This window comes from Henckelia pumila, chromosome 4 (genome assembly GCF_033568475.1).
Source record: "Henckelia pumila isolate YLH828 chromosome 4, ASM3356847v2, whole genome shotgun sequence".
Lineage (NCBI taxonomy): Eukaryota > Viridiplantae > Streptophyta > Magnoliopsida > Lamiales > Gesneriaceae > Henckelia > Henckelia pumila.
In genome coordinates this window covers 145960819-146032907 of record NC_133123.1, presented here as the reverse complement: position 1 = coordinate 146032907, position 72089 = coordinate 145960819, and the positions used below count along the sequence as shown (strand labels likewise).

General features: G+C 37.2%; 1 protein-coding gene and 1 long non-coding RNA gene across 7 annotated transcripts; both read left to right on the top strand.

Annotated features, from left to right (window-relative positions):
- The first annotated feature begins 26274 nt into the window (after positions 1-26274).
- Positions 26275-29548, top strand: LOC140859937 (uncharacterized). Of its 6 annotated transcripts, none has more exons than XM_073262572.1 (4): positions 26275-26790; positions 27138-27277; positions 27369-27765; positions 28313-29548. In XM_073262572.1, the coding sequence occupies exons 2-4, from the start codon at positions 27172-27174 to the stop codon at positions 29400-29402; spliced, it is 1593 nt and encodes a 530-aa protein (XP_073118673.1). In that variant the 5' UTR covers positions 26275-26790; positions 27138-27171; the 3' UTR covers positions 29403-29548. The 6 variants fall into 6 exon arrangements, with proteins under 6 accessions (XP_073118673.1, XP_073118672.1, XP_073118669.1 ...); XM_073262571.1 differs by having other exon boundaries at positions 27134-27277; XM_073262568.1 differs by having other exon boundaries at positions 27023-27277.
- An 18284-nt stretch (positions 29549-47832) lies between these two features.
- Positions 47833-50710, top strand: LOC140867045 (uncharacterized). The gene is made up of 3 exons (XR_012145031.1): positions 47833-48109; positions 48341-48507; positions 50375-50710. It is a non-coding gene; the product is annotated as an uncharacterized lncRNA (long non-coding RNA).
- The last annotated feature ends 21379 nt before the right edge of the window (positions 50711-72089 follow it).

Below are 72089 nucleotides of genomic sequence, written 5' to 3'. Positions count from 1 at the left end.
CTGATCGACGTTCGGTACCCACATCCTACCACGGTACTGAACAATGCCATCCACAACTGTATACAGAAGATTACCCTTGGCCTCATCTCTCTATCTCCATCGCTGCAACTCCTCATCAGTAGACTGTCCATCCCTGATCCGATCTCGCAGAACTGGCTGCACCGTCAACACTGACAAGCTCGGTGCATGACCACTCGAGTAAAACTCCAAATCAAACCTCTGAATCTCACTCTGCAGTGGTAGCTGCACGGACAAACATGATACCACTGACGACTTCCGACTCAAAGCATCGGCCACTACATTAGCTTTACCTGGATGGTAGCTAATGTCACAGTCGTAATCCTTCACCAACTCCAACCATCTCCGTTGCCTCATGTTCAACTCCTTCTGAGTGAAGAAGTACTTGAGGCTCTTATGATCAGTGAAAATCTTGCACTTCTCGCCATACAGATAGTGCCTCCAGATTTTCAAAGCGAAAACCACTGCCGCTAACTCCAAGTCATGTGTCGGGTAGTTCTGCTCATGAATCTTCAACTGCCTCGACGCATAAGCAATAACCTTACCACACTGCATAAGTACTGCGCCTAAACCTAGCTTAGACGCGTCGGTGTACACCAATAACTCCTCGTGTGGTACTGTCATCGCTAAAACCGGTGCAGTAGTGAGTGCTTCCTTCAGCTGATCGAAGCTCCTCTGACAGTCTGAACTCCAAATAAACTTCGCGTTCTTCTTGGTTAAGGAAGTCAAGAGTACTGCAATAGAGGAAAAACCCTTGATGAACTCTCTATAGTATCCTGCCAAACCCAAGAAACTGCGAATCTCTGAAGCATTCTTCGGAATGACCCATTTTTGCACTGCCTCAACCTTCGACTGATCCACTGCAATCCCATCTCTCGAAATAATGTGGCCAAAAAATGCCACCTACTCGAGCCAAAACTCGCACTTGCTGAACTTGGCATACAAACGATGCTCCCTCAAAGTCTACAAGGCTGTCTGTAGGTGCTGTCTATGCTCCTCAATACTCCTAGAGTAGATCAAGATATCATCAATGAAGACTATGATGAACTGATCTAGATACAGCTGAAAAACTCGGTTCATGAGATCCATGAAAACCGCTGGAGCATTTGTCATCCCAAATGGCATCACTAAGAACTCGTAATGCCCATAACGTGTCCGGAAAGCAGTCTTGGACACATCTGCCTCTCTAACTCGCAGCTGATGGTAACCAGATCGCAGGTCGATCTTGGAGAACACCGAAGCTCCCTGCAACTGATCAAATAAGTCCTCTATCCTCGGCAGTGGGTACTTATTCTTCACTGTGACCCTATTGAGCTCTCGATAATCGATGCAAAGTCTCATACTGTCATCCTTCTTCTTCACAAATAACACCGGAGCTCCCCATGGAGAAAAGCTAGGACGAACAAAGCCTTTCTCTAATAACTCCTGAATCTGCTCCTTCAACTCTTTCATCTCGGTAGGAGCAAGTCTGTACGGTGCCTTAGAGATAGGCACGGTGTCTGGCACTAAGTCGATGCTGAACTCCACATCTCTCACTGGTGGAATTCCTGCAACATCCTCCGGAAAGACATCCGGAAAGTCACGAACCACCTCTATCTCTGATAATGATCTGCTAGGTGATTCTATGGCCATGACAATACTTGCTAGAAACCCCTGGCAACCCCGTCTCAACAACTTCCTCGCCTGAATAAGAGATATCACCTGAGGAAAATCACTGCCCTGAGATGCATGGAAAGTAAACGGGTCGCCTTCTGATGGTTTCAATGACACTGATCTTCGACGAAAATCAATCGAAGATCCATTGACTGTCAACCAGTCCATACCCAATATCAAATCAAACCCGCTCAACGGCAAAACCACTACATCTGCGCGAATGGAGTGCCCCTGTAGCTCCAACTCCAGTTCTCGAATGACACTAGAGGTAGAAACAATCTGTCCTGACGGCATAGTGACATCATAACCACTGTCGGCAAATCTCAGGTGTGATGCCTATCCGTCTGATAAACTCTAGGGAGATAAACGAATGCGTAGCCCCTGAATCTAGCAACGCAAATGTGGAGTTTCCTCCTACTAGAATTCTCCCGATGATTAATGAGGTATCTGGGTCTGCCTCCTCAGCCTGCATGACAAACACCCGCCCAGTGGTGTTCTTCTTCCTTGAGCAGTTGTATGCCCCATTCCCTAGCTCCTTGCAGTGGTAGCAAACGTTGGAACCGATCAAACACTGACCTGAGTGAGGCCTCTGACACTATGGGCACAAGGGAACTACTCCTGTCTTAGGGGCCCCGCCCCTCTGCTGCTGCTGCGGCTGGCGCCCCTAAGGCCTCTGCTGCTGTCCCTGCTGATTCGGGCCCTTAGACGGCCCAGTAAACTGCTTCTTCGCAGAAGGCTGCGAAGATGGTCGATAAGCTCCTTGGCTGGAACTGCCTCTTGCCTTGCTGTTACCTCTGCATCTCTCGTCTCCCTTCCTCAGAACGCAATGCTCTGCTAACTGCCGCCTTGTAAGTAGTGACATCCAACATGCGAACGTCATGCTTGATGTCAGCCCGCAATCCACAAACTGTCTCAACTTGTCTGGTGCACTCAGCAAAAGAGGCACGAAGCGACACCCTCTCTCGAACTGGGTAATGTAATCCACCACATGTTTCTTTACGTAAATCGCCATGCATAACTAAGTGTTTTAACATTAATGCTAACTTAAATTCTTAAAAGTGAATCATGCTATAAACACTTAAAACTTACAGACCGGTAGCGTGGATTTCTGAGCTCGCATAGCAGTAATGACCCCTCCAAGGACCGTGCTCTGATACCAACTGAAACGACCCTAACTCTCTAAATAATAAATAAATATGCGGAATTTTTTTTTATTACATACTAAATAATAATATGTACTTACATGCCCATACATATATGCACAGAATAAATAGACTTAAAAATAAATAAACTAAGTAAAAATGCAACCTTTAATAAATTAAACATCTGAGTCAAACATTTAATAAAATACTGCCATAAGCAAAAATAAATAAGATTTGCATGCACTAAAAATTGTTAAATAAAATGAGTAATACTTTCATCCACTGAAAATAAATAAAAGTATAACATGCTGAAATATTCAAAAACATGCGTAACAGACTCAGACGTCTATCATGGTCACGGGATCACTGCATGTCCGCTCATATGTCCTTGCCGCCGGTGGGTACCACATCCTCTTCTACGTACTCACCTGCACCATACCAGTGTAGTGAGCCTAGAGGCCCAACATGCTAACATAACAAGGGTTTAAAATAATTTAAATCACTTTAATACTAATACATAACATATACATGAATGAGCATGCTTAAAAATATCATGATATAACATAACTTAAATTAAACTTAAATATCATAATCATACATAATACATAAACATTGTTGAGCAAATTATTTTCTAACACCGCATGGTTGTATCCATAGTGTAACCTTAAATCATACATTAAATACTGATCAGCGTGGAAACCAACGTACGTGACGGTGACGAATCACCTCTTAAATTGGCAGTAAACTGCCCTTCAATAGTTCACATATGGGGACGAATCCCCCTAAAATTGTCACACTACTTCAACTTCCAACATAAAAATTATTTTCTTTTGCTCAACCTTAAACATTAAATCATGCATAAAAATTATTTCATGAATGCATGTACTTAAATAAAATGTGTGTCCTTCATATATATTTAATTTAAATTTCATACTAACATATAATTATTAAAATAACTTCCATGCATAAAAATAATTAAATATATATATTCAGGACACATGCAAATTTCTCATGGATTGTACTGACTGCTGGCCCTAACACTCAAGCTCAATTACTTAAATCTGGCTCATTAACACTGAGACTGGCCCATTAACATACTTAAGCCCAACATTACATTTCTAAGCCCAATTAATTAATTAAAGCCCATTAGCACATACTTGGCCCAATAACAACTTAATCTGGCCCAATGGGCCTAAAAGCCCAAAGACTGACCCAATAATTTCCGTGGGCTCCAAAGCCCATAAAAATTATTGGACTAACTTAAAATAATTATTCAAGCCCATTAAGAAACTTAAATGTAGCCCATTAATTTAATTAATCTAATTAGCCCAATTAAAACACTTTAACTTAATAATTAACTTAAAAATAAAATACCCGAGCCCGACTAACTTAACCCGGACCCGAACCCACTAGACTTGACCCATGACTTACTGAAACCGACCCGGACCCATGACCCGACCCGGAAAGCACCAAGAACCCTAAAACCCGAAACTCTATCTCCCCTTGTGTTGCGGCCGTGAGCAGCCCTGAGCGGCTTTAGAAAAACTAACCGTGCCACCTGCTCCGGCCACCTTTGGCCGTGAAACTACCTCCCATACTTAACCAACATCAAGACGGTTCTAATCCTACAAATTTTACCTCAAACGGATCTCTGTAGAGGGAGAACGAACCAAAACAATCTACCCGTAGTTTCTGCTCACGCGCAGAACGCGACCAGAGGCTTCAGGTCGTTCGGCCGCTCATCTCCGGCAACCACCGGCCGGAAAAATTACTTGTACAACCTTCCCCAAGGTCTTGGGGTTCTAACCCAATTGGAATCACCCTCAAACTCGTCTTCAACAGTGCACACGAACCATTCTCCTAAACCCGCTCAAACTGCAACCTGTTGCGCATCAGAAATAGATGGCTTCAGTTCCAGCCTGTTACACCCATAAAACCTGACCAATCTCGACCCTAGGGACCCTAACACACCCACCTAGACATGCACCAGCAGTTGGTCGTACCATGTTGGAAGAAAACATGAGTCATGATCAAACAAATGCATAAACATGTCATGAACATCAAAACCGATCCTTAAATCTGAAAATTTGAAGAAAAATCGATGCTACACAATACACACTCTATAATATCTGATAGGTACAAAAATTTGGAAGAAAAACATGCCTTGCACCGTTAAAAGAAGAGGTAGGAGCGTATAGAACGAATCCGGGACGACGGGACGAAAAACGATCAACTTTGGAGCTTCAAATATTATGGCTATGGAGTTGAAGTTTTCTGTCAAAACTGTGGTGGAGGCTGATGAAGAAGGGTGGGAGGCGGCTAGGAAGAGTTTGATCGGTTAAAGATTTTAGGGTTAAATATTAGATAATTACTTAAAATACAAAACCTATTTAGATAATATACTATAAAATAATAATTAAACTATTACTAATAATAAAAAAATCTGATGTAAAAGCATAAATCCCGAAATTATAATTTAAGGGATTTTTAAAATTTAATAAAAGTCATTAAAATGACTTATTTTGGCTAAAAATAAATCCTTAAATAAATATATAAATAAATACTAAAATTTTCTTGAAAAAATACCTTAAAATATTATTTTAAGGCTCATATAGCTCATAATTTATTTTTGGCTAAATATTTTGGTATCTCGTCCGTCCACGGTTCCGTCTACGCGATTAAAACAATTAAATACTAAAAATCATAAAAATCTCAAATTATGGGTTAAATGCTTGAAAATAAATCTTAAAACATGCACAAATAATTCATATCATAATTTAACCCATAAACCTAAAATTTTAAATAATTAAGTTTCCTAATTATGCATGCGGATTTACGTATTTAAAAATACCGAGTGTTACAATTCTCCCCCCCTTAAATTGGATTTCGTCCTCGAAATTAAAGTACTTACCCGAACAACTCCGGGTAGCGAGTCCTCATATCTGCCTCGGTCTCCCAAGTAGCTTCCTCCTTCGAGTGATTCAGCCACTGGACCCTGACCATCGATATAACCCGTGTCCTCAATCTGCGCTCCTCCCTAGCCAAGATCCGTATAGGCCTCTCCTCAAATGCTAACTCCGGTGTCAACTGAAGAGGCTCAAAATCCAACACATGTGATGGGTTCGAGATGTATCTCCGAAGCATGGATACATGGAATACATTGTGCACTGCCGCTAGCCCTGGTGGTAGAGCTAAACGGTAGGCCAACGTGCCCACTCTCTCCAAGATCTCGAATGGCCCTATATATCTCGGATTAAGCTTGCCTCTCCGGCCAAATCGCACTACTCCCTTCATAGGTGACACCTTCAGGAATACGTGATCACCTACAGCGAACTCCAAATCTCGTCGTCGAGTATCTGCATAACTCTTCTGACGACTCTGAGCAGTCCTCATGCGATCCCGAATCTGTGTCACAATATCAGCTGTCTGCTGCACAATCTCAGGACCAAGTAAAATCCTCTCACCGACCTCATCCCAATGCACAGGAGATCTGCACCTCCTCCCGTACAATGCTGCATAAGGAGCAATACCTATAGACGACTGAAAACTGTTGTTATAGGTAAACTCCACTAATGGCAGTCTAGTCTCCCACGAGCCCTGAAAGTCGATGACACAAGCTCTCAGTAGATCCTCGAGAACCTGGATCACTCTCTCAGACTGAACATCTGTCTGGGGATGGAACGCTGTACTGAACAAAAGTCTAGTCCCCAATGCAGTGTGCAAACTACTCCAAAATGCAGACGTAAATCTCGGATCTCTGTCTGATACTATCGACACTGGTATGCCATGCAGTCTAACAATCTCCTTGATGTAAAGCTCTGCATACTGTGTCAACGAGTAAGTAGTCCTCACCGGTAAGAAATGAGCTGACTTGGTGAGTCTATCCACGATCACCCAAATAGCTGTGCAACCTCTGGCACTCCTCGGTAAGCCAACTACAAAGTCCATCTTAATATTCTCCCATTTCCATTCCGGAATAGGAAGAGGTCTAAGAAGTCCTGCTGGGCGCTGATGCTCTGCCTTGACCTGCTGACAAGTCAAGCACTCTGACACAACTTTCCCGATGTCTCTCTTCATCCCGGGCCACCAATACAATAACTGCAAATCTCGATACATCTTCGTACTTCCGGGGTGAATGGAGTACGGAGATGTGTGAGCCTCTGCTAAGATCTCAGCTCTCAACTGATTGACGTTCGGTACCCACATCCTACCACGGTACTGAACAATGCCATCCACAACTGTATACAGAAGATTACCATTGGCCTCATCTCTCTGTCTCCATCGCTGCAACTCCTCATCAGTAGACTGTCCATCCCTGATCCGATCTCGCAGAACTGGCTGCACCGTCAACACTGACAAGCTCGGTGCATGACCACTCGAGTAAAACTCCAAATCAAACCTCTGAATCTCACTCTGCAGTGGTAGCTGCACGGACAAACACGATACCACTGACGACTTCCGACTCAAAGCATCGGCCACTACATTAGCTTTACCTGGATGGTAGCTAATGTCACAGTCGTAATCCTTCACCAACTCCAACCATCTCCGTTGCCTCATGTTCAACTCCTTCTGAGTGAAGAAGTACTTGAGGCTCTTATGATCAGTGAAAATCTTGCACTTCTCGCCATACAGATAGTGCCTCCAGATTTTCAAAGCGAAAACCACTGCCGCTAACTCCAAGTCATGTGTCGGGTAGTTCTGCTCATGAATCTTCAACTGCCTCGACGCATAAGCAATAACCTTACCACACTGCATAAGTACTGCGCCTAAACCTAGCTTAGACGCGTCGGTGTACACCACTAACTCCTCGTGTGGTACTGTCATCGCTAAAACCGGTGCAGTAGTGAGTGCTTTCTTCAGCTGATCGAAGCTTCTCTGACAGTCTGAACTCCAAATAAACTTCGCGTTCTTCTTGGTTAAGGAAGTCAAGGGTACTGCAATAGAGAAAAAACCCTTGATGAACTTCCTATAGTATCCTGCCAAACCCAAGAAACTGCGAATCTCTGAAGCATTCTTCGGAATGACCCATTTTTGCACTGCCTCAACCTTCGACTGATCCACTGCAATCCCATCTCTCGAAATAATGTGGCCAAGAAATGCCACCTGCTCGAGCCAAAACTCGCACTTGCTGAACTTGGCATACAAACGATGCTCCCTCAAAGTCTGTAAGGCTGTCTGTAGGTGCTGTCTATGCTCCTCAATACTCCTAGAGTAGATCAAGATATCATCAATGAAGACTATGATGAAATGATCTAGATACGGCTGAAAAACTCGGTTCATGAGATCCATGAAAACCTCTGGAGCATTTGTCATCCCAAATGGCATCACTAAGAACTCGTAATGCCCATAACGTGTCCGGAAAGCAGTCTTGGACACATCTGCCTCTCTAACTCGCAGCTGATGGTAACCAGATCGCAGGTCGATCTTGGAGAACACCGAAGCTCCCTGCAACTGATCAAATAAGTTCTCTATCCTCGGCAGTGGGTACTTATTCTTCACTGTGACCCTATTGAGCTCTCGATAATCGATGCACAGTCTCATACTGCCATCCTTCTTCTTCACAAATAACACCGGAGCTCCCCATGGAGAAAAGCTAGGACGAACAAAGCCTTTCTCTAATAACTCCTGAATCTGCTCCTTCAACTCTTTCATCTCGGTAGGAGCAAGTCTGTACGGTGCCTTAGAGATAGGCACGGTGTCTGGCACTAAGTCGATGCTGAACTCCACATCTCTCACTGGTGGAATTCCTGCAACATCCTCCGGAAAGACATCCGAAAAGTCACGAACCACCTCTATCTCTGATAATGATCTGCTAGGTGATTCTATGGCCATGACAATACTTGCTAGAAACCCCTGGCAACCCCGTCTCAACAACTTCCTCGCCTGAATAAGAGATATCACCTGAGGAAAATCACTGCCCTGAGATGCATGGAAAGTAAACGGGTCGCCTTCTGATGGTTTCACTGACACTGATCTTCGACGAAAATCAATCGAAGCTCCATTGACTGTCAACCAGTCCACATACCCAATATCAAATCAAACCCGCTCAACGGCAAAACCACTACATCTGCGCGAATGGAGTGCCCCTGTAGCTCCAACTACAGTTCTCGAATGACACTAGAGGTAGAAATAATCTGTCCTGATGGCATAGTGACATCATAAGCACTGTCGGCAAATCTCAGGTGTGATGCCTATCCGTCTGATAAACTCTAGGGAGATAAACGAATGCGTAGCCCCTGAATCTAGCAACGCAAATGTGGAGTTTCCTCCTACTAGAATTCTCCCGATGATTAATGAGGTATCTGGGTCTGCCTCCTCAGCCTGCATGACAAACACCCGCCCAGTGGTGTTCTTCTTCCTTGAGCAGTTGTATGCCCCATTCCCTAGCTCCTTGCAGTGGGAGCAAACGTTCGAACCGATCAAACACTGACCTGAGTGAGGCCTCTGACACTATGGGCACAAGGGAACTACTCCTGTCTTAGGGGCCCCGCCCCTCTGCTGCTGCTGCGGCTGGCGCCCCTAAGGCCTCTGCTGCTGTCCCTGCTGATTCGGGCCCTTAGACGGCCCAGTAAACTGCTTCTTCGTAGAAGGCTGCGAAGATGGTCGATAAGCTCCTTGGCTGGAACTGCCTCTTGCCTTGCTGTTACCTCTGCATCTCTCGTCTCCCTTCCTCAGAATGCAATGCTCTGCTAACTGCCGCCTTGTAAGTAGTGACATCCAACATGCGAACTTCATGCTTGATGTCAGCCCGTAATCCACAAACTGTCTCAACTTTTCTGGTGCACTCAGCAAAAGAGGCACGAAGCGACACCCTCTCTCGAACTGGGTAATGTAATCCACCACATGTTTCTTTACGTAAATCGCCATGCATAACTAAGTGTTTTAACATTAATGCTAACTTAAATTCTTAAAAGTGAATCATGCTATAAACACTTAAAACTTACAGACCGATAGCGTGGATTTCTGAGCTCGCATAGCAGTAATGACCCCTCCAAGGACCGTGCTCTGATACCAACTGAAACGACCCTAACTCTCTAAATAATAAATAAATATGCGGAATTTTTTTTTATTACTTACTAAATAATAATATGTACATACATGCCCATACATATATGCACAGAATAAATAGATTTAAAAATAAATAAACTAAGTAAAAATGCAACCTTTAATAAATTAAACATCTGAGTCAAACATTTAATAAAATACTGTCATAAGCAAAAATAAATAAGATTTGCATGCACTAAAAATTGTTAAATAAAATGAGTAATACTTTCATCCACTGAAAATAAATAAAAGTATAACATGCTGAAATATTCAAAAACATGCGTAACAGACTCAGACGTCTATCACGGTCACGGGGTCACTGCATGTCCGCTCATATGTCCTCGCCGCCGGTGGGCACCATATCCTCCTCTACGTACTTACCTGCACCATACCAGTGTAGTGAGCCTAGAGGCCCAACATGCTAACATAACAAGGGTTTAAAATAATTTAAATCACTTTAATACTAATACATAACATATACATGAATGAGCATGCTTAAAAATATCATGACATAACATAACTTAAATTAAACTTAAATATCATAATCATACATAATACATAAACATTGTTGAGCAAATTATTTTCTAACATCGCATGGTTGTATCCATAGTGTAACCTTAAATCATACATTAAATACTGATCAGCGTGAAAACCAACGTACGTGACGGTGACGAATCACCTCTTAAATTGGCAGTAAACTGCCCTTCAATAGTTCACATATGGGGACGAATCCCCCTAAAATTGTCACACTACTTCAACTTCCAACATAAAAATTATTTTCTTTTGCTCAACCTTAAACATTAAATCATGCATAAAAATTATTTCATGAATGCATGTACTTAAATAAAATGTGTGTCCTTCATATATATTTAATTTAAATTTCATACTAACATATAATTATTAAAATAACTTCCATGCATAAAAATAATTAAATATATATATTCAGGACACATGCAAATTTCTCATGGATTGTACTGACTGCTGGCCCTAACACTCAAGCCCAATTACTTAAATCTGGCCCATTAACACTGAGACTGGCCCATTAACATACTTAAGCCCGACATTACATTTCTAAGCCCAATTAATTAATTAAAGCCCATTAGCACATACTTGGCCCAATAACAACTTAATCTGGCCCAATGAGCCTAAAAGCCCAAAGATTGGCCCAATAATTTCCGTGGGCTCCAAAGCCCATAAAAATTATTGGACTAACTTAAAATAATTATTCAAGCCCATTAAGAAACTTAAATGTAGCCCATTAATTTAATTAATCTAATTAGCCCAATTAAAACACTTTAACTTAATAATTAACTTAAAAATAAAATACCCGAGCCCGACTAACTTAACCCGGACCCGAACCCACTAGACTTGACCCATGACTTACTGAAACCGACCCGGACCCATGACCCGACCCGGAAAGCACCAAGAACCCTAAAACCCGAAACTCTATCTCCCCTTGTGCTGCGGCCGTGAGCAGCCCTGAGCGGCTTTAGAAAAACTAACCGTGCCACCTGCTCCGGCCACCTTTGGCCGTGAAACTACCTCCCATACTTAACCAACATCAAGACGGTTCTAATCCTACAAATTTTACCTCAAACGGATCTCTGTAGAGGGAGAACGAACCAAAACAATCTACCCCTAGTTTCTGCTCACGCGCAGAACGCGACCAGAGGCTTCAGGCCGTTCGGCCGCTCATCTCCGGCAACCACCGGCCGGAAAAATTACTTGTACAACCTTCCCCAAGGTCTTGGAGTTCTAACCCAATTGGAATCACCCTCAAACTCGTCTTCAACAGTGCACACGAACCATTCTCCTAAACCCGCTCAAACTGCAACCTGTTGCGCATCAGAAATAGATGGCTTCGGTTCCAGCCTGTTACACCCATAAAACCTGACCAATCTCGACCCTAGGGACCCTAACACACCCACCTAGACATGCACCAGCAGTTGGTCGTACCATGTTGGAAGAAAACGTGAGTCATGATCAAACAAATGCATAAACATGTCATGAACATCAAAACCGATCCTTAAATCTGAAAATTTGAAGAAAAATCGATGCTACACAATACACACTCTATAATATCTGATAGGTACAAAAATTTGGAAGAAAAACATGCCTTGCACCGTTAAAAGAAGAGGTAGGAGCGTGTAGAACGAATCCGGGACGACGGGACGAAAAACGATCAACTTTGGAGCTTCAAAGATTATGGCTATGGAGTTGAAGTTTTCTGTCAAAACTGTGGTGGAGGCTGATGAAGAAGGGTGGGAGGCGGCTAGGAAGAGTTTGATCGGTTAAAGATTTTAGGGTTAAATATTAGATAATTACTTAAAATACAAAACCTATTTAGATAATATACTATAAAATAATAATTAAACTATTACTAATAATAAAAAAATCTGATGTAAAAGCATAAATCCCGAAATTATAATTTAAGGGATTTTTAAAATTTAATAAAAGTCATTAAAATGACTTATTTTGGCTAAAAATAAATCTTTAAATAAATATATAAATAAATACTAAAATTTTCTTGAAAAAATACCTTAAAATATTATTTTAAGGCTTATATAGCTCATAATTTATTTTTGGCTAAATATTTTGGTATCTCGTCCGTCCACGGTCCCGTCTACGCGATTAAAACAATTAAATACTAAAAATCATAAAAATCTCAAATTATGGGTTAAATGCTTGAAAATAAATCTTAAAACATGCACAAATAATTCATATCATAATTTAACCCATAAACCTAAAATTTTAAATAATTAAGTTTCCTAATTATGCATGCGGATTTACGTATTTAAAAATACCGGGTGTTACAATTCTCCCCCCCTTAAATTGGATTTCGTCCTCGAAATTAAAGTACTTACCAGAACAATTCCGGGTAGCGAGTCCTCATATCTGCCTCGGTCTCCCAAGTAGCTTCCTCCTTCGAGTGATTCAGCCACTGGACCCTGACCATCGGTATAACCCGTGTCCTCAATCTGCGCTCCTTCCTAGCCAAGATCCGTATAGGCCTCTCCTCAAATGCTAACTCCGGTGTCAACTGAAGAGGCTCAAAATCCAACACATGTGATGGGTTCGAGATGTATCTCCGAAGCATGGATACATGGAATACATTATGCACTGCCGCTAGCCCTGGTGGTAGAGCTAAACGGTAGGCCAACGTGCCCACTCTCTCCAAGATCTCGAATGGCCCTATATATCTCGGATTAAGCTTGCCTCTCCGGCCAAATCGCACTACTCCCTTCATAGGTGACACCTTCAGGAATACGTGATCACCTACAGCGAACTCCAAATCTCGTCGTCGAGTATCTGCATAACTCTTCTGACGACTCTGAGCAGTCCTCATGCGATCCCGAATCTGTGTCACAATATCAGCTGTCTGCTGCACAATCTCAGGACCAAGTAAAATCCTCTCACCGACCTCATCCCAATACACAGGAGATCTGCACCTCCTCCCGTACAATGCTGCATAAGGAGACATACCTATAGACGACTGAAAACTGTTGTTATAGGTAAACTCCACTAATGGCATTCTAGTCTCCCACGAGCCCTGAAAGTCGATGACACAAGCTCTCAGTAGATCCTCGAGAACCTGGATCACTCTCTCAGACTGACCATCTGTCTGGGGATGGAACGCTGTACTGAACAAAAGTCTAGTCCCCAATGCAGTGTGCAAACTCCTCCAAAATGCAGACGTAAATCTCGGATCTCTGTCTGATACTATCGACACTGGTATGCCATGCAGTCTAACAATCTCCTTGATGTAAAGCTCTGCATACTGTGTCAACGAGTAAGTAGTCCTCACCGGTAAGAAATGAGCTGACTTGGTGAGTCTATCCACGATCACCCAAATAGCTGTGCAACCTCTGGCACTCCTCGGTAAGCCAACTACAAAGTCCATCTTAATATTCTCCCATTTCCATTCCGAAATAGGAAGAGGTCTAAGAAGTCCTGCTGGACGCTGATGCTCTGCCTTGACCTGCTGACAAGTCAAGCACTCTGACACAACTTTCCCGATGTCTCTCTTCATCCCGGGCCACCAATACAATAACTGCAAATCTCGATACATCTTCGTACTTCCGGGGTGAATGGAGTACGGAGATGTGTGAGCCTCTGCTAAGATCTCAGCTCTCAACTGATCGACGTTCGGTACCCACATCCTACCACGGTACTGAACAATGCCATCCACAACTGTATACAGAAGATTACCCTTGGCCTCATCTCTCTGTCTCCATCGCTGCAACTCCTCATCAGTAGACTGTCCATCCCTGATCCGATCTCGCAGAACTGGCTGCACCGTCAACACTGACAAGCTCGGTGCATGACCACTCGAGTAAAACTCCAAATCAAACCTCTGAATCTCACTCTGCAGTGGTAGCTGCACGGACAAACACGATACCACTGACGACTTCCGACTCAAAGCATCAGCCACTACATTAGCTTTACCTGGATGGTAGCTAATGTCACAGTCATAATCCTTCACCAACTCCAACCATCTCCGTTGCCTCATGTTCAACTCCTTCTGAGTGAAGAAGTACTTAAGGCTCTTATGATCAGTGAAAATCTTGCACTTCTCGCCATACAGATAGTGCCTCCAGATTTTCAAAGCAAAAACCACTGCCGCTAACTCCAAGTCATGTGTCGGGTAGTTATGCTCATGAATCTTCAACTGCCTCGACGCATAAGCAATAACCTTACCACACTGCATAAGTACTGCGCCTAAACCTAGCTTAGACGCGTCGGTGTACACCACTAACTCCTCGTGTGGTACTGTCATCGCTAAAACCGGTGCAGTAGTGAGTGCTTTCTTCAGCTGATCGAAGCTTCTCTGATAGTCTGAACTCCAAATAAACTTCGCGTTCTTCTTGGTTAAGGAAGTCAAGGGTACTGCAATAGAGAAAAAACCCTTGATGAACTTCCTATAGTATCCAAGAAACTGCGAATCTCTGAAGCATTCTTCGGAATGCCCCATTTTTGCACTGCCTCAACCTTCGACTGATCCACTGCAATCCCATCTCTCGAAATAATGTGGCCAAGAAATGCCACCTGCTCGAGCCAAAACTCGCACTTGCTGAACTTGGCATACAAACGATGCTCCCTCAAAGTCTGCAAGGCTGCCTGTAGGTGCTGTCTATGCTCCTCAATACTCCTAGAGTAGATCAAGATATCATCAATGAAGACTATGATGAACTGATCTAGATACGGCTGAAAAACTCGGTTCATGAGATCCATGAAAACCTCTGGAGCATTTGTCATCCCAAATGGCATCACTAAGAACTCGTAATGCCCATAACGTGTCCGGAAAGCAGTCTTGGACACATCTGCCTCTCTAACTCGCAGCTGATGGTAACCAGATCGCAGGTCGATCTTGGAGAACACCGAAGCTCCCTGCAACTGATCAAATAAGTCCTCTATCCTCGGCAGTGGGTACTTATTCTTCACTGTGACCCTATTGAGCTCTCGATAATCGATGCACAGTCTCATACTGCCATCCTTCTTCTTCACAAATAACACCGGAGCTCCCCATGGAGAAAAGCTAGGACGAACAAAGCCTTTCTCTAATAACTCCTGAATCTGCTCCTTCAACTCTTTCATCTCGGTAGGAGCAAGTCTGTACGGTGCCTTAGAGATAGGCACGGTGTCTGGCACTAAGTCGATGCTGAACTCTACATCTCTCACTGGTGGAATTCCTGCAACATCCTCCGGAAAGACATCCGAAAAGTCACGAACCACCTCTATCTCTGATAATGATCTGCTAGGTGATTCTATGGCCATGACAATACTTGCTAGAAACCCCTGGCAACCCCGTCTCAACAACTTCCTCGCCTGAATAAGAGATATCACCTGAGGAAAATCACTGCCCTGAGATGCATGGAAAGTAAACGGGTCGCCTTCTGATGGTTTCACTGACACTGATCTTCGACGAAAATCAATCGAAGCTCCATTGACTGTCAACCAGTCCATACCCAATATCAAATCAAACCCGCTCAACGGCAAAACCACTACATCTGCGCGAATGGAGTGCCCCTGTAGCTCCAACTACAGTTCTCGAATGACACTAGAGGTAGAAATAATCTGTCCTGACGGCATAGTGACATCATAACCACTGTCGGCAAATCTCAGGTGTGATGCCTATCCGTCTGATAAACTCTAGGGAGATATGGAGTTTCCTCCTACTAGAATTCTCCCGATGATTAATGAGGTATCTGGGTCTGCCTCCTCAGCCTGCATGACAAACACCCGCCCAGTGGTGTTCTTCTTCCTTGAGCAGTTGTATGCCCCATTCCCTAGCTCCTTGCAGTGGTAGCAAACGTTGGAACCGATCAAACACTGACCTGAGTGAGGCCTCTGACACTATGGGCACAAGGGAACTACTCCTGTCTTAGGGGCCCCGCCCCTCTGCTGCTGCTGCGGCTGGCGCCCCTAAGGCCTCTGCTGTTGTCCCTGCTGATTCGGGCCCTTAGACGGCCCAGTAAACTGCTTCTTCGCAGAAGGCTGCGAAGATGGTCGATAAGCTCCTGGCTGGAACTGCCTCTTGCCTTGCTGTTACCTCTGCATCTCTCGTCTCCCTTCCTCAGAACGCAATGCTCTGCTAACTGCCGCCTTGTAAGTAGTGACATCCAACATGCGAACGTCATGCTTGATGTCAGCCCGCAATCCACAAACTGTCTCAACTTGTCTGGTGCACTCAGCAAAAGAGGCACGAAGCGACACCCTCTCTCGAACTGGGTAATGTAATCCACCACATGTTTCTTTACGTAAATCGCCATGCATAACTAAGTGTTTTAACATTAATGCTAACTTAAATTCTTAAAAGTGAATCATGCTATAAACACTTAAAACTTACAGACCGGTAGCGTGGATTTCTGAGCTCGCATAGCAGTAATGACCCCTCCAAGGACCGTGCTCTGATACCAACTGAAACGACCCTAACTCTCTAAATAATAAATAAATATGCGGAATTTTTTTTTTATTACTTACTAAATAATAATATGTACATACATGCCCATACATATATGCACAGAATAAATAGATTTAAAAATAAATAAACTAAGTAAAAATGCAACCTTTAATAAATTAAACATCTGAGTCAAACATTTAATAAAATACTGCCATAAGCAAAAATAAATAAGATTTGCATGCACTAAAAATTGTTAAATAAAATGAGTAATACTTTCATCCACTGAAAATAAATAAAAGTATAACATGCTGAAATATTCAAAAACATGCGTAACAGACTCAGACGTCTATCACGGTCACGGGGTCACTGCATGTCCGCTCATATGTCCTCGCCGCCGGTGGGTACCACATCCTCCTCTACGTACTCACCTGCACCATACCAGTGTAGTGAGCCTAGAGGCCCAACATGCTAACATAACAAGGGTTTAAAATAATTTAAATCACTTTAATACTAATACATAACATATACATGAATGAGCATGCTTAAAAATATCATGACATAACATAACTTAAATTAAACTTAAATATCATAATCATACATAATACATAAACATTGTTGAGCAAATTATTTTCTAACATCGCATGGTTGTATCCATAGTGTAACCTTAAATCATACATTAAATACTGATCAGCGTGAAAACCAACGTACGTGACGGTGACGAATCACCTCTTAAATTGGCAGTAAACTGCCCTTCAATAGTTCACATATGGGGACGAATCCCCCTAAAATTGTCACACTACTTCAACTTCCAACATAAAAATTATTTTCTTTTGCTCAACCTTAAACATTAAATCATGCATAAAAATTATTTCATGAATGCATGTACTTAAATAAAATGTGTGTCCTTCATATATATTTAATTTAAATTTCATACTAACATATAATTATTAAAATAACTTCCATGCATAAAAATAATTAAATATATATATTCAGGACACATGCAAATTTCTCATTGATTGTACTGACTGCTGGCCCTAACACTCAAGCTCAATTACTTAAATCTAGCCCATTAACACTGAGACTGGCCCATTAACATACTTAAGCCCAACATTACATTTCTAAGCCCAATTAATTAATTAAAACCCATTAGCACATACTTGGCCCAATAACAACTTAATCTGACCCAATGAGCCTAAAAGCCCAAAGACTGGCCCAATAATTTCCGTGGGCTCCAAAGCCCATAAAAATTATTGGACTAACTTAAAATAATTATTCAAGCCCATTAAAAAACTTAAATGTAGCCCATTAATTTAATTAATCTAATTAGCCCAATTAAAACACTTTAACTTAATAATTAACTTAAAAATAAAATACCCGAGCCCGACTAACTTAACCCGGACCCGAACCCACTAGACTTGACCCATGACTTACTGAAACCGACCCGGACCCATGACCCGACCCGGAAAGCACCAAGAACCCTAAAACCCGAAACTCTATCTCCCCTTGTGCTGCGGCCGTGAGCAGCCCTGAGCGGCTTTAGAAAAACTAACCGTGCCACCTGCTCCGGCCACCTTTGGCCATGAAACTACCGCCCATACTTAAAAACATCAATACGGTTCTAATCCCACAAATTTTACCTCAAACGGATCTCTGTAGAGGGAGAACGAACCAAAACAATCTACCCCTAGTTTCTGCTCACGCGCAGAATGCAACCAGAGGCTTCAGGCCGTTCGGCCGCTCATCTCCGACAACCACCGGCCGGAAAAATTACTTGTACAACCTTCCCCAAGGTCTTGGGGTTCTAACCCAATTGGAATCACCCTCAAACTCGTCTTCAACAGTGCACACGGACCATTCTCCTAAAACCGCTCAAACTGCAATCTGTTGCGCATCAGAAATAGATGGCTTCGGTTCCAGCCTGTTACACCCATAAAACCTGACCAATCTCGACCCTAGGGACCCTAACACACCCACCTAGACATGCACCAGCAGTTGGTCGTACCATGTTGGAAGAAAACGTGAGTCATGATCAAACAAATGCATAAACATGTCATGAACATCAAAACCGATCCTTAAATCTGAAAATTTGAAGAAAAATCGATGTTACACAATACACACTCTATAATATCTGATAGGTACAAAAATTTGGAAGAAAAACATGCCTTGCACCGTTAAAAGAAGAGGTAGGAGCGTGTAGAACGAATCCGGGACGACGAGACGAAAAACGATCAACTTTGGAGCTTCAAAGATTATGGCTATGGAGTTGAAGTTTTCTGTCAAAACTGTGGTGGAGGCTGATGAAGAAGGGTGGGAGGCGGCTAGGAAGAGTTTGATCGGTTAAAGATTTTAGGGTTAAATATTAGATAATTACTTAAAATACAAAACCTATTTAGATAATATACTATAAAATAATAATTAAACTATTACTAATAATAAAAAAATCTGATGTAAAAGCATAAATCCCGAAATTATAATTTAAGGGATTTTTAAAATTTAATAAAAGTCATTAAAATGACTTATTTTGGCTAAAAATAAATCCTTAAATAAATATATAAATAAATACTAAAATTTTCTTGACAAAATACCTTAAAATATTATTTTAAGGCTCATATGGCTCATAATTTATTTTTGGCTAAATATTTTGGTATCTCGTCCGTCTACGGTCCCGTCTACGCGATCAAAATAATTAAATACTAAAAATCATAAAAATCTCAAATTATGGGTTAAATGCTTGAAAATAAATCTTAAAACATGCACAAATAATTCACATCATAATTTAACCCATAAATCTAAAATTTTAAATAATTAAGTTTCCTAATTATGCATGCGGATTTACGTATTTAAAAATACCGGGTGTTACAGTTACCTTGTTTGAATGAATCTTGGTTTTGAGCAGAGGCCAAATCCTTGCTTTCCCTTAACGATCACTTGATCAACTGGTACTTTCTCTATGGATCTTCATGTTTACTCTAACCATGAATCTTCAATGGTTGGTTTCCAACCTTATCCTCCTTACGCCCTGCTTGTTTAGTTATTAGCCATAAGACTTATTTTTGTTTCTGATTTTATGTTTCTTAGTTTCTGATAGTTTTCATACGTCTTGTATGAACCAGATTGTAAGAAACTTGAGAAGAGAGAGATACTCAAACTTCACTTCTCCATTTACAACACAAACATCTCCTTTTATAGGCGTGGAGAAACGCATACAGTAGTAAAAATAAAGGAAGAGGGGGACCATACTACATAATGGAAAACAGCTCATTTTACATCTGAGTGGATGCCTTTCACATGTGGTGTGGTCCACGATTTCATTTGTTTTTACATTGTGTCACTTTCTGAATCACTGGTACATTCGGACTATTTCTTTATTGGTTTGTCTTCTTTGACAGCTGGTTTGTCCTCTTTTACAGATGCTTCTTCTGTCTGAATGGGTTGGCAATGTCCACATTTGTGAGTGAAAATCATGGTTCTTAGTCTTTGACATAACATTTGTTGGGTTTCTCGGGTCATGTCAGCTCTTGCTTCATAGATTGGAGCTTCGAATTGAGCTAACATGACTTATTCTTTCTTTTGGATTGTCTCCTTGTGTCCAGTGGTTAATAAAATTTTACTGGTTGCAAAATTTATTTTAACCTTTGAGTTTTCATCAATCTTTCCCGTCTTTGAGATCATGTCAATCAATGTCTTTATTCTTATCTCAGGAAGTGTTGAGATATCCATTACTGGTTTCTCTTCATTTGATCCTTCAAATAAAAACTTGTCTTTATTTTTTCGACATTGAATGTATATCATCATCGGCTGATAGAATTTGTCATTTTCCCAATCTGGAAGGGTTGAATGAATACTTAATGTTCACACTGGTTCGTCCTTGAAGACTGCTTTCTTGAACTGGATAATACTATTTCTCAGTTGATATGGAAATAGTTCTATCTCTTGATTGTTGGGACTGACTTCTAATCCGCTTAATAATCCATTTGAAAAGAATCTTGCGACTTCATGCGCTGGAGCACCTTGTAGTGTTCTTGCTCTTGATATGCTTTGTGTGTCACAAGTTTGTAGCCAAGATCCTGCAAATGGTTTGGCTATTCTCAAATAGTTTAGTGTTTCAAAGAATTCAGTTTTGAGTTTTTCTGAAAAATTTGTTTTTTCAAAAATTGGTTTTTGTGGTCGCAGATTGACCATCTTTCTTTTTCTTGTTTCAAGGGCACTTTTAAACGTCCTTTCTTCTTTTTCATTTTTCTCGGTGTTGGCTGTGACCACCGGTTCTTTCTTTTTTTCTTTTTCTTTTCCTTTTTCTTTTTCTTTGTTATCAGTGTTGGCTGTGACCACTGATTGTTTTTCATTCATCTCCATTATTTTGTCAAATGGAGTTGCTAACTTGATTGGTGTTCTTGGTGAGGATGATGATGACGAGGTTGTCATCTTTTCTTTTATCCTCTGAATTTTTCCATTTATATTCTTTTTCCTTTGTTGAAAATCTGAATTTCTTCATCTATGTCAATCAATTGTTCTTTTAATTGATCTAATTGCTCCATTCTGCACAAGAAACATATATATATATATATATATATATATATATATATATATATATATATATATATAATGGTTAGAAATTTAACTCTTTATTGTGAGTAATTCGGATAGTTTTATTATGCGTATCATTGCATTTATGAATTCTTTTGCAAGAATTGAACCAATCTTCATGAGATTGATTATTTTACTCATAGAGTAATTCATGTTTCTGAATATAAATCTCATTTCATCAATTTATATTCTCCATGCTTTCTAAGGCATGTTCGGATGACTCACAGTAATTTTCTGGATCTTTTTTGTTATTCTGGTACTACGGATAGTATAATTTGGATGAAGTTCTCTAGTTAATGCGTCGGGTAATGAATTGTTCGTTCCTTTGACATGCTGGATCTCGAACTGTTAATGGTTCAATTCCAATTGCCATCTAATTAACCTTGCTGCATTTCTCCCTGTATTTCTTGATATTTTTCTTGTCTTGAAATATGTTAAATTCATATTATCCGTTCTTACTAAAAATGGTTTAGAAATAAGATAAATCTCATAATTTCTAATTGTATATATTAAAGCTAATAATTCTTTTTCATTTGAATGATAATTTAGTTGTGCACCTTGAAAAGTTTCTGATGTATAATTACATAATTCTTCATTATTCCTAGTAGCTGTTTTAGTAAGTTCTTCTAAATTTCTTTCTCCTGTATAAGCTTTTAAACATGCTCCCCAGTATTCATCTGAGACGTCTGTTTCAATTATTATTATGTCTTTATTTGAAAGAAAATATAATTCGGGAAGATTACTAATTATCTTATTTTTAATAGTGTCAATATAATTAGTATCTTCTTTAGACCATTTCCACTTATAGTCTTGTTTAAGTTTTGTCTGAAGAGGTTTTCTGATTTCTACAAGTTTCTTAATGTAATTTCCAGAATAAGTTAATAATCCTAAAAATCTTCTTAATTGATCTTTATCCTTGATTTCACTAGAAAAATCGTGAATTTTCTTAAGTATATGCTGTTGTAAACAATGTTTTCCATCTTCTATTTGTAATCCTAAATAATTTATTTTTGTTTTAAACAATTGTGCTTTCTTTTCAGAAAATATAATTTCATCTTTATGACAAATATCTAATACTGTCATGAGGTTTTTATAATGTTGATCTAGTATTTTTGAATAAATTAATATATCATCTATATAAACACAACAAAAATCTACACATGATTTAAAAAATTCATCCATATATCTTTGAAAGATACCTGGTGCTTGTTTAAGTCCGAAAGATAATACAGTCAATTGATATTGTTCTTTTGAACAACTGAATGATGTAAGTAATTGTGTTTGTGGTTCTAGCTGAATTGCCAGAATCCTGATTTACAATCTAAACTGGAGAAATATTTCATTCCTCCTATATAAGATAGTAAATCATTCTTGTTTGGGATGTAATATCCATCTATAATTGTTGCATTATTCATTTTTTGATAATCAATTACCATTCTTTTCTTATCAGTGTCTTTCTTACTGACATAAAAGGCTGGCGAAGAGTGTGGACTCTTGCTTGGGATGATTATCTTAAGTTTTAGTAATTCTTGAACCTCTTTTTCGAATATTTTTACATCATCCATGTTGCATCTTCTTGGTGCTTCACGGATTGTGATATTAGGGTCTTTAAGTTTTATTGAAGCAATGAATTGTTTTCTTTTCTTAATTTTGTCCTGAGGATTTTCAGAACAAATATCATGAAATTTTTTCATGATTTCTTTTTCATGATTAATTGTTAAAATATTTTCTATTTTTAGTTCTATTGGATTTGTATTTTGTTTATGAAAATTCTTTGTAAATCCTTCATTTCCTACACGAAATGCTGTTCGTATTTTAGGAATATAAATCATTGATGATCCTTTGTTTAAAGTTATATGATTTTCAAATTGTGTAAAAGAAAGATATTCTCTTAAAAAGTTATTTCCTATTATAATGTCCATTCCTGATTCTAATTGGTATATAATGAGTATTACAAATTTTGTTTTCTCAATTTTTATTTTTAATTTTTCTGCTACTGTATCAAGCATGATTATTGATCCATCTCCTATTCGAACTTTTAATCCTTTATCATATTTCTTCCAATAATGATTTGGAAGTATATGTTTGCTTCCTAAACACATACTTGCTCATGTATCAACATAAGCATGTATATGATATGGTTTATGTTCTTTGATTTTAATTTGAATTTTTATATATATACTATTTGGATTGGTTTTGTTTTTATTATTATCCATTCTCTCATTTTTTTTTATTTTATGAATTTTAAGGATAAGTGTATAATTGGTATTTATAAACAAAAGTTTCTCTCTCCAGAGAGTTGAAAGTAAGTTTTATTTATGTAGGGATTTATAAATAAGTTAGAAATTGGTTTAGAGAGTGATTGACAATTAATTTATCAAATGTGATCATGTGAGTACCGTAAGTTAAATATTCTGTCGTCATTATAACCCGCATAAAATAAGGAAGAATAACATATAGTAAAATAAAAATTAAAACATAACATCCGATGGAAAAAAAAGGAAAATATTCTAAAGTGTAGTATACGTATAATTTTATAATATATATATATATATATATATATATATATATATATATATATATATAAACATTGCATGCCAACGAGTATTATAGATTATTGTTGCATTTCGTTTTCCATCTTCTATATTTGTCCTTTCTTTCTGTCCCCTATATATGGCTCCTCGCTAAATCCCTTCATACATCATATTATGAACAATTAATTACTCTAATTCAATTTAAGAGTACTAATTTGACCACCAAAAGTCTATATCTACGAAATTTTTTTGAATCCAAGTCGATGCTATAATCATGAGTATTGGCGTGTTGACTCAAGAATGTTGTCATGATACCATAACGCGTCTCGGGTTTATTTTAAATTTTATTTTTGAACAGAAAACAAGAATAACGAAACCCAATCAATCTTAGCTTGAAGAGGAAAATAAGGGCATTAATTTGATTTAGATTAATAATAATGACTACGTTGAGGATATTATAAAGCTTTGAATTATATTTTAGCTAGGTATATTATATATAGGTCCACTTTGGTGGTCTAGGAATTGCCAATAGGCAATAATACAAAGGGCAAAATTGATATAATTAATTAGTCACACATCGATATACATTGCAAGGAGTTGGAAAGGTTAATTGATGCAATTAATAAACTATATATATAATTGGAGGTGGTAAAAATGAAATAATTTAAAATGTAGAAAAATTATTAAATTTGTATCCAAAATATTATTAATTCTAGGGGTAACTAAATCAACCATAAGAAATTTATCTATGATGTAAATTCTATTTTAGTCCACTTCCTGTCCTATTTTCGTGGGCCCTAGATGATGACGTTGATGTCTGAATAGTCGATTCCGGGCCCGGCCCAATCACATCATCGAGAAATAAAATTTATCCATTTAATTAATTATTTTTTAAACCATTTTTCTTTGGTTTGTAACTTTTACAGAAATACATTTCAGGCTTTTCCAAGTGCTATGAAATTTACTGTTTCAATTATTAGTCTAAATATATAGGTATTGCATTTCTTGGACTTCTTATATTAAATGAAATGATTGGAATCCGGACTTTTGTTATTGTAATAAAAATTAGAATCCATAAAAATGACCTATATATACACAAGTTTAAAATGATAGGAAGGAGTTAGAAGTCCAACATAGAAACACGTACCGATATGTTGATTTGGATAGATGAATTTGATTTATCAATGCATTAATTTCATATGAAAATTTTGAATGGATTTGAAACACATTACAATGATTAATAAAAGTGTATCGATTAAATGAGAATCGATCTAAGATTCACCTAAATGTATATATCAAATGAAAATCTATACTTTGAAATTTATCGATCCAAACAAATTCACGGATAATCGAGTGGTATTCCTCAAAACTCATGTATTTGTTGGCTTCACAAGTTTTTTGTTCCACCCATATTTAATAAGTAATACATTTTTTTTGAAAAAAAAATTTAGTTTGAAGAAAAAGTATTTAAAAAAGATTCCTCATATTTTGTTATGACATGTGAGCTGGAACAGCATGTTAAGACTTTGGTTGGGAAAGATCCCATTTCAAGAATAAAAAAATAATGAGGGATGGACAAGAAAATGACAAATCGATAGTAATTTTTTAAATTTTCATTTCTAATATCTATATATCTTTTATTAATCAATACCAACAAGAAAAAAAAGTTATTTTGTATAGCTAAGGTGGTGCAATATTCAAATAGCAAGCATGCGACATTGGGAAGAATGTCTAAAAATAATAATAATTGGTGGGTCACGGAAAGTAATAGTGTACATGTTGATTTATTTTACTTTATTTATTTATTATTTGCAATTGTAAATAATAAATCATGATACGTACAAAATGAATCAGGTCACAACTAAGTCAAACAAATGCATTAAATTTCTTAGAATTTTAGTCAACACTAATTAGTTTGCTAGTTAGTTAACCATCAATCAGTCAAGTTTTAAACCATCGATATATAATTATTAACCATATATCAAAACTCAATTAAAATATTGTATAACTAATTAAATAAGATATGTAATGCCAATGGACATTGATAAATGAAAATATCATGAAATGAAAGATTAGCAAATAATTGTGAAACAAATTAAAGAAAATGATAACTTTTTTTTAAAAAAATAATGGGGTTGGTCACAAAGACTTAATCAATGACTCAATCATGCATGTCCGATCGATCCACAATAAATAAATAAATAAAATACAAATCTGAAAGGCATCTACTGCCAACTTTATTTCTAGTGTAAAAAATCATGCAAATTTATATATCAATGTCTCTTTCTATAATATAAAAAAACCAAGTCTCTTTTTCACATGGCGGCTTTTCTTGTGTCGCTTTATATAAGAGAAGTGAAAGGTGGAGTGAGTTCAAAAAATTTATTAATTTGTTTTTTTAAAAAAAAATTTAAATTTTTCTGGGGTTTGGAGAAGAGAACAAAAGTAAAGACAGAAAGTGCACGTCAGAGTTAGCCGTAGGGGGGTGTGTTATTTTTTGTGCAAAGGGTGGATTAATTAATTTTCAGAGATTTCTTCTCATCCACATCTCTTTCTTCTAAAAAAAAAACACACACAAACACGCACTGAAAAAGCATTTTTTTTAAGCAAAAATCCTGAACTGAAGATGGGTACTCTAGCTTATTATTAATTTGTTCTTACAAGGCACATGCGTGTTTCTGATCTGGTTTTCTTGGTTTTAGCAAGAAAATCTTGAACAAAAACTTGTGGTTTTCTTCTCTAGCTATTTCTTCTTCTTCTTTTTTTGGTATCATCTTCATGAGTCAGATTTTAGCTTTATCTTCCTTTTTATTATATTTTATTTCTCAAGAAAAGAAATAGTTGTCTGTTGCGGTGATGCCAAAGGGGTGGAAGAAGAAGCCATCATCAAGAATGGAGATGAAGTTTTTTTAAGGTTCAAACAAGAAACTAGACTTTTAAGGAACACATATTTGTCCAGTTTTCACCTACTTTAGCCTTTTTCTAGGTTAGTATTTTGTCTTTAGATCTCAAAAATCCTGTCTTATTGTTAAGAAAAAGTTAAAGATCTGTGGACTCATCCACACCCCATGATGCAACAGTACTTGGATTTCTAGCTAATGATTATGCTTTTGCTGATGTATTAATTAATTTGCATCTGTTTAAAGAAATTATATTCAGATTTAAAAGAGGAAAAAGAAAGATGAAAACTTTAGCATCGATTCAACAAACTCCTGTGGAAGAAAACATGTCTAACTTGACTACTGCATCTGGTGAAGCTAGTGTTTCTTCGAGTAACAAGAACGACAATGGTGGAATGTATCATCCACTCTATAATTTCCCTCCCACAGATCAACCACAGCCACAGCCACAGCCACAGCCACAACCAATCAAGAAAAAGAGAAACCAACCAGGCCATCCAGGTAAAAAAACAGAAACAAAAAAAAAGCCCAGCTTTATGATTTCTCCAGTTTTGGTTATATATATATAATATGATATCTTTTTTTTTACCAGACCCTGATGCAGAAGTGATAGCTTTGTCCCCGAGAACCCTTATGGCAACCAACAGATTTGTGTGTGAAATCTGCAACAAAGGTTTTCAAAGGGACCAAAACCTGCAGCTACACAGAAGAGGACACAATCTCCCATGGAAGCTGAAGCAGAGAACAAGCAAAGAGATAAGGAAAAAAGTGTATGTTTGCCCAGAAAGCAGCTGTGTCCACCATGAGCCATCGAGGGCATTGGGAGATTTGACGGGAATTAAGAAGCACTTTTGCAGAAAACATGGAGAGAAGAAATGGAAATGTGAGAAATGCTCCAAGAGGTATGCGGTTCAATCTGACTGGAAAGCACACTCAAAGATTTGTGGCACCAAAGAATACAGATGTGACTGTGGAACTATCTTCTCCAGGTAATTCAACTTTTAGATACCAAAAATCAACCATTTTTTTTTAAAAATCAAAATTTGCATAGGTAGTTACAAATTGAGTTACCCAAATTTCTTGATTATTAATTATTTAGTTTATCAAGGTTTCTCCTTTTTGGATCTGTGTGAAGTTGATCCCATCAATCACTGTATAAAAATGGCTAGCTAGCTATAGAAGGCATTTCTTGATTTTCTAATCTCTTAACTGTTTTTGTCCTCTTATATTATATTTCTCAAACAGCTTATTCTTCTTTTCGGGCTAATCAACATTTCCATTTTCCAGGGACTTCATTTTCAAAATTTTCAACTGATTTGACACACACTTGTTGATTAAAATATTCCTCTATAACTGTAAATTAGCATATTTCCCATATCCTGTCAAATGAGACCCCCACTCACTCTTCAGAAACAAACAGAAGACTCGACCAATAAAAAATAATTATTCAGCAAATTCACATCCCATCAACCAAATAAAAGCATATGTGCATTTGTTTCTTGAATTAATGTAATTTTCTTGCTGGATCTTTTTCAGGAGAGATAGCTTTATCACACACAGAGCTTTTTGTGATGCTCTAGCAGAAGAAAATGCAAGAAATATAACAATCCCATTTCAAGGCGCTGGGTCAGGAGCTTCTTCTCATCACATGAATCTCCAACAAATTCAATCCCAATTGAACAATAATACAAATGAGACATTTCCCATCAAGAAAGAGGAACAAAACTTCAGCATGAGGCCAGAGATCCCACCATGGCTATCTTGCACATCATTTCTTGGCCCACAGCCCATTGACCTCATGACCAGCAGTACCACCACTCCATCATCATCACTCTTTCAAGATTTTCAGCACAGCCAGAATCATCATCATCATGATCAGGATCAGAATCAGAATCCAAATCCAAATCCAAACCCTAACCCTAGCAACAGCATGGGCCCCACCCCACTACCCCACTACCACCACCACCACCCCCTACCACCCCCCTCTCCTCACCTCTCAGCAACTGCATTGCTGCAGAAAGCAGCTCAGATGGGCGCAAAAGGCATCAGCAGCAACCAATGTGCATCACCCGCGGGTGTGTTTATGAGGCCACACCAAGCTCACATGTCCGCTGGCGATTCTTCTTCTGGTCAAAATGTAACAGCTGGTTTTGGTTTAAACTTGTCTTCACGTGACGAGTTTATCAGTGGCTTGACTTCATTTGGGAATAAAGCTGCAGCAATGACAGGTGGTGGTGGTGCTAGTACAGGACCAGGTGACACTAGCATTACCATTAGCAACAACACCACCAACAATATTATTAATATTAATAATAACCCTCTTTCTTCTGCGTCATCTTCTTTCCTCCATGAAATGATAATGAACAGCCACCCCAGCCATGTTCCTCTGATTGGCGAAGAAATGAATATTGCATTTGGTGGGATCTTGAATTATCCTTTCGCGACAAAGAAATTAGTTCGCAATGGTAGTGGAAATGAAGGTGGTGGTGGAAACGATGGATTGACGAGGGATTTCTTGGGACTGAGGCCTTTGTCTCGAAGTGAACTTCTGAGTTTGACTGGTTTCAGCAACTGCATGAACAGTAGTGCTGATGGAAATCAAACCCAGAAATCTTGGCAAGGTTAAATCTTTTGAGGACCCTTTAGTTTGAATTTTGTTTTCTTTGAATCTTCTTGATCATTCTGACAAATGTTGAAATTCGAAACCCTAGCAATCTCTTGCTCAGATATACAAACGTACATAAGTATGTTGAATGATGCTATTAATCATGATATTTTTTTTGAATTTAGATCGATTATGATTAGGTAATATATTGGCAGTTTGCATTATTGGTTTTCTTAGTTAATTAATTTATTTTGGAACTTTTAGCTAGGATGATGCAAAATATTACATATATATATTATATAATTTAAGTGTAAATTGAAAAAGTAAAATTTTGAGAGTTAATTTATTTATTTATTTGCTTTTAAAAACATGTGAAGGAAAATATTAATGTTGCATGAGTGTCAGTGAGTTTATTGAATGCAAAGTTTGATCAGTAATAAATTTGGGTTATGATTAAAATTGAATGCTTCTCGGACCACATAAATATGCAATGAATGAATATATACACACTTATTCCTATATTCAATTTATTTTGAATTCTACTTCTATAAATGGCCAATCCAAATTAAATAATTTTAAAAAAAATCCAAAATTGAAGCTGCGTGCAGCTCGTAAACCGAGACAAATTAGACAAGTTCCCGATGAATTAAATTTCTTTATGCATAAACAGAGAATGTTTTTGAATTTATTCCATCCATACATCAAACAAATTAGGAGTATTTTGAAAGTCGACGTCATGCATGTTGCATGAAAAGCTTAATATAATCCACACGAGCTTGTTATAGTTCCTTCATTCACTTGAATTGTACGTTCTTATTAGCTTTAATTTGTGAAGATATAAAATAATAAAAATAAAAAAGTCCAACATAGATACATTATACATATATACATACATGTGATTATGTGAATATATATTATTACAGTGCCCAAGTTCTATAAAAAAAACATAAACAGGATTCTTGAAATTTTTATTCTAAAACGCAAAACAAAAGGTGGGATTCAATCCCAAGAACTTAGATAGATGATCAGGTGACAAAACAATACCCCACCCCATCCCATCCCATCCCCCTATAAGGCTGCTGCATGCCCCCAGCTATATATATATATATATAATGTGTATATGTATGTAACGTGGGAAGTTATGCAAGGTAGAATGAAAAGGACGGGGCAGATCATGGTCATCGTCTTGTCACTATAATGGCAGTAGCTTTAGGCCGTGTAATTATCTATACTCTATATATATCGAAAAAGAAATTTCTTTTTTAAAAAACAAAAACAAAAAATTAAGGGCAAATTATTTTAAACTCCCCACTACCAAATTTTTCTTTAACTTAACTCTCTACCCACCATTTTTTTTTATTTTCACTCCCTAGTGGTCCTCATTTTTAAATTAAAAATTAAATAAAACTTATCCTTTGTACGTGGCTTTGTTATACCTATCGAACCAGTCCCGGCCATGCAAGACTATCAGTTACGCAAGGTTTTCAGCCGATATACTCCGGATTAAGGGTCCAACGTGCTTTCGTAAGATAAATTGAATTTAAATACCTCTTTGACCATAATGTCGTCGGGTCATACGCAGTCGCAACAAATGTTTTCTGCACAAGCTCCTTCAACGACACCCAACACAACCTTAATTCGTTTTCTACCTTAAGACGTATGTTACAAAATTTTCGGCGAGTTTCTTTACTCCCCGGCAGCTTGCTGTTCCACAAAAGGTTTCTCTTCTTTTCGAAGAGTTCTTCCGCAAATGCTGTAGTTTTTCCTGTTATTGTGTTCAAAAGGAACGATCCATTCACAGAATTCTGATAAAATTTGAATGGAAACTTGACTTTGTCTATCTCAGTAAGACAGACCCAAATACCCCATGCCCTTTTGGTTGAGATCTCATTTTCCCCGAAAGTGGACACCAAGGGTATTTCTTCAGTTTTAGGATCCTTGATAAATTTATGACTGTTTATATCAGGTCTCTTCAGCTTGATGAAATGAAAGGGTTCATGTGATCCTTTCACTGTTGGTTTTGGAGCTGCACTACAAAAGTATAACTCAAGCACATCTCCTCTGGACAAATGATCATTATTTGTCCATGTTTCTTGGACTGCTTCCTGGATTCATTTTGGTAACTGTGATATCTCCGGTAAGCTTGGTGACGTTGTATAAACTGAGGCCAAAGCCCCAAATTCATACCATAGTTTTACATTTTTACGATTGACATTGTTTTTTAGCCAAACCCTTGGATATATTCCTGCAACATCAACCCTGCAAGTGTTCGGGTTGATTTCACTCCTTGTATTCAATTTCTCCCACCTTTGTTGATAAACCTGGAATGGAGAAATAATAGATGGATTAGTATCAATCTTAGATTTGCCCTTGTCAGTGTTGGGCCTAAGATTGATCTCTTCCTCTTTTACCCCAGAGGCGGAGGGTTGACTTGATGAGTTATCCTCATCAATTGTTGCTTCATCCAGATCATCAAAGGCTGATGATAGATTATCACTTGTTTCTTGAGTTTTGGATTCCTCAACATCTTGTTTCACAACCGGTGATTGTATTTCTTGTTCTTGTAAAACCAATGGTTTTAGCATATCTTGTTTATGAGAAAATAATGGTTTCTCTATAGCCTTCACAATTGGCCCTTGAATAGCAGCCCATAGTTGTGTTTGAGCTTGCATACATCCTGTAATTCGATTAGATACTTTGATCCGATCAGCTTGTTGTAACCTGCCGGCCATTTCAGCATTAATGGCTAACTGGTTGAACTCGTTTTGAAGCAACCCAAGGTGTTCCCTGAGATGCCTCTGCATTTTCATGATGGAATCCACGTCACTGCCTTCCATCTCTTGTTAAGAAATCTGCAAGAATATTTTCATGAGATTTAATAATAACAATATCAAAAATATAATTTTGACATAATGCTTGCCATCTTAATAACCTAGCTTTCTCAGGTTTAGATTCAATCTTATTTTAGGAAAGCTTTTACCTGGGTGTTATCAACCTTCAGAGTGAATTTTTTAGCAAGTAAAAATAATGGCCATTTTTCAAAAGCCCTTTTAACTGCATAAAATTCCTTCTCGTTGATATGTCATCTAATGGCCTCAGATTCTGAAAAAAGACCGCTACAGTATCTGCATGGTATTTTCCCATCTGGAGTGATCTTGGTAAGGACTGCTGCCCACCAATCGTCACTGGCATCCGTAAATAATACCAGATCATCTTCATCTACGGGTATAACCATTTTTGGGAGATTCTTACATATCTCTTTTAATTGGTTTACCCCTTTAGTATGGTCATCGGTCCATATAAACCTAGCATCCTTTTTTAACAAAGGACTGAACACCTTTCTGTACATTGCTAGATTGTTAATAAGCATCCCTGCAAAATTAACTACTCCAAGAAAACTCTGGAGTTGTTTTACATCTTTGAGTTTATCTGGAAAATTCTTTACCTTTTTCACAATATGGGGTTGTAGAATTATTCCAGTTTCATCAATCTCAATACCGAGGAATTCAATTTTCCTTGTTGCTATGACTACTTTCTTTTCAGATAAAACCAGTCCTTCTTGTTTACAATTTTAAAGAAAATCTCTAAGTGTTTAACGTGTTCGTCTATTTTTTTTATGCTATAAGAATATCATCAATATAAACAAACATAAAGTTGAAATAATCTTTAAAAAGGTTATCCATCTTTCTTTGAAATATCTGGGGTGCATTAGCTAATCTCATAGGCATAACTTCCCAAATATAGTGTCCTTGTGGAGTAGAGAAGGCTGTGAATTTCTTACTTCCTTATTCCATTCGAATCTGGTAAAATCCATACTTACAATCAAATTTTGAGAACACTCTAGCATTTCGTACACAGCTAATTAGGTGTTCTCTACTTGATATGAAGTACCCATCAAACTCCAGGATTTTATTAATACCTTGGTAGTTAATAACTAGCCTGGGTTTCCCTCTTTTTATTTCACCATGATTTCTAACCAGAAAACCTGGGCTGCTATATGGTGAAACTTCTTCTTTGTTTAAACCAAGGTCCAAATGTTCCTTGATAATTATTCTCATATCCCTTTGATCTGTTATGTTCATCGGGATAGGCTTATATCTGACGAATTCATACTCTTTGCCTTTCTTTAGAGTAAGACTGGCTTTGAGTTGATTTCTATCCCACCATGCCAAAGGATGCTCGTTGTAACTTTTTTTGAGCCTCTTTTTGACATCTTCAAGGGATACTTTATTTTCTAACTCTATATCTATGTGATTTAGATTTACCTTGAGAAGCTCCATATCCTCTGTTTGGAGTTCTTGTTCTGTTGTTATTTTCAACATGGTTTCTCCAAACCTTCTTGGATCTTTCATTTTTGGGTGAAAAATTGTCCTTTATCACCACGCTGGCTGCGAAATGTTATCGGCAATTGTCGATAAAAAGCAACCTTGAGTCTTTGAACGATAATTTTATGATCACAAATTGTAGTGAACATAAGTTTTCTTGACTCATTGTCTTGTGTGTACTTCTTAAACATTTGTAAGAAGTTATTTCCTAACAGGATATCAGCTCCTATATCATGGAAATAGATTGGTGGTGTTTTTACCTTGTACCAAGGTGTTTGACCTGCACCTCCCATAAGGATCTCTGCTTGTTTTATTCCTTTGCAAAGAATTAAAATTCTTCAAGAGAAATCTCGTCCAGCAATTTTTGGCAATCCCTCTTCATATTATTCAGGGAAGACTCCTCTTTTTGCTGTACAAATTCCTGCTCCCGAGTCAATATAAGCTGCAAAATACTCAGCCTTATATTGTTCATATAACATCCCTATCGGAATGTATATGGAGAAAGGACTTGTTGTCATTTTTTAAAGGGATTACTAAATGGCCCTGCCATTTTTAACAGACTGCGTTGTAACTTAGTAATCCGATTAAGACTATTTACCTTTAGTTTCCCTAAGGCCTCAGAAGGTAGAGTATGGTTACTCCTTTCTACTTCTTCAATGCGTTCTTGTAAATCATGTTAATGACTTACTAATTTCAACTGTTGCTTCTTCCTCTGTCTGTGAACAGAGTTCTCGAATCTGATTAAGGGATTGTCCCTTATCCAATTCTCTTGGCTTTTCATTTAGTAGAATTCTTATTGAATCCTTCAAGTCTTTTCTTTTGCCATGAACTCTATTCCTTTTTCAATGCGTTTTCATGGTTTATGGTCCTCCAGGAATTCTAGACCAAGAATGAGTTGATCCATTTCTTTTCCTGGAATTCCCCAGATTTGAACTTCCAATTCTCCAATATCTATCACTCCTTGGTAATTTCCTTTTTTCTGTTGTTCCAAATAGTAAATCGAGTTACAAGGGAACAAGTGTGACTTGTAATTTCGAATACTATTTTCACTTCTTTCCATCTTTCTGGAGATCTAAGTTTTCCTATTATAGAAAACTCTTTTTCTTCTGGTGAAATTTCTTGAATAGGAGATTTGTCCCATCTCCTGCTTGTCATTCTGTCTCCTTGGAAAGATAACCTTCGGGGTTCTATTTTAAGGTCTCTGTATAGAACCGGTCTGTCTTGAATTTAAATGTCTGTTTCCTGAATTAAAGGAAACTCGATTTTTTCTGGGTATATTGCTTGAGCAACTTTCCCAAAGATCTCTGGAATTTCAATGAACTCATTTCTAATAAATAATTCAGAATGGTGAGTATTAGAAAGAGCATAAGAAATTTGATACGTAATAGAATATGGCCTATTACCTTCCTTCATTAGTCTTTTTTCCTTGAAGTTTTGATGCAAAGTCAAGGCTCGACTAAAATCTCTATCAGCTAAATTGTAGGCTATTCTTGAATAAATAACTCTCACAATTTTTCCTACACATAAATTTCACGAGATAGTTCCTAGAACCGCATCTTGTATATTTCCCATTCTTTTATCGCATACTATGATATCTATGGGTGAATCTATTCCCTCTTTAAAAGTAGCCTTGATCATAATCTGGATTTCTCTAATATGAATCCAAGACATTGTCTTTGCTACTTTTGCTTTTAATTTCTGTAATTCTTCTCGAATTTCTTTAAAGGTAATTAACTGTATTTCAATTTGATTACTGGTTAATTCCATAGGGATCGCCATTTCCCTTCTGGATACCTTATAAATCAAATTATGTCTTATTTGTCTTAGCCCTAGGTTTCCTAAGACTCTTTCAACTTATCCTGCCGAAAATCCTTGGTACTTCTGTAATGTTAGATTTTCTCTCATAATCCTTTGGACCATATTATGAGATATCGTGGTTTGGCTAAAGAACCCAGCCAAAATTTCATGTGTTTCATGGCGAAACACTTCCTCTTTACTCTGATTCTGATTCTGATTCATCCTCAGAAACTTTTCGACTAAACAATATATCTTCTTCGTATATGCTTTCATCTGAGGGGATATCCTCAAATTGATATACTTGGACTAGATATTGAAAGAAGACCGCATCATCCATATTTAGTGTTGCTTCAAAGAGTTTAACTCCTTTTTTCTCGTTTTCTGGACAATTTGTAGATATATGTCCTCTTGCTCCACATGTCCAGCAGTTGCAATCCTTGAAACTTTCACTTGCTCTTGTATAAGTTCTTCTGAAAGTTCTTCTTGATGGTGTTCTTCCCCTGCTTTGTGATGAGCCTATTGCTGGGGATGTTCTTGTAGGTCCACTTCTTCTACCTGATCTATAAGATCTGGCCTTTTGTTTGGACCAAAATGTTATTGGTTTCCAAGAACTTTTCATTCTTTTATTATAGGGATTATTTCTGAATTTCTTCCTTTTAAATCCTTGTGATCTGTTTCTAATGATCGTTGGAAGATCATTTTCTCTACAACACAAAGGTGTACGCTTATCTATACCCCTTATGTTCTTGTAGTTCTTCTGTAATGCTGCCATATGGCACCATTATGCTAATTTTCCTTTCAAAAAGGAGGCACGTCTTGCCAATGTATCAAGATTGCCTGGAACATATTCTTTAATCAGCATTTCTCTCCAGGTACTTGACATTTTTGCAAAAAATAGCTGAATAGCTATATTTTCCTCGAATCCCGAATTCCTTCTGTATTTAGTGAATAATATAATATATTCATCAACTAAGTAGATATCATGTTACTCGAGGCTATAAAGAGCTTGAGTATATCTTCTCTTTTTATCTGTATCTTGATTATTGAAATAGTCCACCCCTATGAATTGTGCTTTAAATAGGGTGGCCATTCTTTCTCCAATCTCGCTGAGGGATTCTCCCGCTGAGATTGATTCCTTAGTTTCTGGCATAGTCATCTCCCATGTGATCTTAACAGATCCCATTAAACTCATTTCTAGAAGTTTAATGAATCATTCTTTATTGAGATCTAATGTCCCTGCTGCTATTCTCATAGCTGATGTCCAATCATCTATAAGATCTTCTCTGTTTTTGAAGTCCAAAACATCAAGGTTTAACATAACCCCGTAAGGATGTATTGGATCTAAAACAGTTTTTCCGTAAGGAGTTTGATGGAGAGGGATTTTACTCCTTCTTGATCTGGTTCCTGCTGGATGTGAATTTTCTCCAACCTGGAACTCACTATGTGGTTCTTCTGGTTTAACCACATATCTTGGGGGATTCCCTATGGGTTGTTCATCCTCAGGAAAATTCATTTTTAGATCTACAACTTTGAGATTCGCAAAAGAATCCGCAAGATCTTGTAGATCCTCGAGATTTAATCTTTCTAAAGTAGTCATCAGATAGTGTTTTTCTCTGATACTGCTTTTATAAGATTAATCATCATTTCATCATTGGTTAAAGGTTTTTGGACTATTTTGGTTTTACCATTCTGATGTAACAAAGGTTCGGTACCAAATGAGAGTGGTAACCTTCCTCCTGTATTTTCTTTTCTAGAACCCGAAGTGTGTTCTAGATTTATGATTTTATTTTGAAGATCCTTTAGGTTTCCAAGAATTTCTTCTTGTTTCTTAAGGATTTCTTCAATTTTCCGAGGTATTTCATACTGCTGATTGCTGTAATATTGTACCGTCTTTTGAATTTCTCTAAGATCTCCGGAGAGTTTAGAGGAATCTGGGGCAATCTCTAAAAATTGAGAGTTAGAAATCATTTTTTCTTTATCTCTTCAAAATTAAGAGCATTAATCACAACCTATTGTAAGTAATCTATTGTGAATAGATTAACTTGTTTATAGGATTTCATATGGATAAAATCCTCTTGATTCAAACCTTCGTTTGAAGTCATCTTAAAAAAAATCTTCTCCTCAACAAAGAAAAGCATGAATTAACGAATAATATTATGTCTGAATAATTAACCTAAGGCTTTGATATCATTTTTACGGATAATTCTTTGTACCATGAATAAGCACAAAATCTTCAGATTTTAGCATAAAGTCTTTAGATTTTTAGCATAAAAAAGCATAAATCCAGTACAAGAATTAATCAATTAAATATTCAAGTTTTGGGGTCCTAGGGAGCTATTGCAAAGAATCTTATGGGTAGGGAGCTAGGGCAAAGTCAAGTTTGGGTTTGGGGATTTATCACCAATTTGCTCAAAAATTAATGGATATCTATTACTTATATACGTACACTTCAATTATTATGTTTTACTTTTAAAAAAATTTATTATGTGTGGTGTGGAATACACACATCCTTTCAAAAAAAAAAAAAAAAAAGAATACACCCTACACACACACACACAAAAATATATATATATATATATATATAGATAGATAGATATGGGATGATTTAATTAATTTGAGTACGTGTAAAAAAATTCTTTCCTTGTCAACATTTTCATCATCTCGTCAACTCACGCCATGATTTTGTTTAAAAAACACACATTTCAAAATTTTAATTTAATCTTTTCCTATCAAAAACAATAATTTACGTGCATGATCTTTTTAATTAAAGGATTATTCTATACATTGTTTTCATGTCACATTACCTTATTTTCAAATATATATGAAAGAAATATTTTATTCCTTAAAATCATCCTATTTTGAAAAAGATTTTATTAAATATCTTTTGCTTTTCTTGGACATGAAGTAATCTTTATTTGCAATATTGATAAGCTGATTAGTATATTTTATCATATCATATCTAATATTTATCTTTCTTTATTTGTGTAGATTTGATATGATCAAATAAAAGGAATCATACACCTACAAGAAAATATATTGAAGAAGGATTCTTGGTCTATTTATTTGAGATAGGCGTTCACAAGATAAAGAGATTGATAGAGAGAAAAACGTGAGAACCTAAGTACGTACATGGTGAAAAAGCTGAAGATCTCTCTGAAGCTTAGTTGAAGCTGTGACAACTTGAAGCCGTGTAGAATACTTGAAGATTGGAGATCAAGAAGTGTGCTACTCGTGTGATTTTGGCTTTAACATAGTTTTTCTCCTTACTGTGTTTTCATTATTCTATTTCATATAGAATGTTTTTAGGAGAACGTTTACTATTTATTTTCTCACTTGTTTTGAGAAATTGAATTTTACAATAATCACTAGTGTTAGGGTTTGTAAAACTCTTTGATAATTTTTTAGTGAAGTTTTGCCCTGAGGCGCTGCAAGAGTATTTTATACTCTTGCTTAAATAAATTGAGTCTGTTTATTGGTTGTTTGTTTATTTTAGTTACGCTTTAATTATATTCCGCTGAAAATTACTCAAGGTGTTATTAAAGATGTTGTCAACACCTTGTGACAACACCTCAAACAGTTTATGTATAACCCCCGGCCCATTCCCTTACAAGTGGCATCAGAGCCATATTCTTGATACACTAAGAACTGATCTTGGTTTGTTTATTTTATTACAGGGAATAAGATGGACTCATCGTCTGTTGCGAACTCGTTCCTGAAACCTCCGGTCCTTGATGGCACGAATTACGCACTATGAAAGAATATGATGCGATATACTATTAAGGCTATGGATGTTCGTGCTTGGCAAAGTATTCTGACTGGTTGGACTCCTCCAAAGACGCTAGATGGAGATGGAGACTACGTCATCAAGCAAAAAGAAACTTGGACTGCCGAGGAAACACAAAGTTCAAGCTACAATGCTAAATCACTCAATGCAATTTTTGCAACTGTTGATATGAGGATGTATGGAATCATAGCTGATTGCACTGTTGCTAAGGATGCATGGGATGCTCTTCAAGAACATTGTGAAGGAACTGATAGCGTAAGAAGAACAAGATTGAGATTGTTAAACGCAAGATTTGAGAATATCAGGATGGATGAGAATGAATCTATTGCTGATTATGATAAGAAACTTAGGGAGATAGCTACAGAGGCACATGCTCTTGGAGGACCTATTATTAGTGAAACTATGGTGAACAAGATTCTTCGATCCTTGCCTAAAAGATTTAATGGGAAGATTTGGGCACTTGAAGAAATTAAAGACACTTCAAATATGAAGATGACTGAACTGATTAGCATCCTTCAAGTTTTTGAGATGAACAATTCAGAACAAGAGAAGGATAAAGGAAAATCAATAGCCCTTCAAGCCTCAAAACCCTCATACGAGGAGTATGTTCAATTTTATCAAGAAGTTTATCAATCTGACTTGGAAGATGATTCGATCTCTCTTATGACTAGGAAATTCAATGATTATCTAAAGAAGATGAAAGAGTCAAGAAAGACGGATCAAAAATTCAAGGCTCCAATGTTCTCTAACAAGCCTTTAAGGATTACTGGACCAGAACAATCACCAAGGAAACTTGTTGATACTCCTAAGCCTCGACTGATGTTGGAAGGGAAGAAGAAGTTTGTGTCAAAGAAGTTGGACACTGTTCAATGTCATGCTTGTCAAGGTTTTGGACACTATGCAAATGAGTGTGCCAACATGCTTAGGAAAGGGATGAACACGTCCTTGAGTGATGGAGAGTCTGAAGAAGAAGAACAAGAAGATGAAGAAAGCCATACTGCCTTATCTGCCCTACTGAAGAGCAAGAAAAAATTTCAAGTCAATCCTTTAGGTGTTGCCGCAGGTGTTGCCACACCTGGCCGCAACATCTCCCAAAGGTCAGTTTGTTTGAATTCCTCCATTACTGATAACATATGTGATAATGATACAGGTGAAGAGACAATGTCCATGGAAGAAGCTCGGATGATGTTTGAAGAACTTCATACTGATTGGGTTGAAAGGAATAAGATGAATACTATTCTTTCGAAGGAAAATTCTGATCTAAAGGCTGATGTGTCAAGACTGGAAGTCATACTGAGTAAGAAGGACATGGAACTAAGCCAAGTGAAGAAAGAACTCGGAAAAGCAAATGCTACATTGGCCAAGTTTAATTCAAGCACTTCCAAGCTTGATTCGTTACTCATGATGGAAAGAGATGGTACGGCTGGTTTAGGTTTGAAAACAGCATATTTGAGGTTGGTGAAAGTTTGAAAGGCCCTGTGTTTGTTAAGGAAAGTAGCAGTGCAAAAAGCTCAAGTAAAAAGGCCTCACCAAGTGATCCTCGAAAACCAAAGCCACAGCCTGCTGCCCCTTCAAAATCTAGAAGGAAACATAAGTACATCTGTCACTACTGTCATAGACTAGGTCATATCAAACCATATTGTTTTAAGCTGCAGGAAGACTACAGGTATAGATCTGCATCGAAGGTGTTGCCAACACCTCCCCACAACATCCCTAGAAACAGATCTTATGTAAGAAAGATTTGGGTACCAAAAGCTGATATTCAATATCATATGATTTATACTGTTTTGAGAACTAATGTTTCAGGTGCATGGTACTTTGATAGCGGTAGCTCTCGTCACATGATAGGTTCCAAGAAGTTTCTCACTGACTATGTTGAACAGAAAAGTAGAAAAGTAACCTATGGTGGAGGTTCAAAGGGAAAAATTGTTGGAAAGGGAACTCTAGATGTTGCTGGTCTGCCCAAGCTTCGCAATGTGCTTCATGTTGAAGGATTAACCGCAAATCTAATAAGCATAAACCAACTTTGTGATGATAATTTGCATGTGCAATTTGATAAGAAATTATGCAAAGTTTTTGATAATTCAAATTTGTGTGTCATGACAGGTACAAGGTCATCGGATAACTGCTATCAACTTGGAGAAGAGATGCTTGTAGGCACACAAAATTGAATGAGTTTGATCTATGGCATCAAAAATTGGGTCATGCAAACTTCAAGACTTTAAAGAACTTAAGTAAGTTAGATGCTGTCAGAGGTATGCCTATCTTAAAATCTGGTATTCCATTTGTGTGTGAAGCGTGTCAGAAAGGGAAGCAGACTAGGGTGTCACACAAGGTGTTGCTAACATCTGTGACAACACGCTACCTTGAGCTTTTACATATGAACTTGATGGGTCCAATGGATGTTGAAAGCTTTGGAGGTAAAAAATTTTCTTTTGTTTGTGTGGATGACTTCTCACGATATACTTGGGTAAATTTTCTGAGAGAAAAATCGGACACATTTGATGCCTTCAAGAAACTGCTCACTAAGATTACGAATCTACATAATCTGAAAGTAATCCGTATTCGACTGATCATAGTAAGGAGTTCGAAAATTCTTATTTTGCTAGTCTGTGTGATAAGAAAGGTATTTCTCATGAATTTTCTGCTTCTAAAACTCCACAACAAAATGGAATTGCTGAAAGGAAAAATAGGACTTTGCAAGAAATGGCAAGAGTGATGTTGAGTTCGAAAAATATTTCAAAACGTTTTTGGGCTAAAGTCTTGAATACTGCATGTCATATTTCAAATAGAGTTTATTTGAGGAATGATATTACTATGACATCCTACAAAATTCTCATGGAAAAGAGGCCAAACCTTAAATATTTTCATGTTTTTGGACGTGTATGTCACGTTTTGAATGATAGGGATCATCTTGCTAAATTTGATGCAAAAAGTGATAAGTGTATGTTCTTGGGATATTCATAAAATAGCCGAGCCTATAGGATGTATAACTTGAGAACAAGGACTATTTTTGAGTCAATTACTATTGTTTTTGATGACTTTGCAGATCTAAAGAAGAAAACAGCTGAGGATGAAGTTAATGATCTGCTTGAAAATTCTGGAAATTTAGATGCTGTCAAAGGAGTGTTGCCAACACCTCTGACCACACCTCCTACAGAAAATCCAAAATCAAAAGTTGAAAAGCCTACTGATGAGAATATTGATGAGAGCAGTGAGGTAAATGAAGCTGGAAAGAATGTTCCAAGCAGAATTCAGAAGAATCACCCAACCTCACAGGTCATTGGAGATGTGCATGGAGAATTTCAAACTTGAAGGAAAGAGAAAGTGGATTATCGAAAGATGGCAGGTTTATTGTGCATGAGTTCTACGTATTCTCAGGTTAGATTCTTTTGTTTCGTGTCAAACATTGAACCCAAAAAGGTTGAAGAGGCTTTAAGAGATGAATTTTGGGTCAATGCTATGCATGAAGAGTTAGAACAATTTGTTAGGAATGATGTTTGGTACTTGGTACCGTGTCCTGCTCATGGTAATGTTATAGGAACTAAATGGATTTTTAAAAATAAAACTGATGAGTCGGAAAACATCATTAGAAATAAAGCTAGGTTGGTAGCTCAAGGGTACACACAGGTTGAAGGGGTGGATTTTGATGAAACCTTTGCTCCTGTAGCCCGCATTGAGTCAGTCTGACTTTTGCTTGCTATTTCATGTAACATGGGAATGAAGCTTTATCAAATGGATGTAAAAAGTGCCTTTTTGAATGAGATCCTAAATGAAGAAGTCTACGTGAAACAACCTAAAGGGTTTGAGGATCCAAATCATATTGATTATGTGTATAAGTTAAAAAAAAAAGCATTGTATGGATTGAAGCAAGCACCACGTGCATGGTATGGGAGACTTACTGAGTACTTGCTCAATATTGGCTTCAAAAAAAGTGAAGTTGATAAGACTTTGTTTGTGCAAAAGTCTCAAGGTAATATCTTAATTTGCCAAATTTATGTGGATGATATAATTTTTTGTGCTTCAAATGATAAACTTGTTGATGATTTTGTGAAGTGCATGTCGTCTACATTTGAGATGAGCATGGTTGGTGAGTTAACATATTTCTTGGGCTTGCAAGTGAAACAAATGCATTATGGTATATTTTTGTGTCAAAACAAGTATGCTAAAAATCTTGTAAAGAAGTTTCTGAATGACAACACTAAACACATGCGCACACCTATGGGATCTAATGAAAAACTGTCTAGGGAGGATGTTGCCGAAGGTGTTGACAAAACCCTCTACAGAAGCATGATTGGTATTCTTTTATATTTAAGTGCTACTAGACCTGATATCATGTATAGTGTTTGTCTATGTGCTAGATACCAGTCTAACCCAAAAATTACTCACTTGAAGGCCGTAAAACGTATACTGAAATATGTGGCTGGAACTTTGAATTTGGGTTTGTGGTACACTAAAGAAACCAATTCTAATTTGATAGGGTTTAGTGATGCTAATTGGGATGGGGATTTAGATGAGAGGAAGAGCACTTCGGGAGGATGTTTCTACTTTGGGAATAACTTAGTATCATGGTATAGTAAGAAACAAAATTGTGTCTCACTGTCTACTGCCGAGTCTGAGTATGTTGCTGTTGGTAGTTGTTGCTCACAACTCCTTTGGATAAATCAAATGATAAATGATTATGGTGTTAAGAGTGATACTCCTATTGTGTACTATGATAATTCTAGTGCCATTGATATATCCAAAAATCCAGTACAACACTCTTGAACCAAACACATTGACATTAGACATCACTTCATTCGAGATTTGGTCGAGAAAAGCATGATCTTAATTGAGTTTGTTGGAACTAATAACCAATTAGCTGATATATTCACAAAAGCTTTGGATTTCGAGAGATTTTCCAATCTAAAGAAGTCTTTCAGTATGTGTGCATTATAAACAGATCTTAGATGTTGTCAGGAGTGTTGCCAACACCCTGTGACAACACTTTTTCATGCATGTGCATTTTTAGGATATTAGGCATACTGCATTCATGCATTCATGCATTCATTTTGTTTTGTGATGTGTTGGATACTTTGTAACCATTGACTAGTTTTCACTCAGGATTCTCATCAAAATATTTTACAGCTTAATGTGGATTAATCAAAGAAGAGTTCTGACTTTGTCACAAAGTAGTGGAGGGACGTTCGTGTATTCCATGATCTTGTCCCAAATGAAAAGTGACATTGCAAAATCAGAATAACAAAAGAACAAAATATGATTAAGCTTGAGTTGAATCAATCATCAAATTTGATTGATAATCAGAAGCAAATAGAAAAAGCTACCTAAAGGGGTTCATATGAAGATCGTTTCTTTAGTGTGCAAGCTACCACTTCTTTAAAAATAATGAATTAAATATCAAAATTTTTCTGAATCCTGAAGTGCTGCTGGAAGATGTTACCAACATCGTGGCCTCACTTGTCAACATTTATTTGTGCATAAAATTGCATTTTATTTTTATGTCACACTCTGTTTTTAGACATAATTAGGGCATGCATATTTGTGAATATATTTGGCCGAAAGGTTACAAATTCTGATCAAATAAATTTTTTTGATTTTTGCCCTATCCTCTGAATTTTTGAATTTGAAAGTGATTGGATTTTGTTATAGTGGTGTTATATTCTGATGAGGAGTTAATTTTGAAAATATTTGGTGAAATATTTGGGCCTAGATTATCGGTGAAATTCAAGGGATTTATTGCCTATTTTAAATCGGATTTGTTACCGTTTTTGAAGAGTTACCGTTGGGAATTTTGTTACCGTTGGGGCCTACTCAGAATTCAAGCTAGAATAGGAAAAGATTTGGTGACTAATATATCTGTGTTCTTATCTGTTTAAGGAAATATTCTACTTCCTTGTTTCGTATCGCTCAAGTGTATTCTTTGTTCTCCCAATTTTCAGATTGCTCAAAATTTCTGTGTCCTTCATTCTTTCATAATCTAATGGCAGGAAAGAGTTTTGATTCACACGATATTCGCTCTGAGATGGGATATTCGAAAGATGCTGCGGAAGGTGTCATGGCACCTACATCACCACACCCTGTGGTTGAGCAAGCAATCATTCCTGTTGCCGAGGAACCTGTGCCTCTGGGCTCCATCGCTCCAGGAGAGCCTGACAATGCCATCGATGTAGAGAATTTACCAGGCATGAGCGTGGTGAATAAGGTGTTTCCCACGAAACCCTTAACTCACCGATCCAAGAGACAAGCAGGATACAATCCTGATTATACAGCATCCAAAAGATTTCGAGGGAAGGTTCAATCATCCAGACCTTCTCTTGTGGACACCGAATTTTCTTCTGGTGATGCAAGCTCCGATGAGGATTTCAAGCTGGTACATCGAAAAAGGGGGAAAGCCAGTGCAATGGAACCATCTGTTCCAACTATCCCTGTTCCATTTGAATCAGAAGAAAAATCATCAAAGACAGATTCATCGTCTGAGGATGAATCCACAGAGCCAGAGACTCAATCTGTTGCTGCTGATGAAGAAAAAGATGCATCTGCATCCATTCCCACTGTTGAGAAACCATCATCTGCTGCTCCTCCTGCTCTGTCCGATGATGAGGAGATGTTGATAGCCAAGTTCATGGCAAAGATGAATAAGTCAAAAGGAAAGAAAGTAGCTATGCCTACTAATGAATCGGATGAAGAACCCAATGAAGAGATGCTTCAGGAATACGCTGATAACCGCCCACAACCCTCTGATAGTTCCAGCTCTGATTCAAGTGAAGGTTCAGATGCTGAGAAAGTATTGGAAGAAGAGTCAATTTCTGATGACTCTGATGAAGAAGAAGAATGTGCTGAGGAAGGTGTTGCCGACACCTTGGACAACACCTTGGGTGAAGAATATCGGGTAAATTCATCCTACTAATCTACTTTTTATTCCAAGGAAATTGCTGACTGCTGGGATAAGTATTCTGATCGTGAGTTCCTTGAGGAACGTAATATTGATGTGGAGAGCTATGGAGCTCAAAATTTGGTCAGATTCTTTGAGGTGAGAAATCTGCTGGCCACCGTCTCAACTGCTGGTCCGTATTGCAGGGAAATTATTCGAGAATTCTACTGTAATTTGACTGAATCTGTGAAGGATCCGCGATATGTAAAGTATGGGAAGGTGTATGTGCGTGGACAGATTTTTGCCTTCAGTCCTGCGATGATAAATGGATTCCTCCATACTCTTACCTGTGATGATGCTGCACTATCTTCTATGGATGAGATGACCTCTATCATTATAGGTGGTCAAGTCACTGTTTTTCCCTCACACCCTAAGAAGTTGCAGGCTGCCAAACTCACCTCCTTCTACTCTGTTTTACACAAGACCGCTGCCAAGACATGGACTCCATCTGGGAATTCCACTGTTGTTACCAAGCATCAGGCTCCAGTCTTGTACGCCATTGGCACAGGAAGCAATTTCAACTATGGTCGACTTGTGTTTGACACAGTCATGGCCTTTGCAGACTGTGCACAACCAACATTGAAGCTGCCTTATCCATCACTCATCTATTCTATGCTGCTATCTCAAGAGATTGAGAAGGATGATGATAAAGTACTTATTGCTCCAGGAGAGTTGCTAAAGATCGCACCTGCTTTGCTCAAAGGAAATCGGAAGATAGACCTTCCTTGGTCTGAGTGTGCTGATGCCGCAGGTATTGTGGCAGGTGCTGCCAACACCTCCTCTGCCACTGCTGTTTTTGTACCCCCCTCTACTGCTCATGATATTGATCCTGCATTCATACAAGCTCAATTAGTGCATGCTGAGCAGAAGATTGCACAAGCAAAGGTTGACCTAGCCTATTATGAAGGGTTAAAGACTCACTATGTGTGACGCCTAAAATTCAATCTACTAAATCGCGTGCATTAATTTAATAAATATTAGGATTTTTATTTTTAGTTTAATTGATTTAAATTCTTTATCTGGATTATGTGCTATTAAAATATTTAATTATTTGTTCAAATGATTTTATTTTACTAATTATTTAATTAATATTTTTAATTGTTTAAGTTTATCTGTCTAAATGATTTTATTGTGCAATTAAATTGTGTTAATATTTTAAAGGTTTAGGTTTTGCTTATTAAAATTATTTTTGATTTTTAATGGTTTAGTTTATTCATTTAAATGATTTTAATTGTTTAGCTTATTTGGTTAAATATTTTCGAGTGTCCAATTTATTTATTTTAAATAGCCTAAGTTTAGCGGTTAGTTATTTTAAATCATTTTAAATTATTTTAACTGTCTAGATTGTTTAAATTATTTTAAATCGCTCTGCGCGGTATTTAAATATTTTACTCATTGTCGTGACATCAGAATATTTAGAGTGTTTAATTCCTGGATTTTTCTAGCTTGTACATTTTATTATATAGAACCAAAGTTGCCGATTTCGGTGTAGCATTTTTTTTTTTTAAAAAAAGAAAATGTGTGACTTTTTTATCTATCACTCACACACTCAAACTCCTATGGATACACCTATACTTACACTTAGACTCAAGGCCTAATACATAACCCTAATCCCTAATTTTTACTCACAACACACGCACACTCCTACACTCAAAAACGCACACAACACACACCCAAAGCGCAGCATTCCCTGTTCTTCAAAGAATCGAGCGGCTTCTTCATTTCTTCTGCACAGCTCGCCGCCAGTAGCCGTTTTCCTTTCTCCTCCGGCCAGCCACCAGGCCATCGCAGCACCACCCTAGGCTAGCTATTCGAGCTACCCTGTATCTACCTTCAGCTCGATTCCCAACCCATCGAGCTTCCCATTTCTGTTTTTCTCGATTTAAGGCGGGTATGATTCTTTCTTTCCACCATGTAGAGTAGGGCATCTTGTGTATTGCATTCTTTGAAGTTTTGAAAATGTATATATATATTTAGGTGCCCTGTTCGAGCTCTTCCTCTTGACCGAGCAGTCCTTTTTTTTTTCTTTTCTATTTCACGCTTGAGTTATTTTATGTGCTTGACGAGGTTTTAATGATTATTGGAATTGGGATGTTGATTCTTGTGGTTTTCGAAATTTCAGAATAATGAGCATCCCTGCCGCCGTTCCCTCCAGCAGCTCCAGCCGATCATCAGTTCCATCGTAGCTCACCCATAGCTCAAGCTGTTCGAGCTGCCCTGCAGCTTACTTGGATCGAGCTTCAGCTCGTTTCGAGCTTTTGTCATTTCGGTTTCTTTTCTCTAGTCTAGGCAAGAATGTGGTTCTCTTGGCTCAAATAACTTAATATGTCATGTGTGGTAGTGTATGTATGCATATCATCGGTTTTTCCCCTTTTTGAAAGTCCCATGCCCTGTTTTCTTTTAAATCTCACGGCTAAGTGTTTTGATTGGGTTTTTTTGAATGACAATGGATTTAATCATATTTATATGTTGAGGAATGATTGATTTAAAACATTGGAATGAGAATGTATTGATGTTTGCTTATCTTCGAAAATCTCTAGTTTCAAGCATGAAACTTCAAAAAAAAAATTCTGTGTCGCTGTTTGTGTGGATTTGGTTGGTGATTTAGGAGCTAACATGGGTGATATGTAGTTCACATGGTAGCATTAGAATGGATGAAATTGGAATGGGGTATTGGCTTGGAGGATTTCGAACTGTCCAGTTTTTTTTTAGGGGCTGAATTTGGTTGTTTGGTGGAGCTGCTTTTGGGCTTAATTATGGTAAATTTTAAAGAGTTTTAGGTGAGCTTAGATGTTAGTTTTGATGCTAGGATAGTGGCTGGGGGTTTGGAGACAAATACCTAAGCGTGTTGGTTGAGTTTGAAAACGTGGCACGAGCAGATTTCTTTTAAATGAGTGGGCTGTCCGGAAACCAATTTTTAAACGGGGTTTAACTCGGGTTTTGGTCAAGGGCTCAGGTTTAGAAATATTCTAGGATGATAGAAATACGTCGGTTCAAGCGGGAATCAATTCGACTAGGATTTGATCGAATTCTAGGCATACAAGTCATGGTGTGCAGAATTTTGAGTCTTAGGAGGAGGCTGTCCAGAAACTGTTTTTAAAACAGGATTTATCTCATGTTTTGATTATGGGCTCGGGTCTGGAATTTTTTTGGGATGTTAGGATTATGTCGGCGAAAGCGGGAATCAATTCGGGTAAATTTTGGTCGATTTCTAGATTTTAATTTACTTGCTTAGGTGCAGAATTTTCGAAGCAAAAAGGGCTGCTGCCCGGAATTGTGTTTTTTGTAAAATGATCGCTTAGGAAATAAATTCCGAGGATGATTTCCCTACTTAGTTCAGTGTCATGGAGTCGAGGTTTCAAGCGGAACCCTTTTTGGTTAAGAAACGAGCAAGTTATTAATTTTAAGGGCAAACCGCTCGAGTTTGTCGTAAGTGCAATTTATGGGTTAAATTCTCCATCATTTGGTTTAGATCCTAAATCACCATCCCGATCATCCATGTGTGAGTCATATGCATGATTATTTATAAACATTTACATGTACGTCATATTTACATATGCATGCTAAGTTCTTATATTAAGGCAAGAAAGAAAGTATGAAAGAAAATATTTTATGAACGAAGTGAGATGATTGTGACTATAGAAATGACGTGTATGTGTGGGGTTGGGAGACGTTCTGACCTACCTTACCAAAGGATGTGTATGTGTGGGGTTGAGAGACGTCTTGGCCTACCTTACCAAATATAGACGTGTAAGCGTGGGGTTGAGAGAAATCTTGGCCTCCCTTACCAATCACAGGGCAAGACGAGTTTAGGAGACATCCTGATTTCCTTGCGGCATAGTGCACTGCAGCCATGATCATGATCAAAACCATTGGGTCACAATCAAGGATCTTAGTTCACAGTTACAGTTACAGATTCAGATTCAGTTTATGCAGTTTCATTGATTATGTTTGACTTAGCCATGCATATGTTTCATTCATGTTCTTTCATTTATTTTGAAGTTTATTTACTTGTTTAAAGTAAGGGCACAAAACAAAGGTATTTTTAGTATCAGTTATTTTTAATCTGTGTGTGCTTGTATTTACGTAGTACTCGTTATGCCCCCCCCCATATTCTTGCTGAGTCTTTTAGGCTCACTACACTTATTGTTTTCAGGTGGGGTGTAGTTCATTGAGCACGAGAGGCTAGACTATCGAGTGGACTGCGATGCGGGCACGGCACATCCCTCCGACCTATGCTCGCCTTCCGCATAGTTATTAGAATTTCTATGTTATGGATCATTTATTTTGCTCAGTTGTCAAATGCATATGTAATGTTTCGATAACATTGTTTATTAGTATGTAAATATTAGATTTTTAATCTTGTGGATATTTGATATGTCGAACCTCTCTCTTGGGCCTCGTTCTTGCCTCGGCCTAGTTTCTGGTGTCGTCAGTATTTATTTCTTTTATTTTTATTTTGGTTGTTGTCTGAGACAGGTTGGTTGTAATATAAACAGAGAGGTCATGCCGAAATTTTAATAAAAATTTTAAGAATTTCAAAAACCCGTATTATATTTAGTTATTATTTAAAGTTGAGTCAGGGTCGTTTCAGTTGGTATCAAAGCATGATTCTGGTTTGGGTTGTGCCTACTGCTGATTACAAAAAACTCGAGAGTCTCTCCCCAAAGTCTGTAAGTTTTTAAAGAATTTTATATGATAGTCGTAATTGATTTATTACTTTAAATGTTTTGATGTTGCAATCTTTTTAGAATATTTTCAAACTTGATGTTTAATTTGTTTAATTGTGTCGCCCAATGTTTTTATTGTTTAAACTTTCTTTTAGTAGTTTAAATTGTGCTATTTGACTATTTATTTTTATAGCATGCGGTTCCAAGTTAAACGGAGTTGGTGTACCGATATTCCTTCCCGTTTTGGGCAGTACGCGGATGTTGTTTGAATTATTTGGTAGTGCTAATAATTTTGATGAGATTGTAGGAGTTTGTTGGAAAATATTAAACTTGCGTATTAGGAGGTATTATTTGATCTGTCCTTGTTGTGATTTATTCTCTTTTGGATGGAATTTAGTCGGATAAAACTAAGTGAATAAATTGCTTAGAAACTGATAGAAGCATGTTTGTCAGTTAAGTTAGTGAATCGAAACTCGTGTGAAGACTTGGGTTACGAACTTGGTTTTATACTATTATGGATGGTTTGAGTTTTCTTTGTTTATTTGGGCAAGTATGATTTTTTGGAAATAGTGAGTCGGTTACTTTGAGCCTTTCAATTTTGTGAACTATTATTCCGATCAATTAATTTCCTTATTCTTCCATTGTGCTTGTATCCATTTCAACATATATTTTTGAGTATCTGAAATTTTCTTGCACATCCTTTGTTCATATATGAATTTGTATGACGTCAGTCAACATTGTATTCAGCTATTTTAGCATCACTCAAACTTCTTAATAAAATCTCGTTTATATTTCACACTTCTTGAAATTTTTCTTCGGTTCTAGAGCCACATGTTGACGTGAGTAAGATTCACCTCGACTTTCATTTTGTGATCTACTTATGTTGTGGTTGACATCTGGATATATCTTAGGACCGTTGTTTCCCCTGATTATTAACTTGTGTGAACTTCTCTCGACTGAAGTCACACTGATTGCCTTAATTGTGCTTTGATTGTTCGAGCATGATTTCATTACCCTGGGATGAATGATCCCGAGATTTGTATTTTGTTGGCTCATATTTATTATTCATGGAGCCTCCATTATTATTCATTCACCCCTAGAAGTGAATTATGAGTGAGTTGTTTTCACTTATCTAGATTTTTATTTTCAGCTCGTTTGTTTGTAATGCTTGCATTATTTCATTTCATTATTAAGCAGCAATTTCTTGTATGTCTGTTTTCTTTCATGATCCATCATGATGAGGATATGGGTGAATCGTAATTTCAATTATTATTCCAAATTCTTGTGTAGAGAATTGGCTCGTAGTCGCTTAGTAAGTGTTTAGACTGTTGGAAAATTTAGTATTAGTACTAGATAAAATCCTAAGTTATCATTGTGTTCCGAGGGATGATGATTGTCAATTATTCCTAGTACTAGCGAGTAGACGGCTAGGTAGTAAATTAATTGAATGGGTTGTTTCAATTTTAAATAGGATCGTTAAGTGTAAACAGATTATTTTGGTTAAGCTGAATGGGTGACCAGTTACGATATAGGAAATAGAGTTGTCCCTATAATACTTTCAAGTACTTTACATTTGTATTATAAGATTTTGTGATTGTCGACCGGTAAGACTAGTGCACCAATTATGGGTACATAATGATGACTAAATATTTAGGAAATTTTCTGGATAAGCTGAAGATTTATTTATCGATGAAATGCTAAGGTACTGGAGGATCAATTAGAAAGCCTTTACGATCAGGTTATGTAAGGCCCAAAAATATTAAATTATTAATTATGGAATTTGAGAATTAAATTCCATATTATGGGCTAATATTTATTTGAGAAGTTATGAAAATGATATATTTAATTTCCGAGACGAAAATATTTAATTTGAGAATTTACGGATTTTGAGAATTAAATTTTGAGAATTCTTAAATTAAAAGAATAAATATTCGATTTGAATATTTATGGAATTTAAGATTAAATTCCATGTTTCGGAAATTAAAGAAGATTGATTTTGACAATGAAACCCGATCAGAGACTGATTTGAAAATATCGAAGTTTGAAGGGATAAAATGCAAAAGGCCGGGATTATTTAATTAATCCAAATTTATTTAATTTTAATCCGAGTATATTTAATTTGGGAATATTTAGAGTTTCGATTTTAATTCTAATATTCTTAAATTATTTTGGATTGAAATTGAATTAAAACGAAGGCCGAGGACTGAATTGCAATTAATGAAGACTTGAGGGACTAAATTGCAAATATGCAATACATATCCGATTTTACCTTAAGTATATCAGATTTGATACGTGTGAATTTATGGAGAAGTATGAAAACAGAGCAAAGGAGAGCCGAGAGCCGAGAGTTCTTCCTTTTTCTTTAGATTTCGATTTGTTCAAATCGCCGTAACTTTTGATCCGCTCGTCCGATTGCAATTCCGAAAGATGTTCTGGAATCCTTGCAACGAGGCCTCCGATTTGAAGTAAGTATTTAATCATCTTGGCATGTTTTGAAGAACGAAATTTGGTAGAGATCAGTACTTTGGTATATGATCATGTTCTTGACGTGTTGTATCGTTTATTTTCGAAACCGGATCGAATATGGATTAAGGAATGAACTTGTTATGATGTCCAGCTTGTATTTGATATACTTAGCTGCTGTTATGAGGATTATAATGATGTATTAATGATTTGGAATGGACGTATGAATTGGATTGAAGTTAAATAAGTTAGATTCGAATTTGATATTTCGTCGGTTATCGATTTTTAATCGCTGCGCCGTAGATTCGTGTTTTTGTATCGTTTTGATAGCCTATAACTGAGATAAGACATTGTTTGAAATGTTATCGATGATATAGCATTTTTATTTCTCAGTTTTAGATGAGTTTCGAAGGCTAACGACTCACGACTCCGAGTTGTACCGAATAAGAAGAAGTTGAAGTTTGAAATAATTTTGAATGAAGTTAGATTGATGATTTTGAACTGAAATTGGAATGATTGAATAGAATGAAGATTGATATGAATGTTGTGATGCTATGTTTCAGATTTGAAGCGTTCAAAACAGAAGAAATACGAAGGTATAATGACGACATCGAGAGTCAGGAATTTTGAAACTCAAGAACGATTCTTCTTGAGTTGTTCCACAAAATCACATACGTATTTATTGCTTTGATTTGATTTTGATGTTGTTGATCCATCCCAGGTAGTGGATCTTTGATTTTGAGTCGATATGATTTTGATACGATGATGATATGAATTGATTCGATGCCAAGGTCGGAGGGTGACCTTATTTTCTAGCCCAGAATGGCTACGATAGATGGATACCCATGTCAAGATCGGATACGAATCTTGATGGCAACAATGATATATGAATCAATTATTAATTGAGATATGTTTTATTTACTCTATTGTTGAATCGTTTACGATTAGAGTTGATATGATTATTTAACGCTTTATATATGTTGCTTATACTGAGAATGTTTTCTCACCGGAGTTTATCCGGCTGTTGTTTTTTTTTTGTATGTGTACATGGCAACAGATGGGGCAGAAGCTGGTCTTGGATGACATTGACAGCTTGGGAGCGAGACTTAGCACGTGAGGACTCGGGTTATAGCTGAACGAATATGTATTAGATAGCATCAAACTTGATATGAACTTATAGACTTGAAGCTCACATGGAGTCGTTGTGTAGCTTGCTCGATTACTGTCTATTATGTTATTCGAATTGATGTATTCAACGCATGTTTTGATGCTAGAGACTTCGTATATGAGCATATGCTAGTTTATAGATGTATTTCCATGTTTTAAATTTTATTGAAGTGTTTAGAATTAATTTTGACGGTACTAGATCAAGAGAAGATTTTTATTTTTCGAACAGAGTTGCGCAGGATCGATCCTGTGAATTGGTAGGATCGATCCTGGAACAATGGGATTCTGGACAGAAACTTTGATTAAGGTCCAGGATCGATCCTGACCAAGATTTTTTTTTTTTAAAAAAAATTTCTGCTCTTGGTTTATTACTCTTAATTGTTTGATTAATTGTTTAATTAATCATTAATTGTCCTAAGACCAGATTAGCAACCCGAGGTCCCCACAACAGGTGGTATCAGAGCACAAGTTTTCTGGACTAAGATAGAAGCTGAGCGGGGTAGAGTAAGTCACATGCATTTATAGTATTGCATGATTATGCATTACTCGATTTGATGATTCGATGATTTGATAAATGGCATGTGAGCATGATCTATCTTTGAAATTCAACTGCCTGATTTACTGATTTGTAAATTTTTGAATTTCTTACTTATTTGTTATAAGATTTTCCCCGGGTGATGTAAGCACCCAGAATCGAAGAGAACAGTGTTCTTTGGGTGATGTAAGCACCCCAGACTGACGGACTAGTATGGTCAAACTGAATAGAATGGTATGGTCAGACTGAACAGAATTGTATGGCTCAGCTGAACGAAGTATTTCCAATGAAACAGAACAGTACATCAACGAAGGAATAGATATTATTGTAGGTAGAAGTTGGTTTGAATAACTTGATCAGTTGTTCACATTTTTTGAAGATACAGATGAATATAGTATTAGATTGATTTAATACCAACTTCGAAACCTAGCAATCAGCTGATGAATTTTGATGAAGAAATGATGAGAAGGCAGAGGTATATTGATTGTTGGTAAGTGCTTAGAGCAGAATTTTGTTTATATTTCTTTGCCGCAACAGATAGAACTGATGAGAAAGAAAAATATACCCTCTAGACGCTGAATAGTTTGAATTTTGAGGATTGCCTTATTAGAATTTTCAAGCCTACTATGATTCTCTGAATTGTAGATGATATTAATGAAGCTCAAGATTGAGTTGTTTAATTATGGCTTGAATTCGACGATTATATTTGAATAAATGTTGATGACTGAAACATTTTATGAAAGACATAGCCCTGTCTAAGAGAATTGAAGCTGAATGATGAGTTAGGAGAATGAAATTGTAGACATGCAAGAGTATGTGAGATACTCACAACTTTATCTACAATTTTTATTTCAGAACAGATATGAAGTGAATGATATGAAAATAAATCTCTAACTCTAGCGAACCGAGATAGATTAGTCTAGTTTTGAATGCAGAGTATGTTAGAGATTAGGACACTCATTGTGGAGGAAGATATACGACCAAGCAATGTAAAAAATGTTGGAAAAACTGGCGGTCAGATCAATCACGATTGATACCCGGTGCAGCGGAAGTTTAAAAATTTTATCATGGAACAATTCCATGGTGTGGGTATCAACCATTCAACGATTAAATTATAAGTGTGTGTAAAATTTAAATAACAATTAATTAAATTTTACCTTCAATCTCGAAGCGAGATTATTGGACACCACACAGATTTCTCTGCGCTTCTTGTATCTCCCAGGAACTGATGAACTCCTTCAATCAGGTCCACGAATGGGGTTTCGATCCCTCTGATAGATTGCACTAGAAAATCTATCAGAAGTTTTTTTTCTGCGAAGAGATTAAACGAATCTGATTCGTTATTCCTGACTGCGATTCAAAATCACAGACCGAAATTTCTCGGGCAGAGAACAGGGAGGGGACGGCCGAAAACTTTTGAGAGAGAGGAGGGTTTCGATTTTCTGTCTCAAAAATTATGAGCTGTTGTGTCTAATTTCTGTACTGCAATAACTTATTTATAATGCAGGCCACTAACACCTTAGGGCCCATTAGTCATAAGTTGAGGCCCGACAAGCAAAGCCCGCTCGTTCAGAAATTAATATAAAATTCATCGTGACTCCGATTGATAAACCGATTTTACCAATGTGCACAGAAACCATTTCTGCACATTTTAAAGTCAAAATAAATTTTCCTGAATCCGAATTCAGTGGTTTCCTAAAATGTCCATCCCTATGTCATTTTAGGAAATCCTACTCCCTTACTCTTATTTAAGATCCAACTCCTTAGTTCATTAAATTTAACTCTTTAAATTTAACTATCTCAACGGGGATTAAAACTCCATTACACTGTGTGACCCTCAATGGTTCAGGGATACAGCTAGCCGTGGGCTCACAACTCCTTGTGACTCGGAACAACACTTTCCGACTTGCCCAACGAATCATGGTAAAGCGCCTAGCAACATCGCCCCATGATTCCCTAGGTATCACTGATAGTGCCTACAAGAACCAGTAGATTTTGGTTAGCGTACAGTACGGTCCCTTCATCCATATATCCCGATCGAATCAACAACCATTGGTATATCGAGAGTCGCTCAAGATTCGATAACTATGCAATGCATCTTGAAGATCAAATTAGTGACATCGCATGTGCTACTAAGAAACCATTTCTTAAATCACATCAAGTACTCTGGCCAGAGATTTGTCACACTAATATCTCCTCAGATCGCATAGGATATCCACACTCGCAAGTATGTGGTGAATCCTTGACAACAATGCATTGACTCCTATATGTGTCGTAACTGTACCCAATCTCGACACCTGATGACCCCCATAGAGTCGGTAAACGAGTCAAAGCACAGCACTAGCATATAGAGTCTCCATGATGTTTCAAGTCGTAAGGACTAATGGTGTACAACCAAAACCGCGGACTTTATCCACTCGATAAGTGATAACCACTTGGAAAGTCCGGATAGGGTAGTTCGATTATTCATCCTATGAATATCCATTTGCATGCTTCGAACATCTCCATGTTCCCTACCAATGAAACGTGGTACTCCGCATCGCAAATGCTAGTCTCAAACTCGAGCGATCCTTATCCTTATTATCGGACGGCTCAATCGACTAGGAACGGTTTTTAGAATATACAGTGACTATAAGATGTATTTCATGATAGACATCTCCATGTTCTACCACATCTTACATACACTATAGTATATTCAAGGTCTTTATCAAAATAACAATAGTATATCACAATATAACAATATGAAGTAATATAAAGTCATTGCCATAAAAGTGTAAATAATATTAAACAAAAGATTGTTTATACAAAGAGTCATCAAAGCCCATAGCCACACAGTTGGCTCACTGGGCACCCACTCTTACAATCTCCCACTTGCCCTATAGCCAACTAGTCATACTACGTAGACCCATTGCTTCGCGATGTTTGTCAAACAATGGTCCTGGCAAGGGCTTAGTAAGCGGATCAGCGATATTGTCTGCAGAGGCCACTCGTTCGACAATGATGTCTCCTCTTTCCACAATCTCCCGGATTATGTGGTATTTCCTCAGTACGTGTTTGGATCTTTGATGAGACCTTGGTTCCTTTGCTTGAGCAACGGCACCCGTGTTGTCACAGTACACCGGGACTGGACCAACAAATTCAGGAATAACGCCCAACTCTTGGACGAACTTCCTCATCCAAACGGCCTCTTTAGCAGCAGCTGATGCTGCAATGTATTCAGCCTCAGTGGTGGAATCCGCTGTGGTGTCCTGCTTGGAACTCTTCCAAGAGACAGCACCGCCATTGAGCATGAACGCAAATCCAGAGGTTGACTTCGAGTCATCCACATCACTTTGGAAGCTAGAGTCGGTATAGCCTTCCAATTTGAGATCTCGTCCTCCATACACCATGAACATATTCTTAGTCCTTCGCAAGTACTTAAGAATGTCCTTCACGGCTTTCCAATGCATTTGACCAGGATTAGACTGATATCTGCTCGTGACACTCAGAGCAAATGCTACATCCGGTCTGGTAGATATCATCCCATACATGATACTACCTATAGCTGACGCATATGGTACATGTGTCATATTCTCTATCTCTGCATCAGTATTGGGACACATAGACTTGGATAGAGAAACTCCATGACACATGGGTAGATGTCCTCTTTTGGACCCATCCATTGAAAACCGTTTCAATATGGTATCGATGTAGGTTGATTGAGTGAGTCCTATCATTCTCTTAGACCTATCTCTATAGATCTGTATCCCAAGAATGTAGGATGCCTCTCCCAAATCCTTCATCGAAAATCTACCTGATAACCATATCTTTGTTGACTGCAACATCCCTACATCATTTCCAATGAGTAGGATGTCATCAACATAAAGTACTAAGAATGTCACCGCATCCTTAACTACTTTCTTGTACACGCAAGGTTCCTCCGGGTTCTTGATGAAACCAAAATCTTTTATTGTTTCATCAAATTTCTGGTTCCAACTTCTTGATGCTTGTTTTAGACCATAAATTGATCTCTGAAGCTTGCATACCTTATGCTCGCTTCCCATGGATGTGTACCCCTCAGGCTGCTTCATATAGATTTCTTCCTTAATGTCTCCATTAAGAAAAGCAGTCTTCACATCCATTTGCCATATCTCATAGTCATACCATGCAGCTATGGCAATCAGGATTCTTATGGACTTGAACATTGCAACTGGTGAAAAGGTTTCATCATAGTCAACTCCTTGCCTTTGAGTATAACCTTTCGCCACCAATCGCGCCTTGTAGGTCAATACCTTACCATCAGGCCCAAGCTTTCTCTTGTAGATCCATTTACACCCTATTGGAACAATTCCATCGGGAGGATCTACTAAAGACCAAACTTGGTTTGTATGCATCGAATCCAATTCTGACTGCATAGCTTCAAGCCATAAATTCGAATCCGCATCAGAAATTGCTTCCTTGAAGTTTCTTGGATCACATCCAATGTCGGGTTCATCTTGATCCCCTTCAAGAAGAAGACCATATCGAACTGGAGGTCTAGAAGTCCTTTCGGATCTTCTAGGTGCAGGCGTGTCCAGCAATGGTTCCTGAGGTGTAGGATCGTTATTTTGTATTTCGGGTTCTTCTCGAACTTCTTCGAGTTCCATCATCTCGCCTTTCTTATCCAATAAGAACTCCTTCTCCAAGAAGGTGGCATTCCTAGAAACAAACACCTTTGTTTCAGCAGGATAATAGAAATAATATCCGATTGAATTCTTCGGATACCCTACAAAATAACATAAGCTGGATCGACTATCCAACTTATCTCCCACTGTCCGCTTCACGTAAGCAGGACATCCCCAAATCCTCAAGTACGAATACTTAGGAGCTTTGCCATTCCATAACTCGTATGGTGTTTTGTCCACTGCTTTAGTGTGGACGTTGTTCAACAACAATACCGCCGTTTCAAGCGCATAGCCCCAAAACGAAGGTGGAAGCTCAGTGAAGCTCATCATAGATCGAACCATGTCCAACAAAGTTCGATTACGACGCTCCGATACACCATTAAGCTGTGGTGTCATAGGAGGAGTCCACTGAGAGAGAATCCCATTCTCTTTCAGATAGTCCAAAAACTCGGTACTCAAGTATTCTCCACCTCGATCCGATCGAAGTGCTTTAATACTTTTACCTAGCTTGTTTTCTACTTCAGCCCTGAATTCTTTGAACTTTTCAAATGCTTCAGACTTATATTTCATTAAATATAAATACCCATACCTTGAATAATCATCAGTAAAGGTAATGAAGTAGGTGTGGCCATGTTGAGTCCCTACTCTAAATGGACCACAAACATCTGTATGGATCAAATCCAACAGATTCTGACTACGCTCAGGTTTCCCCTTAAAAGGAGATTTAGTCATTTTTCCTTTTAGGCAGGATTCACAAGTAGGTAGAGAATTAATATCAGACATATCAAACATGCCCTCTCCCACTAGCTTGTTCATCCTCCTTGAGGAAATATGACCTAGCCTAGCATGCCAAAGGTTTGCCGGGTTTTGACTATCGATTTTCCTTTTGTTTGTTGTCGCCGGTTTATCAACATAATTCACTGGAACGTCTTTTAGTTTTAAGTTGTATAGATCGTTTTCAAGTTGTCCATTTCCAATTAAACATTCATTCTTGTAAATATTGCAAATCCCATTCACAAAATTGCAAGAATAACCATCTCTATCAAGCATAGAAATAGAAATAATGTTTTTAATTAAATCTGGCACAAATAAAACATCTCTTAACAATAATTTAAAACCGTTCTGCAAAGTCAAATAAACATCTCCAATGGCCGTAGCTTCAACTCTGGAACCATTCCCGAGTCTCAGCTGGGTCTCACCCATTCTAAGCCTGCGACTTCTTGTCATCACCTGCAAATCATTGCAAATGTGAGATCCACATCCGGTATCCAATACCCAAGAAGTTGTATTAAGTGACATGTTTATTTCAATATAGAACATACCCTTTGCAGTTCCCAACTGCTCAAGATATTCCTTGCAGTTGCGCTTCCAATGACCCGGCTTCTTGCAGTAATGGCAAACATCCTTGGATTTTCCATTGTTTGAAGCCTTTGTCTTTTGCTTCTTCTCGGGCTCGACTTTCTTGGGTGGGGTAGAACGTTTCTTGCCCTTCATACTTGGCCCCTTCTTAGCAGAAGATGAGGAGCCCACCAAGAAAGCTGGTTTATCCTTCTTAAGTGTGGATTCATATGTAACGAGCATATTGACCATCTCTTCTAGGGTGGCCTCTATCTTGTTCATATTAAAATTTATCACAAATCCATAAAATGAAGAAGGAAGAGACAGAAGCAATAAATCCACATTGAGTTCATGCTCCAACACCAAATCTAGGGTCGCCAACTTCTGTATGAGCCAAATCACTCGTACCCCATGATCACGGACCGAAGTCCCTTCACGCATGCGGCACGTCATCAACTCCTTAACAGTAGCGAACCTTTCAGCCCTCGACTGAGCCCCAAAAAGTTCCTTGAGTTGCGCATGAATGTCAGCAGCATTCACCGTGTCCTCAAATCGCCTCTGGAGTTCATCAGACATCGAGGCTTGCATATAGCATTTGGTCTTGATGTCATGGTCACACCATGCATCAAGTTTGGCCAATTCCTCCGGACTTATGTCAGCTGGTGCTTCCTTCGGAGGTGCTTTCTCCAACACGTAGAGCATTTTCTCCGAAGTTAAGACAATCTTCAACTTCCGGAACCATTCCGTATAGTTGGCGCCAGTCAACTTGTTTTGTTCGAGGATCGAGAATAATGGATTTCGCGAATTCATTGTATGAAATACTGAAAAGAAAAACAGACATATATCAATGATTGTTTAACAATTTACTAAGACATAAAATAGGCGAATTTAATTTTATGAATCTCACTCCCACTATTTTAACGATTTCACCACCCTCTAGTGAAAACGGGAAACTTTTTCCTTAGTGAGAACATGGAGTCCAATTGACAAACTTATGGTCCCGAATAATATCAGCCAACCATAATTCTCAAAAGGTAGAGCCCAATTGCTTCCAAAGCAACCCCCATGTGTTTACCTCATGTCCAATAAGGGCCCAATAATATGACGCCGTTTAAAGTGACATGTCAAGATGACCCATCAATATTAAGTTGTGATGGACGGTCGCCATGTGGATCCCCCAATAATATGAGCCGATCCCATGGGAGTTCCACCCAACTTACAACATTTGTCGATCCAATGTACAGCTTTCCGACGGACGGGCCCCCCCAATAATATGAGCCGGACCGTATCCGCGGGTAGCATCACATACATTGACCGTTGATGGAAGGCAGGAACATTTAAACAAATTTAAATTTCCTTTATTTATCTTGATATAAATTTTAAATCATATTTAAAATGAGGGATTTTTAATTATAAAAATATTTGTCTCATCATATTTAATTTATTGCATGCTTGCCGGATTCACGCAATTTATGTCTAAACATGCATACAATCATAATATCAAATATTATATAGGATGATCGATTCCATTTCTAATTGACCCGTGGTTGCCAATCACGGGTCTTAGTCCAATCCTAGGTAATATGCAGTATGCAATGCAATCCTATTACATGTGCTTCCAATTTACATTTCTTCAGTCTTTATTGTCTGCTGGGCCCACCATCTTCAAATCTTGATCTCCCACTAAATCTAATGCATTTACAATAAATAACAATGACAAGTAGGGGATACATTTTTAGGGGTGGGAACGGGCTATAAACCAAGCCCACTTTTATTACATATGACATTCATATCGGGCCATAAACCAGGCCCATTAATAAAACCAACAACAATAAAAACAAAATGTAAATTCCTAACATACACCTACAAAATTGGTCATGGCAATCGATCATCCTTATCCAATAACATTTAATTCAAAATTAATTTATTGGATAACATGCAGTGGCAATTCAAATTTAAACAAGATAAAATCATATTTATATATAAAATCTCATTTCACATATAAAATCATATTTTATCTCTATATCAAATAAAATCATATTTTATCTATAAAATCCAATTTTACAAATAAAATCATATTTTACTCAATATATCATAAGATCATATCTTATCATCAATTGTACCAAAATAATTGATTTCAAAATTCAATTTACGGATAAAACATTAAAATTTTTCCAAAAATTCAAATTTATCCAAAATCAATTTTAAAATTTACGGACTCGAACAATTCGATCCGAAATCTCGTGAACCAAACAAAAACAATTTTTGACCGGACCAAAAATAAAATTTTATCACATTAAAATTAATTTTAAATAAAAATTTAATTTTTCCCGCGGGCCGCCCGGGACACTCCCGGGCCGGCCCGCACCCGGGGCGCGGACCGGGGGCAGCCCGGCTGCCCCCTTAGGGCAGCAACAATTGCTGCCCTGGCGGCGCCTGGCGCCGCCGCTGGGCGGCGCCGTGCGTCGTCCTGGGCGGCGCCGGCCGTCGCCGCCCTGGGCGGCGCCGTGCGCCCCCTTTGGGCGGCGCCGTGCGCCTCCCCCGGGGGCAGCGACCATCGCCGCCCCCTCCGGGCAGCGATCCAATCGCTGCCCGGGTTTTGCCCCGAAAAAAAAAAAATTTATTTAAAAATATTTATTTTGTTTCAAAAACCGAGACTCAAAAATTTTGTACAATTGATTAATTCAATCGTTTGATCTGAGCAACCTGGCTCTGATACCACTGTTGGAAAAACTGGCGGTCAGATCAATCACGATTGATACCCGGTGCAGCGGAAGTTTAAAAATTTTATCATGGAACAATTCCATGGTGTGGGTATCAACCATTCAACGATTAAATTATAAGTGTGTGTAAAATTTAAATAACAATTAATTAAATTTTACCTTCAATCTCGAAGCGAGATTATTGGACACCACACAGATTTCTCTGCGCTTCTTGTATCTCCCAGGAACTGATGAACTCCTTCAATCAGGTCCACGAATGGGGTTTCGATCCCTCTGATAGATTGCACTAGAAAATCTATCAGAAGTTTTTTTTTCTGCGAAGAGATTAAACGAATCTGATTCGTTATTCCTGACTGCGATTCAAAATCACAGACCGAAATTTCTCGGGCAGAGAACAGGGAGGGGACGGCCGAAAACTTTTGAGAGAGAGGAGGGTTTCGATTTTCTGTCTCAAAAATTATGAGCTGTTGTGTCTAATTTCTGTACTGCAATAACTTATTTATAATGCAGGCCACTAACACCTTAGGGCCCATTAGTCATAAGTTGAGGCCCGACAAGCAAAGCCCGCTCGTTCAAAAATTAATATAAAATTCATCGTGACTCCGATTGATAAACCGATTTTACCAATGTGCACAGAAACCATTTCTGCACATTTTAAAGTCAAAATAAATTTTCCTGAATCCGAATTCAGTGGTTTCCTAAAATGTCCATCCCTATGTCATTTTAGGAAATCCTACTCCCTTACTCTTATTTAAGAAGTCCAACTCCTTAGTTCATTAAATTTAACTCTTTAAATTTAACTATCTCAACGGGGATTAAAACTCCATTACACTGTGTGACCCTCAATGGTTCAGGGATACAGCTAGCCGTGGGCTCACAACTCCTTGTGACTCGGAACAACACTTTCCGACTTGCCCAACGAATCATGGTAAAGCGCCTAGCAACATCGCCCCATGATTCCCTAGGTATCACTGATAGTGCCTACAAGAACCAGTAGATTTTGGTTAGCGTACAGTACGGTCCCTTCATCCATATATCCCGATCGAATCAACAACCATTGGTATATCGAGAGTCGCTCAAGATTCGATAATTATGCAATGCATCTTGAAGATCAAATTAGTGACATCGCATGTGCTACTAAGAAACCATTTCTTAAATCACATCAAGTACTCTGGCCAGAGATTTGTCACACTAATATCTCCTCAGATCGCATAGGATATCCACACTCGCAAGTATGTGGTGAATCCTTGACAACAATGCATTGACTCCTATATGTGTCGTAACTGTACCCAATCTCGACACCTGATGACCCCCATAGAGTCGGTAAACGAGTCAAAGCACAGCACTAGCATATAGAGTCTCCATGATGTTTCAAGTCGTAAGGACTAATGGTGTACAACCAAAACCGCGGACTTTATCCACTCGATAAGTGATAACCACTTGGAAAGTCCGGATAGGGTAGTTCGATTATTCATCCTATGAATATCCATTTGCATGCTTCGAACATCTCCATGTTCCCTACCAATGAAACGTGGTACTCCGCATCGCAAATGCTAGTCTCAAACTCGAGCGATCCTTATCCTTATTATCGGACGGCTCAATCGACTAGGAACGGTTTTTAGAATATACAGTGACTATAAGATGTATTTCATGATAGACATCTCCATGTTCTACCACATCTTACATACACTATAGTATATTCAAGGTCTTTATCAAAACAACAATAGTATATCACAATATAACAATATGAAGTAATATAAAGTCATTGCCATAAAAGTGTAAATAATATTAAACAAAAGATTGTTTATACAAAGAGTCATCAAAGCCCATAGCCACACAGTTGGCTCACTGGGCACCCACTCTTACAAAAAAAATTTAGGCACATGTGCTAGAATCTGTTCGAAGAAACATAGATTCTAAGAAGATTCGAATGAAGAACAAATAGCAGAAGTATATAGAGGATCAGAATAACATTGCACCTGAGAATGAGACTTACAGGTAACATATTTATGTTGTTTTAACCTGTTTATGTTGTAGGTGCAAGAGATATATGATAGCTGAAAGCTGTGTTATATTTTAACCTCTGTATCAGAAAAGAGAATTTGTGAATTGAGTTGAAGAATGAAACTATTGCTTCGATGAAATAAAATTGAACATGATGTTGTTCATATGTGAAATATTTGGTTACGATGCATGATAGATGATGAGACTGTAACCAAGTACTGATTAGTGATAGTTTCAGATTATTGAATCACTTGATTTTGTGATTTAACCAATCAGTATGCTTTATGCTTTACGAAGTACATGTTTACCTGAATATCTGAGTTTCTTGGAAGCATGTATTCCGTGAAAATGAAGTAGAATTGGTTCTTGATCAAAACTCGAGTTATTGAGGAGAAGTATGAATAGTCTGATCAAATGAGAACTGAAATAGAATTGATTAATAGAAGAAACGATTGAATTAGATCAATAAGAACATGATGTGCATATGAATATGATGATAGTGATGGAATCTTGAATTAAGATTCTGTGATTTCGGTTTGATATATGATGTTTGATTACAAAAATATTTCGAAATCAGTATATTCGATGCACTAGATATGTTCAAGATCTAAATCATCATTGATAGGTATGCCAATGAATAGAGATTAAAGATATGTTCCAGTAAGATTTTTGACTTTAGTTTAAGTTGTGAACTGGAATTCAATAGAGAATTGATGAATTGATGAATTTATGAATTACCGACTTGATGAGATTATGAACTGAATATTGATCTTGAGGTTTAGAAGATAGATGATGATATGAAAATCAGTTACAGATGAGTCTTTTTTTTTTATTATGCTGAATCGACTACATCAATTGGACATATAATTCTTGAAATGTTTGATTTCGAGTGGCTCTCCTTGTTTTGTTCATAGAGCCTGAGTGATTTACTCATTCTGAGTTATGTGATGCAAGTGAGTTGTTTTCACTTTGCAGAGTTTGTTATCCAGAAGATTTGATTTTTGGATGACCTTGATTGAAGGATTTTCTCAATCTTGATTTATTTCTTTTGATTTTGAGAATTATTGATCCTTTGATGATATTTCAGTGTATTTTAAGATTGTTGGCTCGTAACTGATAGAAGAATTTGAATATGATCCATGATTCTTGGGTTAGATGATATGAATTGTCGGTATTTGGAGATAGAAATGAGAAATGAAATAGGCATCCGATGAATTAATTCCAGATTTCTGTGTATTCTGGTTTGAATATTCAGACGAATATATCATCAATCGGAATGATTTTCGAGTGAAAGTAAGCCAGAACTGTGCAGAAGATGAAAGAAACACAAAAAGTAAACTGAAGTAATGAGAATTTAGTAAAGAATGCTAGATTGAGATATGAATTGAAGCCTTAGATCAGCATGAATGAATTCTATTATGATTGATTATTTGATTGTGCCTGATATTTCCGAAAAGAGATATCAGAATTTGAAGAATTGCACAACAATGAATTTAAGATTCATCAAATAATTGTTTTATCAGAAGATAAGCAAATAGAAGTAATAGAATTAGTACGTTTTCGAAGTTAAACGTACAGAGAATTTCTGAAGAGGTTGAAAATCATTGACTAGATTAGTTCAGTGATAGTTTAGAAACTCCAGAAATTGAAATGAGATTATGATTTGAAAGAATATTTTGCGAAACTACTATGATGAAACAGTATAGATGAGGTAAACAGGTGGTAGTTATGAACAGATTTATTGATATTATTGTATACGATGATCTGTCTGTATGATCAAATCACTAAATTGTGATTAGATTCGTTGCAATAAGAACAATAAGCCACGAAATAATGTTTCAGATTGAAATATTGGGTTTACTATTAAATTGTAATACAGATGATCCGAAGACTTTGAGTACTTTTTGAGGTAAAGGTACAGTTTATTATCCTTGAATTGGAAGAATAGTCAGAGAAGATGAATCAAATTTCGAGAATGAACTTCACTTGATATGGTACAGATTATCAACAGCTCTGAATACTTTGAAATCTGTGAATACAGCATAGTATTCTATGATTAATGAATAGTCCGAATAGACTAATCAGAATTTTAAAATACGCTGTATGAGATGTGAATAACAGTTATCTATTCAGATCTGTGAAGAAGATAGAGATATGATGAAAGTACAGGAATGATTAAAATCTATTGTCAGGATTAAGACTTTAGATTTATTCGACAGAATGTGGCATCGATTGATTGACTGATGTTCTGAGAGTTAGTTATATGTGATTGCATTATACCATTCTTCGATTGATGGATTATCTGAGTTGATTTTCCAGATGTTGAGAATATTCTCAGAACTTTAATACCTGATTCGGTATTACTTGACTTGATGTGTCGCCACTTGATGATTATAATTCCTGTAACAGCTATTGAGCCGATTTTGAGATAATGCTATAAGGATATGATGAAAGAAAATCCGATTTCTTTGTGTTGAAATGATACTACTGAAGTATATGACATCAGATCAGACATGATTTGTCGATATCAGATCAGATTTGATTTAAGACACACAAAGATGATGAATATGAATCTGTTCGAAGTGAGAACATAGAAGAAGAAACAGAATTAGTAATTGAATGATAGATATAACTTTGAAGCTGAAACTGATTAGTTAAGCGGAAAAGTTATTCTTGAAATATCATTTAATTCAGAATTGAGAAAGAGCAGAGGTTAATTTACAGATTCAGAATATGAAGTTGAATACTGATCTTGAAGCGATGAATAGAATGACAGTATAGACTTGATATATCTTCTATGCAGAGCATAGAATGATATAGAAAAAGAAACAAGTCGTCACTGAAACTAAATTTCACTGAATGAGATGTCGGACAGAATTGATGATTTTATTAAATGAATTATTCTTTCCAATTTGATATGAAGGATCAGATTGTTCCACGTATTTAGTATACGGAAGTGTCAGTTAGATTCTTCCATGTACTTTAATCAGATGAGTTAGATATTGAAAAGATTCTGAGTTAAGTCGATTATTCGACAGATCCTTGATTTGGGAAAAAGACATCTCAGAAAGATTTCTTTTCAATTATTTAAAGTACAACTGAATAGATATCGAATACAAGAGACTAGAAGCAGATTCGAAGAAAGAATCTGATAAGAGATGAAGAGATGAGATACAAATTTCAGAGCTATATGATTGAAGTGATAACTTCAGATAATTATTCAGTCTATTAGATTGAATACTTTGATTGAATGTGATTTCGAGGACGCAATCATTTCTTAGAGGGGAGGAATTGTAAGGCCCGAAAATATTAAATTATTAATTATGAGATTTGAGAATTAAATTCCATATTATGGGCTAATATTGATTTGAGAAGTTATGGAAATGATAGATTTAATTTCCGAGCCGAAAATATTTAATTTGAGAATTTACGGATTTTGAGAATTAAATTCTGAGAATTCTTAAATTAAAAGAATAAATATTCGATTTGAATATTTATGGAATTTAAGATTAAATTCCATGTTTCGGGAATTAAAGAAGATTGATTTTGACAATGAAACCCGATCAGAGACTGATTTGAAAACATCAAAATTTGAAGGGCTAAAATGCAAAAGGCCGGGATTATTTAATTAATCCAAATTTATTTAATTTTAATTCGAGTATATTTAATTTGGGAATATTTAGAGTTTCGATTTTAATTCTAATATTCTTAAATTATTTTGGATTGAAATTGAATTAAAACGAAGGCCGAGGACTGAATTGCAATTAATGAAGACTTGAGGGACTAAATTTCAAATATGCAATACATATACGATTTTACCTTAAGTATATCAGATTTGATACGTGTGAATTTATGGAGAAGTATGAAAACAGATCAAAGGAGAGCCGAGAGCCAAGAGTTCTTCCTTTTTCTTTAGATTTCGATTTGTTCAAATCGCCGTAACTTTTGATCCGCTCGTCCGATTGCAATTCTGAAAGATGTTCTGGAATCCTTGCAACAAGGCCTTCGATTTGATGTAAGTATTTAATCATCTTGGCATGTTTTGAACAACAAAATTTGGTAGAGATCAGTACTTTGGTATATGATCATTTTTTTGATGTGTTGTATCCTTTATTTTCGAAACCGAATCGAATATGGATTAAGGAATGAACTTGTTATGATGTTCAGCTTGTATTTGATATACTTAGCTGCTGTTATGAGGATTAGAATGATGTATTCATGATTTGGAATGGACGTATGAATTGGATTAAAGTTAAATAAGTTAGATTCGAATTCGATATTTCGTCGGTTACCGATTTTTAATCGCTACGCCGTCGATTCGTGTTTTTGGATCGTTTTGATAGCCTATGACTGAGATAAGACATTGTTTGAAATGTTATCGATGATATAGCATTTTTATTTCTCAGTTTTAGATAAGTTTCGAAGGCTAACGACTCACGACTCCGAGTTGTACCAAATAAGAAGAAGTTGAAGTTTGAAATAATTTTGAATGAAGTTAGATTGATGATTTTGAACTGAAATTGGAATGATTGTATAGAATGAAGATTTATATGAATGCTGTGATTCTATGTTTCAGATTTGAAGCGTTCAAAACAGAAGAAATACGAAGGTATAATGACGACATCGAGAGTCAGGAATTTTGAAACTCAAGAACGATTCTTCTTGAGTTGTTCCGCCAAAATCACATACGTATTTATTGCTTTGATTTTATTTTGATATTGTCGATCCATCCCAGGTAGTGGACCTTTGATTTTGAGTCGATATGATTTTGATACGATGATGATATGAATTGATTCGATGCCAAGGTCGGAGGGTGACCTTATTTTCTAGCCCAGAATGGCTACGATAGATGGATATCCATGTCAAGATCGGATACGAATCTTGATGACAACGATGATATATGAATCAATTCTTAATCGAGATATGTGTTATTTACTCTATTGTTGAGTCGTTTACGATTAGAGTTGATATGATTATTTAACGCTTTATATATGTTGCTTATACTGAGAATGTTTTCTCACCGGAGTTTATCCGGCTGTTGTTTTTTTTTTTTGTATGTGTACATGGCAACAGATGGGGCAGAAGCTGGTCTGAGATGACATTGACAGCTTGGGAGCGAGACTTAGCACGTGAGGACTCGGGTTATAGCTGAACGAATATGTATTAGATAGCATCAAACTTGATATGAACTTATAGACTTGAAGCTCACATGGAGTCGTTGTGTAGCTTGCTTGATTACTGTCTATTATGTTATTCGAATTGATGTATTCAACGCATGTTTTGATGCTAGAGACTTCGTATATGAGTATATGCTAGTTTATAGATGTATTTCCATGTTTTAAATTTTATTGAAGTGTTTAGAATTAATTTTGACAGTACTAGATCAAGAGCAGATTTCTATTTTTCGAACAGAGTTGCGCAGGATCGATCCTGCGAATTGGTAGGATCGATCCTGGCACAATGGGATTCTGGACAAAAACTTTGATTAAGGTCCAGGATCGATCCTGGGAGTTCACAGGATCGATCCTGACCAAGATTAAAAAAAAAAAAAAATTTTTTTTGCTCTTGGTTTATTACTCTTAATTGTTTGATTAATTGTTTAATTAATCATTAGTTGCCCTAAGACAAAATTAGCAACCTGAAATCCCCACAGGTTACAACCTCTTCGAGGTGTCTAGTTGTATATTAAGTTCTTGAAACATGAAGTCAAGATGTACATATAATAATTTGGGAATTTATGGATTTTTCAGACTTGCTGTCAAGAGGAACTAGGGATTTGAGATATGTCTTCATGCGATATGTAAGAATTGTTTGGGTACTTAGAGACCATCTAATCCAATAAGTGGATAATAGCTCGTGGTATATTTTGACTTGAAGTGTAAATATGGATTTCTTAGTCGTTGTATCTGGGATAGAAAAGTGGATAAATCTGTTGGGAAATTTTAATCATCCTTAGAAGCGTTGCGAGTTATAGTAACTAATAAGGGGTTTGAGCATAGTCCAAGAGCATTAAGCGTAGCATTGCAAATAAGTGGCGTAGACCTTTAGAATCTCAAATTGGATATTAAGTTGTTCTTGAAGATATCATTGTTCCGTAATATTAACGATTTGGGAATATAAGGAAATTAACTTGTTTTGTCGGTCCTTATGCGATTGTTGAGGAGAAAGGTAATTTGTTTTATCATTTGGGCATGCCGTAGAGATTTGTTGTGGAAGTATGGGTCAGACCCATTTTGTATCTGAGGGCAGTTGAGGTAGAATTGTATAGTTTCCTTTAGCCTTTTTATTTAGAAAATTTTAGTGTTTAGTTGTTAAGTATTTTGTAGAC

Coding starts and splice junctions, on each gene's coding strand:
- LOC140859937 (XM_073262568.1), top strand. CDS start 27,058: ATGAAAACTTTAGCATCGATTCAACAAACTCCTGTGGAAGAAAACATG. Junction 27,278..27,368: donor AAACCAACCAGGCCATCCAG/GTAAAAAAACAG, acceptor TTTTTTTACCAG/ACCCTGATGCAGAAGTGATA. Junction 27,766..28,312: donor TGTGGAACTATCTTCTCCAG/GTAATTCAACTT, acceptor GATCTTTTTCAG/GAGAGATAGCTTTATCACAC.